Raw genomic sequence first — 71,588 nt, forward strand, 5'->3', positions numbered from 1 at the left:
ACTAACTTCATAAAGGGTGTTTTACAGTCTTTCTTCTTTTCTACTTTATGGAATACCTTGAGAAGAATTGGCATTAGTTGTCTGATGAAATCACTAGTGAATCCATCTGTGCCTGGGGACTTTTCAGTCAGGAGTTTGTTACTGATTCAATCTCCCTGCTTGTCATAAACCTGTTAAACTCATTTATCAAAGTTGGTTTTCATTTTGTTAGGTCACATGTATCTGGGACTCCATCGATTTCTTTTAGATTTACAAATTTGCTGGACTATATGTTGTTAGTGTATGCCCTACGGATGTTCTGAAGTGTATTGGTATTCTTATTAATGCTTCCCTTTCCACCTTTAGTTGTATTAATTTGGGCGAGCTGCCTGTCTCTGTCATAGTTAAATTCGTTTAGGATTTGTTGGATTTTATGGCTTCAAAGACTCAGTTCTTGGTTTTGTCAGTTCTTCTGTTTCCAGTTCATTAATTTCTGCCCCCTCTTAATTATTTTTCCAACCACTGATTTTTATTCTGGCTTCCTCTGGTTTTTCCATGGCCCTAAGGTGTATCATTAAGTTATTTATTTAACTTTATTTTGGATTTCTTAATGTAGGCACTTAGAATTATAGACTTCCCTCTTGGGACTGACGTCATTGAGTTCCGTGTGTCTGGTGTTTATTTTCTTGCTTTTCTCAATGACCTTAAAGGAATCCTCTTTAATCGATAGTGTTACTCTCCGTGTGTTTTTACACACACTACAGCTTCTCTTGCTGTTACTCTAGTTTCATCCTGTTGTGATCAGACTAGAAGGAAGCAAGGAATTAGTGCAGTTCTCCCATATGTGTTAGAGTCTGATCTGTGCTCAAATATATGATCGCCTTAAGAGATCGATCCATGGCCTGGTGAGAAGGATGCACAGTCTGCAGTGTTTGCGTGGAATAGTCTGCAGTTATCTGTTAAGCCCATTGCTCTGCACTGCCATTTGTCTAGTGTTGGTTTTGTTTTGTTTTGTTTTGTTTTGTTTTGTTTTAATTTGGAGTTAATACTGAAAGGTGTATGTTAATTCCTATAAATTCTGTTGATTTACAGTGTTTGGTGTTTTCCTGTGTTTCTCTTTCTTGAGCACTGCCATGGACAGTTTATGGAGCCTTTTCTGTAACCTCATGAATGTTCTTTTCTCTTTCCCTTCCTTTTCTTTGCTATCCAAGGTATTCCTTCAGGTGTGCTCTGTAGAACGAGATTAGTGCTGGTGACTTGGAACAGTGTCCTTTCTCCTTCTCTTATGACAGACAGCTTTGCCCAGGTAGCCTGGGTTGGCCCTTGTTGCTTTCAGAATGTGAGCTTCATCATCCCAAGGACCCCTGGCTTTCAGAGTCAAATGTGCTACTATTCTGATGGCCCCACCTTTATGCATGACTTGGTGCCTTCCCTTTCCTTGTTCTCCATGTTTAGTCGATTAATTATAATTTAACCAAAGGGAGAGTCTCTTCTGGTTTTGTGTTTTATCTTCAAGATGGCTTTTCCTCTGATTTGGGGGAAATTTCTTCTATGATTTGGGCACAAAGCAGTTCCTAACAGATTTGTTAATTTATTTTTTTATACCTGTAGAATAAAATTCGACTTCTATCCCTATACTCATAGTTTATAGTCTCCATCCTCAGTGATAGGTCTTGGAAGCTTGAGCCCTACAGAACAGCAGGATGTGTATTTTCATCTATCTGCTTTTAGACAGTAGAGGAAGGATAAGGAGCTGGACCCAGAGTTCCCCTTCATCCACTGAGAAGTTCATGACTGACTGGGGTCCAGAGTTCCTCTTCTCCAGGTCAAGGGAGCTCCACTAAAGTCCTGGAAGAGGAGCCTGTCCTTCCTGACTTTTTCCTGAGAAAGGTACCTTGTGAAGAGGAGCTGTTGCATATTTCAAGAGGTTCTGTTTGTTCCTTATTTTTCTGGCCACATTCTTTATTGCTATAGCAAAATGCCTGACAGGGATGAGGAGGGAGGATTTCCTTTATCCAGGGATAGACCTGCTTCAGCCCATCACAGCTAGAGCAGACTTAGAAACTAGAAGTCACACTGTTGTTGTTGTAGAAGGTCAATTTAGCTTTTTGTGTCTTCTCTTTACCCCTTTCATCATCTTCACATTCGCCAAGGTCTCTGAGAATATTTAACACATTCATAGATGGCACCTCCTTCCTTATTGCCCCTTTCTATTAAGAATTTAATAGACACATATAATATATTTTGATCAAGTCAACCCCCTTTTCCTCCACTACAATTTTCCTCTATCACGGCCACCGTTTTTCCCTCCCCCACCTCATCTTCTCTCTCATTTTTTCTTTCAATCCACTAAATCCACTTAGTGCTTCCAGAACGTGAATGGATATATGACCATCTAATGAAGCATGGGTGGCATCTCATGTTTCATTCCTAGGGAAAACTCTCTCCCCAAACGGCCATCAATTGGGATGGGACCTGATGGCCACCTTCTCCCTTCCTGCTTGGATTGTGTCTGCCTTGTTCTTGTGTATGTCTTATACATGCTGTCACAGCCTCTGCTGTGTCCAGAAAACATTGTACCTCCGTAAATGGGTTTTCTAATTTTCACATTGAGGTTTAAAGTTGCCAAGCTGACACAAACTCTCTGATTATCATTCTCCTGGTGTCCATTGTGTGTAACTGTGTCACATTTCCTAAAATTAAGTGTTGTGGGTTGAACAAAATTTTCCCCCAAAGAGACACACTCAAGTCCTAACTGTTGGTGCTTGTAAACATGACCCTGTTTGGAAATGGAATCTCGGCAGATGTAATTAGGTTACGATGAAGTCATATTGGAATGCAGTGGACCCTAACTCCAGTATAGCTGGAGTACCTTATATGAGAACCAGAAAAGAATGTCACATTGCAAGGGAGGAAAAGACTGGCTCTCTGCCTCCACATGTCTTCCTGCTGGCCACCAGCAGGTATGGTGGGAGACAAGGGGGAGTTGCTCCTTTATACATTCCCTAAAAAGCATATGCCTGACAGCATCTTGCTTTCAAGACCGCTAGCTTTCAAAGCCATGAGTCAACGGATTTCTCGTGGTGTAAGTGGTGTAAACCACCCGGACTGTGGTTCTTCATACCACAGCCTATGACAATCAGTACGCTCCGGGCTAGATTCAAACTTCACCACTTTTTCCATTAATTCCCTTTTTATTGTTCCAGAATCCAATCCAGGACATTGCCCTGCAGTCAGGCCTTGTATTTCTCCCCAGTCTTTTATGGATGGTAGCGTGGTCCAAGTTGTCCTTGCTCTTCATGATCTCCCAAGGACTTCTCAGTCTTTTGTAAATGTTTCTCAGTGAGTTTTTCTCCATCGTTTGCCCCATGCAATCCTGGACTTAGATGAGATGTTGGCCAAGAAAGTGAAATGTGGTCTTGTGATGTGGTTTGGGTGGACCACTGGGGTTAATGTCCTGGCAGCACTAAGCTCAAGACCTAACTGAGGCAGTCCGCGAGTTTCTCTCAGATGGGCCCCGCTATCCCCTTGTGTGTCCTATCCTCTGGAAGTAAGCTACCCAATCCAGATAGCACCAAAGACGAGAGGAGAAGAAATGTTTTAATTTTTCTGATTTTTGTCATGTCCGTCATTTCTAGGTACTTTTTTTCTAAGTTGTGGGTCATATTTCCTTGCTTTGTGAACCCAGTAATAGTGTTAATTTTATCTTCCCCAGTGTTAAAAGTTATGCTGCATTTCTCTGAAGAGTGTTGAATTTTTATACTGGCCTTGGGTAAGATCTTTTACTTACCAAAAAAAAAAAAGTTTAATCTTTATGACATTTTTTAAAATCTATTTTTCTGGGCTGGTTTGGAGATATTAACAGCCACTGTTCGTGGAAACACCTTTATAGCGTAGAGCAGGGCTTCTCTGTGCTGTCTGCAGTAATTGTGTCTTAGTTCCTTCTCAACACTGTGGTAAAACGCCATGGCCAAGCCAACTTAAAATTTATTTGGGTTTATGGTTCCATGGGGATACGAGTTTATGGTGGCAGTGTGGAGGAAGCATGGCAGCTGGTTGGGTTTATGGCTCCGCGGGGCTATGAGTTTCTGATGGCAGTGTGGGGAAGCATGGTGGCTGGAATGCAAACTGAAAGCTCACATCTTTGAACTGCAAGCAGGAAGCAGGGAGCAACTGGAACTGGCGCAGGCTGTTAAACTCTCAAGCCCACCTCCAATGGCATACTTCCTCCAGCAAGGCCACACCCCCTAATCCTTCTTAAACAGTGCCATCCAGTGGAGATCAAGCATTCAAATGAATGAGCTTGTCAGAGACATTTTCATTCTACCCACAATGAACAGATAGCTCCTTGGCCTGCATGAGCCAACAGCTCCTCAATGATATTCTTTTTTCCCTATGAGTTATTTTTTTTTCTGGTCTCCAGTGTCATCCTACACAGTCTACCGCTTAAGGTGACTTCTTTACATACTCCCAGGGCTCCCTCCAAGTGTCACTCATGTCCAATCCCTGCCTCAAAACTCCCAGTGACATCAGCCTCCAGAATCCCACTCTCTGTCTTCTGAACTGCTTGGACCAGCTGGGGTCTGCCTCTGTCCACTCTGCTCGCACATGGCTTTCAGCAGCCATAACAACCAGGCACTCTCTCCTTTTCTCTTGGGCTGCCTGCACTAAGTGTCTGACAATGCTTACTCACATGCTTCCTCCATGTTTTGGTTATTTGTGGCAGAAGAGCAATTGCAGACGCTGTTAGCACTTGCTGGGCAGAGGTCCAAGTTTTCCTAATCACAGCTTTCCTCTGCTCTTTGAGAGGGTACCCACTTGCTATAATTCCTAGTCAGTCAGATTTAGGCAGCCTGTAGTGTCTTCTCATTTCTCACACGTGGTTGGAGACTTGTATTGTTCACAATTATTTAGATTGTCCCTATTAAGATAACATGTGTTTTCCATCTCCTGTCAGGACAGGTAATTTTTCTTCAATTTAAAGGAGAGGGAGCTAAACAGAGAGGGCTTTAAGAAAGTCCTTCTTAGAAAGAGACTTAATAGAACTCTGTATGCGTGTCTGTCTTTCTTGACACATCAAGGAAAGGAGGTGCTGGCACTAGGGCAAAGGCAAGGAAGAGACTTCCTCATGGATCCCGAGAGATATTTCTAGAGCTGGAAGATAAGCACCCCAGCAGGACAGCCAGAGGGCAGAATGTAGACAGTTACTTAGAAGACCCAATGAGGAAGGCTGCTCTAGGAGGCTGCTGGAGGGGCCATGGGGCCAGAAACTGCAGCTAGGCTGAACCAATCTGAAGAGTCACACTTGTGGACACTCCTTCTGGGAACAGTAACTCTAAAAGGCAGATGTGGGTAGAAACCTCTGAAGCAGAAACTAAAGGGACATTTTCATGTCCCCTGGAGTATGGGAGAACTGCTCAGGCAGGGAAAGGGTGTTCAGAATTCACAGACATCCCAAAGGCAAGAGACTGTGAGTTCTAGCATATCAGAGCGTGTCCATTGGGATGAATTCAGGACAGGTAGAATGGAAAGTTTCAGATACCCTCCTATACACACCTTCCCTTCTTCCTTGCAACTCCCACCCTCACTAGCATGGGGGAGAAACAGTGGGGAAAGATACAGGACAGAGACAGAGACATCCACCCACTCTTTCTCATTGCTGTTTTCTGAGCCACTGGGGCTGGGCCGTTTACCTAGAGTAAGAACCTTTTCTTTGAAATCTTTTAAAATAATTAGTTTGAAGTGTTTGATTCACAATTATGAGAATGATTCTCAGCGACTGGAAGGAACTATAAAGCTATAAAAGACATGGCACTCTTCCCCTATTTCAGTCTAGGTCCAGTTCATTCAATAAGCCAGTTGCACAGTATACATGAGTGAATGGTACAGAAGGGATGGAACACATCATGCTCACAACAGCAAGGTGCTGCGTGGCCTCTCCCAAGTTCACCTATGGCTTTACCTCAAGGGTGGTACCAGGATACAGTTCTGGATCTCCCTACTGACCAAGGGTATTCAACAGGCACCGTAAGATCTGTGTCCTTACACCACCAAGGAAACCCTACACAGGTGTGCAGACATGACATCTGTTCTTTGTGGTCTCCTTGAAGAGAAAAGACCAGATTGGGTGGAACACAGACCTCAGCAAAAGATGTGTCACTTGATCATGTGACCAGGTGGTAAAATCTTTCCCAGGGTGACTGGGTCCTCAAATTACCCTTCATAAAAATACTTGCTTCTTTTTTCTTTAAAATTTGCTTGTTTAACTATATGGGTGTTTTATCTACATGAATATCTATGCACTGCATGCATGCTTGGTGCCTAAAGAGAGCAGAAGAGGGCATAAATTCCATAGGACTTTACAGACAGCTGATACTTGACATGTGGGTTCTGGGAATCAAACCCAGGTCCTCTGAAAGAGCAATTAATGCTCTTAACTACTGAGTTATTTCTCCAACTCCTCAGTATGGATTTATACTTTCTAGTAACTCATGATGATGGGCATCTTTCAATATGTCCATGTGTCTGTCCTTTCTGGAGAAATATCTATTCAAGTCCTTTGTCCATTTTCTAATTAAATTACTCCATTATTTTGTTGTTGTTGTGTTGTTATTGAAGCTTTTTATACAGTTTGAACAATGCCATCTTACCAGGCACATATATGATTTGCAAATTCTCTCTCTCATTCTATGGGTTGACTCTTTTTTTTTCCTGGCAATTTTTTCTCCTTAGATTCACAGAAGCTTTAAATCTTTTGATGTAATCCAATTTTATCCTTTCTTTTGCCGCTGATAAAAAAACAATACTTTAAGCCAATTCTGTGACTTCACAAAGATGCTCCTGAGAGCAAAAGGAGATAAAGTCCTGTTCTGATTATCATGATGGGTATGACTTGGTTTCTTAGTCTTGTTTCTGCTGAGCTAGGCTTCCATTCAGTCATTTGTCCTGGTAGAGTCAGTTCATGGAGTAAACAGAAATCCTTTCTTTGCATATGTGTGCTACAGGAGGGAAGGGCTGTCTTTCTGTATTTTTACTTTTTTATTGCTGTCTGGTTGGGCTTTATTTTGATGGTAGTCATTTTATTTTGGCTCTTTCCTGCCTTCTGAGTATAGTTTTTCAAGTCATATGGTGAGAAACCTTGGAAACTATCTTCACATATAATATCAGAAATGAACCAATCATCTTATTCAGAAGAAATCCTCCCAGCTTTGCAAGACAGCTCAGATTTTGACTTCTCAAATGAGGAAGGATCATCCTAAAAAGTGAACGACAGGACTGAGGAGGGAGTCAAGTGCAAACATTTGACCTTTTTTCAGACAAGCAGGTATGAGCACCTCTATGAGCATGCTCTATGAAGCATCAGTATCCAGAGTCCTGACTCTGTTTTATAAGCCCTAGTTCTGGTCCAGTGCCATCCACTGAGACTTCTGCCAGAAAAATGCTGAAAAACCAGCCCTCCTCTCATTTCATTGGTAAGTCAGCAGCTGATGGACATCATCTGTGAAACAGAGTAATCCTCAGAATATACATCTACTGAGTGAATTCACCATTTTCCTTTTGTAATGGAAAAACAGATCTAGTTTAATGAAATATGACATCACTGACTTTCAGACACCAGGTGAGGAAGAGATCCTAGGCAGGCACAGAAAAGCTATGGATGTTGTCCAAGTCCTCCACCCTTCCGTAAGAGTTTTCCCTTCCTTAAGGCCTTACCAATGCCATGGTCCAAAAACAGGCCAAGATCCACCAGCTTTAGCCCTTCCCTTTACATATGTCAGGTATGAGACTGAGAGCAACATCAGTGATGGGGGTTAATTAGTATATTATGACTGAGGTATCTACAAACAAGCCAGAGTAATGGTGGGTCATACGGAAACACAGTGACCAATGCACAGTAGACTTAATAACACAAATTGTACTCCATGTAAAACAAGTACTCCCAGAAGATGAAAGACCCCAGGACAATCACATTGCACAGTGACACCAACATAAAGCAAGGAACTTAAGTCCTAATGCCTGTACACATTGACACAGATACTTATCAACAGCCCCCACATACAGACTAGACACATACCATGCTGGCTCATTCTATACCAATTTGTCACATGCTAGAGTCCTTTGGGATGAGGGACTCTCAATTGAGAAAAGCCTCAGTAAGATTTCCCTGTAGAAAAATTTGTAGTGATATTTTAAAAAATCAATTAATTAGTGAGGGAGGACCCAGTCCCTTGTGTGTGAGGCTACCCTTGAGCTGTTGGTCCTGGGTGCTTAGAACAGCTGAGCAAGCCAGGGGAGAACAGGTCAGTAAAGAGTGATCCTTCATGGTCTCTGCTCCTTCAGGTTCTTGCCCTGTGTCCCTCAGTGATGGACTTATAGGCTGTAAAAGGTGGTACAAATCTTTTCCTCCCCCAAGTTACTTTTGATCGGTGTTTTATCATAGCAATAGAAACATCATACACACACACACACACACACACACACACACACACACACACACACACACACACACATACAATCATACCCTGACGCTACCCACAAACAAGCTAATACTACCTACCACACACACACACATTTTGAGGTCACATACACACACCCTGATACTAATATGCTCACACTCTGATGCTATCACCTACCCACCACACCCAAATGCCATGTTGCATCACAGCCCCCCCACACCCCCACACACATTCTGATACCAACACCTATCCACCCTCACATATCATACATGTTCTGATCTCTCTCTCTCCACTCTCTCTCTCTCTCATCTCTCTCTCTCTCTCCTCTCTCTCCCCCCCCCCACATACATACACATTAGCACATTTACACCCTGATACTATCACTTACCTATACCCATACCCACACACATGCCCTGATCCCCCCCCCACACACACACACACACACACACACACACTGATACCACCCATAATAACAAAGAGACTCATTCTTCTTACTTCAGTTTAGGACTTTTTATTTTTTCTCCCTCTCCTAACATTCTCCTCCTCAAAAATAAAAATGAGAAATGGGGCAAAAATCCCAAGACTCCCTAAAGAATTTAGCTGCTCGATTTATGATCGACCACTGCTCCCATTACAAACAAGTTTCATATGCACCATGCAAGCGAATGCACCCCAAGGTCCCAGGAGGAGAGCGGTGCTCACAGGAGAAGCTGCAGGGCGGCCGAGCCAGGCTTGGCGTGTTTAGGGCAGAATCTGCGTGCTCCGGGGACCTACATTCATTCCGGAGAGTGGACCCGGGTCTTCCCTTTTCATGTAGCCTGGCTCATTTTCAGCACAGGTCAAGTTCAAATGCTTCCTACAGCACGGACAATGACTGGGCCTTGAAGAACACCAGGTGGTTCTGATTAGGTCTCCTCCAGCAGAGAACCCAATCAATTCCGAGGTCGAAGTTCCTGTCCCTGCCTTCCAGGCCCAAGTTCCAATAGGGATGGAATGCAACTGCCCCGGTTGGGAAGCAAAATCTCCATTTCTTCTTTCCACCTACCCTTTCGCATCGAGAAAAAAAGACAGTTAAAACAGAGAGATGTAGAGAGAAAGGGAGGGAGAGGGGGAAGGAGAGAGAGAGAGAGAGAGAAAGAGAGAGAGAGAGAGAGAGAGAGAGAGAGAGAGAGGGGACTGGCTTAAAAATGAGGCCCCAGAGATTAGTTTGGACATCGCCACCGTCTGTAAATCAGCATTTTAATGAGTTAAGTGCACATGAATCAGAAACACAAGGGTCACATTTCCTCTCAAATACTTGAGGGTGGGGGTGTACAACACACTCCAAATTTGGCCTAATCCAAAATCAGGAAGCAGGCCAGACCCTTGTCAAGCCTCCCTTGTCCTGATGTTTGGCTCAGTAACCAGGAGTAGTTCCCTCGCAGCCCTTAGCCCTGCAGTCCTGCAGCAGAAGGTGCACAGGATAAACCCCAGCAAACCAAGTCAATCCACAGCTAGGATGTCAGTGGCCGGGCAGAGCAGGGCAAGAAAAAAAAAAAAAAAAAAAAAAAAAAAAAAAAAAGAGGACAATGGAACAGTCTGATGTGGAAATTTCAGAAGGAAACCGGCAATTACAGGAGCGTGACAGGTGACAGTTGTCATTTCAGGGGAGTAGAGAGTTAAAAGCCAGAGTAGCTTTTTCTCTGGAGAAAAGACGGGTGGGAGATTCTGGGGGCAGAGCTGTGACCTGTCTCTAAGCCCCAGGGCGACTGTGTGTGTTCTTCTTACCTTGGTTTTAGAAGCTGAACCCATCCCCCACATCTCTTGCACAGACTCCTTTGCATCCACCTGGCACGGAGTAGACATCAGATGAGGAATCGTGCCTGCTCTGGACTCAACTGGCAGTTCAGTCTGAGGACCCCAGAAACGAGCAGGTTGGGAGAGACGTGCCCCAGGGCAGAACTCTGCCTCCAACTCAGGGCAAAGAAGAAGTCACAGTAAAGGTCTCAGATGCAAGAAGGTCCCTGCTAGGAGCCAGACTGTCTGCGACACACCAGCCACCCATTTCCTTCATGGAGTCCTCCTGATGCAGCCAAACTAATGCTAGTTCCTCACCTCGGAAGATGCAGTCTTCCCTTCCAATTACCTAAGGAAAACAAACATGGACGTCCCTACCCGATGAGCATCAGACCTGATCATCTTTCCTCTCCGTCAGGAAATGTCATCCTCACCTCTACCCAGCTCCCTAATTATTAGTAATTTCTGGCACTGTAGAGAAGGTGGCCTAAGGGCCTCCTGGGAGGCTGAAGAACACTTGGACTTCAGCGGTGGCCAAGTTGAAGATAGGGCTAAGGTTGTGTGCTGACCTGAACTACAATTTCCTGAGCGATGCTTAGTTTTGCTCTCTAGCCAATAACTGGTCAGCTCTTCCACCTCCTCCCCCTCCCTCCCTCTTTCCCCTCCCCCTCCCCTCCCCCTCCCCCTCCCCTCCTCGGGAGCCTTGGTGCCTCCTCTAAGCCTGGCCCAAGTCAAAAGCTGATTTGCTACAGCTGTAACCATTGAGTATCTTGGAATGGTAGTTGCTAAACCAGGTTCCCTCAGGTGCTAGACTTTGGGGGGAATGTCATGTAACAGCATAAAAGAGCCCCCTTGGGTTTTGGCATGTAATTCTCCCTTCATTAATTCGGATGATGAATTTATTATTCCGGGCAAAGAAGAAAAACTACCCACATCTGTATAGTAAGTATCTTCAGAGACTGAAGCAGCGAAGTGGAAACAGAGGCCCTTAAGCCATCTTCCCCTTTCTCACCATCTTTCCCCAAGTCTGAACAGCACCCGTGAGTCTTAGCAGGCATCGTGGAAGAGTGCAGCACAGATGCATACACAGACGTCTCCGCGAGATCTCCTGCTCCTTCTGTCCCTGGGAAGAAGAACTCAAATGTGCAGCTCTACATTCAGATCGTTTTCCGCGCGCCCTGACACCAGGGATACTCAGAGAAGCTCTGGCACTCAATACCGGGCTTCCTGAAGGACCACAGACACTGAGGGCCCTGACACCGATGTTTGCAAGGATGGAGGCAGAAACTTTCCCAGAGCTCCCCCTGAAACCCCCAGGACCAGGCCATGGGAGTTCCGATCCTCTCCCAACACCCAGACTGGCTGGTTTTGGTGGTCAGGTGATGGGAAGGTCATCCTAATTAGAAGCACCTGGTGGCGGTGGGGTGGGTTACTGTTTAAAACTGCTGCCTCCTCTTCCCTTCTTCCCACCTCCTTTCTCTCCTTAAACACACACACACACACACACACACACACACACACACACACACACACACACACACACACACACACGCAACGCTCCCTCCCTCTATTTAAGCAAACAACTCTCTCCGTGATTAAGTGCAGCCCCTTCTTATCTAAATACCACACAGATGTATGAAGACATGGCGAGCTTTCTGCTCCTATACAGAGCTTGCTCCGAGACCCATCTTCTCCACACTGACACAGAGCAGCCTTCCCTGGCCTCCGCGGACAGAAAGTCTAATGGCTGCGACCTAGTAAATCAGCCGTGCTTGGCACGCTGTCCTCCATTTGTCAGATAGGATTTTTCCCGCCGAAGACTTCAGTCGCCCTTCCCATCTGGGCTTGCCCCACTACAAGGGCTTGAAACTGCCCAGATGTGAGCAAATGGAACACGAAAAGTCCCACCTCCGCTGGCAACTTCCTGTATTACTTCAGCTGTCCAGATAACACCTTCAGGTGGTTAACTCCAACAGCCACTGGAGTGAGAACCGGGACAGTTAAGGAAGACAGCTTGTAAGGCTAATGGAGTGCCAAGGAGTGGGTTGAGGGGGCGGGGGGAGGTGGGATTGTTGAGTGTCCCAGGAATTAAAGGGGTCTACCCGAAAGGGATGGCAGTCTAGGGCTGGGCGTATAGGCACCAGTGACGAGCTTGCCTCTCATATGCAAGGCCTTGAGTCTGGCTCCCAAAACTGGGGGGTTGAAAAAGAGGAATGAATGCAGATTAGCCCTAGCTAATCTGGGTTTACAATCAGCTCTTACTTCCGTTGATTTTTGTCCTCAATTCCAAGCACTGTTCACATCTTGGGTTCTGAGGGGTCCCATTGTGAGGATTCCCAAGACAGGATTGTTCCAACACATGCAAGGACGCTGTGGAACACCCCCTCCCCTCCCCAGAGCATCCTTGACCAAGGAGCTCTCTGCAGAGCCCAGCTCCCGTTGCCCAAAGAGCTGTGAGGTCCTCAGAAATATTGAGATTTCCATCTCAGTTCTACAGAACCTCATTGTGCACTTGTCCTATGTGGCTTGTGCTTAGTAAATCTTAGAAGCGTTCTGTAAAGAGCCAGATGTACCCCCACTGTAAAGGAAAAACCAAAATCTCATCCCCTTCCCCTGAGCCACTTTTATGAATATTAACACCACCCACAGTGCTTGCAGGAGGCCTTGTAGCAATGTGTCCTTATAGCACATAAGTACCTGTGCCTCATTCCTAAGCCCTGTTGGTGCTATTAGGATGTTTTTGCACAGATGCAATGAGCCAGGCTCTTAAAACTTGAACCGACTCTCATGTGCCCAGGAAAAATAACTGGAGGACTCTGACCCAGTGAATAGCTCAATCCATCGATGAATTAACGTTTCGAAAGAACTGTTAGGAGGGGAACTAGAAAAAGGTGAGATCTGGTGGGAGGAAATACATCACAGAGGCTGCATCTTTCTTAGCCTGGCCCTTTCTTTTTTTTTTTTTTTTTTTTTTTTTTTTTTTTTTTTGGAGCTGGGGACCAACCCAGGGCCTTGCGCTTCCTAGGCAAGCCGCTCTACCACTGAGCTAAATCCCCAACCCCAGCCTGGCCCCTTCTTATTATGACTCTTATATGTTTACCGTATGTCATGGGCATCTGCCCCAGTGAAGAGAAGGCAAGCTAACATATACGAGACCCCATTACTCTCCTTCCTAATCAAGATTTCTGGGGGGAAGCCAGAAACTAGACAAAGGCATGCTATTTCCCATGACCACTTGACGTGCCAACAATAAAAAATGCTCCCCTTCGCTCTTATGAGCTCCACCAGATGACTGGTCCGTTTTTATTCCTCAGAAGCGGACATAGATTTGTTGGTATCTCTGGCTCCCGTATGGAAAAAAGGTGAAGCCAACTTAACTCGGACCCATCTCTTGCTGCTCTTTGATAGGGGCTCTGGATAGCACCTTGAAGAGTGGTACGCGCTATGCAGAGTGAGGTCAAGCAAGCTAGGTTACCAACATGCCTAAGCAGGCCCACGAACTCATGGCGCCGGGGATCCCTAATTCCCTGCTCCCCGAGAAACTGAAGTACATTTCTTCACACCTGTCTTCACGGTTGTGCTAATTTGTTAGAAAGAGAATAATCTGAAGCATCATGACATGGTATGCCTCGTGGCAGTATGGCTTCTGTAGGGGTGGGACCAAGCCTGAAGGAAATTCTCCCTTTAAACCACAGAACTTAAAGGAAGCGCCAATATCCTCCTTGGCCATCATAAGTGTTGGTATTCTGTCTAAGCTCCACCCCCACAGCTACCTGGGAACAGCCGGGTACGCTCCGCCCCACAGTTGCCTGGCAACAGCCAGCTGTGCCTAACACTATAAAAGGGGGCTGCTTGTCCCCTCCTCTCTCTCTTGCTCTTTGTTCTCTACTCTTCCCCGCTCTTCCCCTCTTCCCTGTCCCTTCTCTCTACCCCTCCTCCTTCCCTCCACGTGTTCATGGCCGGCCTCTCCTCTCCTCTCCTCTCCTCTCCTCTCCTCTCCTCTCCTCTCCTCTTCTCTCATTAAACCTCTCCACGTGGAACCATGTTGGCTTGGTGTGCTTTGTCCGGGTTTGGGCCAAGACTTAAACCCCAACATTGGTCCTAACATTGGTGGCAATACACTTCAGCGGAATAGGAGAGTGTGTGAAAACCCTCGTTTCTTGCCTTTTAAAAAAAAAATGGTGTTGGTGTGCCTGGATGAAGTTTTGATGCCGTGGGCACATTTGGAGAAAAACTACTAGTTGTTCTGGTGTGGAGCTCGCACTACAATGGAAGAGGCCCAATGCCAAAACAAACAGCCTGGGGTCAGCAAAATGTGTCTCTGTGGGTACAAAGGCGGGTCCAGCAGCAGAGAACTCAGCCTATGCAGCCGGGATGCCGAGACTGTGGCTTCTAATTCTAGCTGCACCAGTGACCCAAAGTCTTATGGGAAATCTCAGCCACAACACGTCGTATTCTTCCTCTGCAAAGTCCCCAAAGGGGGACCACAGCACCAAACACAAGCCATCCATCTCTTAAGTTCTGGCTGGTAATATGAACGTGAACACTAAAATGTACCAGTCAGGAGAGGGCATCTGGAACATGGAACAGAAATGTTTGGCAGAGCTGAAACCCACACAGACAGACAGACAGATAGACACTGGGCTAATACGGAGATGGGAAGGAGGGCAAGGGAATGCTCATGGTCCTTCCGAGGTCTCTTCCACCCCATCTCAACTTAAAGGCCATGGACTACGACCAGAAGACACCATTGAAACAACTCAAGGGAACAGGCTGAGTGGGAGAGCGCAGGGAGTGGATGACAGGGAGTTGGGCCAATCACAACTCACGCTGTTATTGATCGAGTGATTTTAGTGAATACACGGCAGGGAAAGCAATGAGAACAAAACACATCTGGGAATTACTATTAACATAAGTGATAACATCAAAACATCTGGTCAAATGTAGTTAAAAAAAAAAACAACACGAACGAAATGGAATGTAAAACATCTTCACAGTATCCAAAGCTTTTGTATAAAAGGTTTAGGCTATAAAGTGGAGTCCTCACGGGGCAAGGGGGCCAGGGGTGCGGGGACTAGGGCCAACAGGGATTCCACATATGTGCTTAGGACCCGCAGTGCCAGGTCAGAGCAGTCCGCATGCCATCGTGAAGATGAAGCTTCAGGTTTGCTTCTGAAGCTCATCTTGAAACACTTCCAGCTATGAAGGTACAACAGAGCATCTGGTTACATGGAGGCTAACAAGAAAAACAGGTTCTAGCTTTGGGAACCGAGAGTTCTGTAATTTACACATTCACAGGAAGCCTGGACTCTGCCCCAGGGAGAACACAGTGCTAACCCACCAACCGTGAGTTTTGAGTATTGATACAGAATGTTTTTAAAGTAGAATATCTTTACAATCCGTGCCTCCGAGCCTATTTTCCAAGATAACTACTGGTAGTTTCCAAAAGTTGGGGGGGGGGGGCTGGCTTTTCCTGGCTCTCCAGAATGGCTATTTTAAAGCTCTTCTTTTCACTGGCAACGCTGGTCAGAGCACACATGGACCTCCGCCATTGGAAACCAGGGGCAAAGCCAACGAGTCTGCACATTGGTTTGTTATACCTTTTGTTGTAATGGACAAAGGCTGCTGATCACGCAGCTTTGGGCCCTTAGCCTCCCTTTTTGTCTAGAACTGCTGATGTAGTAGAGACAAAACTGGTCTGTGTGCGTGTCTAAAATCCTCACAGGTCCACAATGGAACTCTAAAGCCGGGGATTCTAGAGTGGGAAGACAGTCGCTGGAGTTCACGTGATCAGTTGATTGTGAATCCTTTCTGAGAATGTTGCCTCCTATCTGAGGATTCCTACTCTGCCCAGCACAGGCTGTCACTTCTGTTCTGTGAAACTGCTAACATCCTCAGAAAAATTAATATAGGTGGTCCTCTGCCACTTGGAGAGGGCCCTGCCACATGGTGCACTTTGCCAAAACGAACAGACCCTCACTAGGCACTGAACTAGTGGCTGGAAGCCCAAATCTACACTCATGAAAATTTGTCTTTCAGTTGGACAATGAAAAGGTAGACTATTTCAAATTACTAATTAAATCATATACAATTATCGGCAAATCATTTAAGATTCCAAATAATGTTATGATTAAGGTTGGTAGAATTCTTAAAAGTGTTAGGATAATAGAATTACTAGACATAAAGTTAATTAGCTCACTACCCCACTTAGATCGGTAACTAGGTTGGCATGGCAATTTTCAGGCTGGAGTCTTTCAGAAGTAACCAGAATTTTTCTGCTTCTGTGCCAATCCAAGGCCACTAGATCACATGACTCCTCACAACCAATGCTGCCTCTGGATTGAGTAAGCCAAAGGGACAGCCACTGTGGCCCTTGAGATGTGGTGGGGAGTGAATAATCAGACTTTGGTGGAAGAAATTAGCTTTAAAAAAAAAAAAAAGAACTACTCGGACAACAGGAGTAAGGCTGCCAAAGAGAACTGGAATATTTACATCACTTATTAAGCATACCAACTTTAAGAAATACCTTTGGGCACTTGGGGAAACTGCCGATGGTTAGCCTTTGAAACCATCTTCTCGGGTAGGGCTTAGCCTCAAAAGAACGTGAGTGGAGGCATACAAAAATAAAGCTGGAGGGCTCAGGCAGGCAGCAATTCCAATTTTGTTGGAATTATAGGCAATCGTGTTTAAGAAAAAGGGCTCTCCTTGCAGAAAAGCAGAGTCCGGGCAGCATTGTGGACACTTGTCTCCTTCCACTGATATGGCAGCTAGGCACAGCCATGATGCCACGCCCATCTCCTCCACAGCACATGCACAGACAGACTTGCCTTCCACAGCACATGCGCAGTGTGCTTATTAAGAGGACGCCTTGGGCAGTCCGCGATGTTAGTCTTGGTTATCTTTGAAATGCTCAGTGTGGAGTTTTATCCAAGCCTCGGAAGATGTGTGGGGTTTTATCACTGTTTATGTCTCTGTTCTTTCGAAATGTGACAGACGGGATTACAATGTGAGGCCCTTCACACAGGATTCCCCAATCACCCTGACTCGTGACCTGCTTGACCGTCTACATTTGTTCTTTTCTTTCACTATTATTTTTGAAAACTAGTAACCATTGGCTTCTCAGCCTGAAACACCTCATTTTCCTCATGCTCACGTTCCTCCTCATACAAAAGCAGATCCCTGCCATCCTGATATCCCGATGAAATGTCCATTTGAGACCTACAGTTTCCAGCCCCTTATCGTGTGTGTGTGTGTGTGTGTGTGTGTGTGTGTGTGTGTGTGTGTGTTGAAGGTGACAATGGTCTTGTTTCTATCTAAGGCAGAAAGAGAGGGGTTGTAAAGGCTTAGACTCCACAAGGAATTGGGAATGCTGTTCAGAACAACTTCAAGCTGAGTGACTGTCCTCCTGCACTTCTTTACAATCCTTTTTTTTTTTTTTTTTTTTTTTTTTCTCCAAACTGGCAAACATTTTCCGTTTTGTGCCTGAGGCTCAGTGAAAGGATTCTGACTCTCCTTGTGCCTGCTGGCCCTGCTGCAGCCCTTAAAAAAAAAAAGCCTTCCTAATCTAAAGGGCCTTAGCTGGATTGGCTGTGGAGGGAAGGGAGAGGGGTCGCTGTAGGAACAGAGCCAGGTGCGATGCAAAAGCCACAACTGTAATGGGAGAGAGCAACATGTGAACCCCAAGAGCCAGGGTCATTCACACGCCCCCACCCTCACCCCAAGCCACGCTCCCTCCCCAGTCCACCCCAGTGTCACTTAAAAACAGACTGGAAGGTGGGACACTCGTGGTTTTTCATTTTCTTCATGAAGTTTTTGAACTCCTTGTTTTTCTTGTCCCACTTGTGAATGGCTGTGAGCAGGTACTGGCTCTTCACCTTGCGCCCCATGATGAGGAAGTTGTGGCTGAGGTTGTCCAGCTGGTGGCAGGGACAGTCGGCGCCATTCTTTAGGAAAAGCACGAGACGCTTCAGCTCCTTCTTCTTGATGGGCCCCAGCTTCAAGGGTTTCTTCTTCTTGGGGACAATCTTCTTGTCACCGTTTTCCTTCTTCACTTCTTTGATTTTCATTCTCAGCGCTAGGATGAGGAAGGGAGGCAGAGAGGGGAGGAGAAGGCAAGGAAGAGACGGCATTAGGATAAAGTGCTTAACATTCAAGGACATCGCACCCCGTCCAACCTAAAAGGAAAACAGTGACAGCCAGTGTCTTCAGTTACCCAGGGTGCTATTGAGCTGCAAGCATCCCCAGGGATTGCTGCAGGGTACCAGGACCGGACTCAAGTCAATGTTAGATTTCAGCAATGTTGAGTGGGATGACTCAGAACTGGAAAGCTAAATGGTCATGCTTTCTGTCCTATGCAGAATACAGATGAGTGCGTGCCTGCGTGCCCGAATTCGTGTTTGTGTGTGCGTGGTGGGCGGAAGAGGAAGGTAGCTTGTGGTGAGGGAAAGGGGAGAATAAGAGGGAACAATAGGAAAAGATAGGAGAAAAGTATGATACACGTGCATGGAAATATCCTAATGAAGCCCATTCTTTTATATGCCGAAACAATATAAAAAGAGGAGAGGTCACATGACTCAACTTAATCTACATAGCCTAATGTTATGAGACTTGTTTAAAGAATTGTTTAAAGAAAAAAATTATTCTAAATTTTTTTCACAAGAAATTAATGGTTTGGGTTTTTTTGTTTTTTTGTTTTGTTTTGTTTTTTTTTTTTTACTTTTTCCACACATGGTTTCTTTAAGTAGCCTTGGCTGTCCTGAACTAGCTCTGTAGACCAGGCTGACCTCCTCCCTCTGCCTCCTGAGTGCTAGGATTAAAGGCCTGTGTCACCATTACTCGGTGTGGCTTGTTTTTGTAACACCCAAAACAAAACAGACAGAATCAGTGTACGTATTCAGCAAGGGAGATCCAGAGAGCAGTTCAAACTGTATGCCAGGGTGCACTCAACATCCAGGTCCAACTTTAGGATGGGCAAAGTCAGAATTCCTCTGACTCTATGTTCAGGAAAGTCTGACAGCGGGTACTGCCCACAGACGGCTGCCACTGGGGTCTTGTCTACCGAAAGGACCCTTGCAGAATTAAACTCTGCTCAGACTCCCTGGAAGCTGAGAGACAGTTCTAGGAAACACAGTCAGGGGACGAACACTCATTTGTGAGTTTTAAATCCCAACCTGTGTGTATTAATCAACTGTCCATTGTGCTAACGAGTACCTGAGCTAAATCAGCTGAGACGGAAGAAAGGTTCGTACATTTTGGGGAAGCTACAGTTTTCAACGACCCATCGATACTGTCCCATGGGCCTGTGGCAAGACAGCGCATCATAGCAAAACCACGTGACAGGAAAAAGCAACTAATCCCTTGACAGCTAGAAAGCAAAACAAAACGACAACGACAACGACGACAACATGCCAATAATAACTCATTTCTACTAGGCCCCACCTTCTGAATGTTCCACCAGCTCCCAGAGTGCCACGGGCTGGAGACAGAGGCACATAGGCCTCAGGGGGCTATAACCAAACCACAGCACCATTACTAACTGCCCACTTCCAATCACAGGGCTATGCTTGCCATCTTCGTGGCTTCAAGATCCTTTTATAATGAACCCAAAACTTAAGAGTGCTCATTAATTGAATCAAGAAAATAAGGGACTCAGATGGGCTCCTAAATGGCACAAGAGGCTTTCTGGCTGAAAGAGACCATGGGTCTCGAGAATTTACTACTGACCGTTCTGTTGGTTATAAGGCCAACCCTCAGCCGCCCTACAAGTAAAAAGGAAGGGTAAAGAGTCTTGAGGGTCAATCTTCAATGACTAAAGTCTACATTGCTTTCTTTCTCTGATAAATGAACATCCAGAATTTGAGGCCTACATAACTCCTGGCCTGAAAAGAGTCTCATGCCAGGGCTGGTAGGAAGGTCACAGTGGACCCTTGTGAGCAGACTTCGATAGCTGTTGACCTCCTAGCTCTTCTGGAGTTCCCAGCACTCAGTAAGGTGAGCCATAGCTTCTAGATGAATTCGAAGTACCAACACTCCCACCCCAGGGGGTCATTGCCCACTGCCTCAGATCTGTTTGGGTCTCACACCCATGATGAACAGAACAATCAGCCAGCAGCCGGGTATGCAATGAGCACACAGCAGAGACTATCCCTCCAAGGCCTGCCTCACCCCAGACAGGCCCAAACTGGCCCACAACCTACTTCAACTCCCACTGTTGGCTTACAGACCTTGAACCTGGGAGTTCACTTGAAAAAAAAATTTTTTTTTCACTTGTTCCAGTGAAAAACTTGCTGAATGAGAGACGTTCTTGGAGGGGTTGAGTGAAGAGACCAGCCAGAACAGACTCACTGCCTGGGCCAAAGCCAAGCCAATCTCATCTCTGCCCCCTTCTGCCAAATGGAGCCATTGAGAATGGAAAGAAAAAAAAAAAAAGACACCACCCAACATTTCCTATTGTTTTCATCCTAGTGCCCTTCCAAGACCTGAGTTGAAAGCTTAGTCCTTAGTGGAGCTGTTAGTAGAATGTTCTCCGGGTGGGTGAGAAGTCTTTAGGTCACTGACATGCACCTTTTGAGAGGGACAGCAAGACCCTATACCTTCTTCCCATCTTTGGGACTTTTCTGGCCATGAAGGAAGTGGCTTTAGACCAACATGTGTTCTACCCATACTGCACTGCCTCTACTAAGGCAACAGATCAACCGATCATGCACCAGCCTCTCCTGCATAAGTTGGCTCTCTGGAGTATTTGCTGTATCAGGAAACTAACCTCATTACTTATTAAAGAAAGGTTGCAAAGTATTACACAGCAGCCAGGCAGGAAGAACAATGGCGGCCCTACACAGGGCATCGCTAGCCCAGGTAGTTAGATGATGCTCAAGCCCAGTGTGTAGAACTAAACTACACTTTAGAAGTGGCCAAGTACCACTTAGATCACCACGAGAGACTAGTGCACAAACCAGCAAATGACAGGGGACCTTCTTTTCTGCAGTGAAATGTGTCATCACTTACTAAAGACCCAGTAAGCACTGTGCTCTCAAGGGAAGCACAGACCAGGCACTCCATCTACTACAAAGGTCGTCAACCTGTGGGTTGCAACCGCCATGGGGAGGCAGGGAGGAGGGATCACATATCAGATATCCTATATATTAGACATTTACATCGCAGTTCATAACAGTGGCAAGGTTGCAGTTATGGCCAGGGATCACCACAACATGAAGGACTGTCGCAGTGTTAGGAAGGTTGAGAACCACTGCTCCACTAACTCCTGCTTGCTAATCACAATGACAGTTAAGCAGCCATTTTGAGTGTTTCATTACAATCAAGAAGAACCTGGGCTACACGACAACAGCACAAGGCTGCAGTTCATCGTCGGAAGAGAAGCAATCAAGATTCGAACCCGCAGCCAAGCCCACAGACCCCCGTGCCCTCTCACCAGCCATTATTAAGTTTAAAACGCTATTGCTTCAGTGGAAACTATTTCTTGATTGTGCTGCTTTTAATCACAACTTTAAAAAAAAAAAAAGCTCCTTTGTCATGACCATGTAAAGGAATTTAGTTTACATAGGTGGGGGAGCAGCGAAGGGAGGGGGGATTGATGGAAATGTGGTACGCATTAGGCTCTCTAGTTCTTGGCTATTTGGCTCACTCTTTTTCAAGGTGGAGAAAGTAAGGAAGAGAGCACATATGGCCAGAATTGCTAACATCTTTCCACCTTCCCGGGGTTTGCTTTCAGCATGCAGATTACCAGCAGTGTTTGATAGGCAATTATCCACCCAAAGTTAATTTCTTCTCATCCCTAAATGCCTGGGCAAACTCCACCACCACCATGCCATACCCATGGCACGAAGGCAGAAGTGGAGAAGGGCCCAAAGTAGCCAGGACTCGATCACCATTGCCCTCCAGTTCCAAGGTGCTTCCTGCCAGGGCTCTGGGAAACTCAACCATGGATGAGTTCGCAGTGCAAATGGTGGTAGCTTTAAAGATGCAGGGGGCAGCAGCTACAGGACACAAAAGTATATGGGCTTAAAGCCTGGCTGCTTGGGTCTCTTTGGCTCTCCTGTAAACTACACAGCATAGTGTAGTTGCTGGCATGGTTTAGGTCACTTCCAGCATTCGGCTCACCTGCCGGGTTAGGTTTGCTGGGTTAGGTTAACACTACATTTTAACTAACTAACCTTTGGGCTCCAGATTTCTGCCACCTTAAAACGAAAGAAGGAAAAAGCCGGGCAATCTTTTTTTCCTCCTTAGCAACAATGTAACAACCCCCCCCCCAAGGGTAAAGTCTTACTCTTATCTATGCATTACTGCCAGCCAATAATTCAGACCCTCCGAAACTCTGAAAAAACTCCAAACTTGAGGTTGCAATTTGTACTGTTTGAGTCTTTCTGGGAAATTTTAAAACAAACCATCTCTTAGGTCTGTGTACATCTGAGCACATTTCAGTAGACCATGAAAGCTTCATTCCACTCCCAGTCACTCAAACCATGTTTTCTGCACACAAATTACACTTTCTTGACAGCCTCCCACAAGGCTCAGCCATAGTTCTGAGGCCAAAATGCGAATCAGAGAAGTCCTAACACTCATCCCAAGCCTGCACTTCCTTCCAAATCATCTCTTCCCCTTGACCTCCTGGTCTCCTAAAGGTGTGTCTGTCCTTCTTCCAGTCATGGCCAGCTATAGCCACTGGACGAAAGCCAACCAACAGTCAAGGACCATGCCGGTAAACAGCCAATAATCTGGTATTGCTGTGGGATTCTAAGAGGGGAAAGAAGAACCCAGGAAAGTAGGGGTGAGTGGGGCTGAGGGGAAAACACGCTTGAAGCGCAACTGATTACAGGTAAGGGGTACAGCGAAGGGTAAAATACAGGGAACAAAAGAAAATGGAGAATCCCAAAGAAGCACCTTTCCTGGCGAGAGAAGAGTTATTAGAGAAGTGTCAGAGGCAAAGATTAAAAATGAACAAAACAACCCTGGCAGCTGTTTCAAATGGAGGAGACGCCTCCCATCCCATGCTCTGAAGAATGTGTCTACCGCCGACTTCCTGGTGATGCAGGTCACTGATGGCCTGTCCGGGGCCAGGATCTGAGCCAGTGGAGGTTACTCCAGAGAGCTGACGGCCAAAGGACAAGGGAGACCAAAGCATTCCCTGCAGACAGGCTCTGAATTCCTGGAATGTCTGGGAAGAGTAACAACCACTGAGGACCACTAGCCAAACACACTAGAGGACGCACACGGCGCTCTGCTTCCTCCCCAAGTGAACCGAAAATTGGGTGGCCCAGTGGTTAAGGCCACTTGCTGTTCCTGCACAGGGCCTAGGTTTGATTCCCAAAGATCCGTAACTACAATTCTAGGGGATCCAGCGTCCCCTGGGGACCTCTGTGGGTACTAGGCATGCACACATACATGCATGCACACATACATGCATGCATACATATGCATAAAATAAAAAAAAACTTAAAAAAAAATAAAGACAAACCAAACCCATGCAAGGAAATGGTAAAAGACAAGAATTCGTCAAGAGCATTCTAGACAGCAGAAAGCACAGGAAGGGCAGATTTGGCTTGACAGAGAAGACAAGCTGAAAGTAGCCGCTTACAAAGAAGGATGGCTCCTGCTAGCGAGAACAAGCTGGTCGCCATAGCCAGGGCCACAGATACTGAGGGGCTGGGCCACAGGACACAGCTATGAATTCAAGTGGGTAACCTCGCCACCTACCGCAGCAGCCGCCGCCGAGGGGTTTATTCTAGATGTCGGCCTTGCATCAGAGGAAAGGGGTGGAGTGCTGGAGATGTCACCGCAGTAGGTGACAGACTCTGTGGTGATAAGTGGGACCCTCAGATCTTGGAACACGGAATTTCCGGACTGGCGAGATGGCTCAGCAGGCAAAGGTGCTCGCTGCCAACTCTAATAACCTGAGTTCACTCCCTGGATTCCAAATCATGAAAAGGAAGAACTCCCACGAGTTGTCCTCTGACCTCCACATATACTCAAATACATACACACATAATACATGCATACATACATGCATGCATACATACATACATGCATGCATACATGCATGCATACATTCATGCATGCATACATGCATGCATACATTCATGCATACATGCATGCATACATGCATACATACATGCATGCATACATGCATACATACATGCATACATACATGCATACATACATGCATACATACATGAAATGTGATTAAAAAAACATTTAAAAGAACACTGATTTCCATTTCCAAGTCAGAGGGTTAATAGTCTCTCTCTGCCTCTGCCTCTGCCCCCTGCCCCTTGAAAAATCTAGTAGCTCAAAAGAACAGACCATGTTTTGTTTCGTCTTCCCTCCTGAAAAGTCTCAATGAGGCCCCCCAAACTGCAGACTTACTATACAAAGAGCTCTCAACTCCAAACTTCTAAAACTCAAGTGTGCAAGGAATTGACGGGATTTTGAGGTGAGTGAATGGTAGAGACCGAATGTTAAAAAGCGAACGGAAGAAAGGATTTCGGAGATGACAGAGACCGTAGGAAAGCTTGAGTAATCTTCAAAGGGTGAGAATAGTATGTATGTTGCTACGTCACATAACAAGAACAGAACACTGTCCAAGGGAAAGTTCACAAAACAGGACTGTGCTCAATACATGTGTTTTAAGACAGGCTTAGAGACATTTCCTGAAATCATAAACAAAGTGACAGAGAGGGAGGAGAAAGGAAAAAAAGATAAAAATAGACTTATCAAGCCAAGAGCCTCTACATCCACATAAAGGGGATTACAGGAAACACAACAAAGTGGGGGACATCATGGAAATAATGCAAGTCAGTTTTTTTCACAGGAGGGACATAAACGCTCAGGTCACACAGTTCCCAGCTCAAAGAATTATGATATTTAGAAACATAAGGAGTGAAAAAAAAAAAAGAAACAAAAAGAAAAGAAAAGAAAACCGACATTTTTAAATACACAGAGAAGACTATATCCATCTAAGCCAAAGGATCCGGCATCAGGATGGTAATGGATCCTGAAACACCAGCCCTAAAGGCTGTAGGACGTGAAGGAAAGCCTTTAAAATCCCCAAATACGGTCCTGAGCCAAACCACCAGTCAGCACTTGCCAGCGGGATATAAAGGGTTAAATAGTAATTCCTACGAGTCTTTCATGAGGACCTTTTTTGTGTGTGTGTGTGAAGAACTTAATGAAAAGAAGTGGTAAGATTCAGGAAAATGAAGAGCTACCATATCAAGAAACCCCAAAAAGCAGGCTTAAAGGGGCTTCTCGCTAACACCGGACTCAGCCATATGGTTTCAGTCCACCCAGCCTGAAGCGAGAGGCAAGGAAGAGTTCTGGAGACAGACTGATGTACAACTAACAGGAAGTAAGGAACAAAGAAAGGAGAACGAGGCGATCCCCATCTCCAAGGAGAATGGAGGGATAAAGGAAAGGAGACCCAGCAGCGGTGGCACACTTTATTGCTAGGTTGCAAATCATGCCTGCATAGCGCCAAGAAATTAAACTGCATACACATGAAGCCAAGAGCGCTGTGTGGCCGCATTAGGGAAGACGAGTTGAAGAGACTGTCTTCCACTTTAATTGCAGAAACGTCAATAAATACCCAGCACCAGGAGACAAAGAGGCCCCGTACTTGGCTGACAGCCTCCAGAAAGTGCTGCAAGGGAAACCGGTCACTTCTGGTTTGTGACCTTGGAGTGGGAGGGCATGGGGGAGAGGGCAGCACTTTTGATTCTTCAACTGTGTTTTGAAGCGCAAAAACGCATGCATTTTGGGGAGCCTATGGCCTCGTGCAGAACGGGAATGAGCCACGCAATGCGAACTGGTAAAGGAATCAATCGGGAGACTGACTATACGTCTCCGATTTAAATGGAGCAGCTTTCACCGGGGCTCCTTGAGTAAAAACTTGGCTTTTCAATCGGTTTGTTTTCTTTCTTTCTCTTTCTGTGGCCACCGATTCGTTGTCTTGTCTTTTAAGCAGGGAAGGAGAGGCAACCCACAGGTCTTGTCATCCCTCACCATTCCCAGATGAGAAATCCACTAGGTCAGAGTGGGTTCTGTTTACTTCGAACTGGAGCTCAACTTACTCCTGAGTAAGTCATGAAGTGCCCCTGCCCAGAGCTGCAGTGACTCCAGAGCAAAAATGGGTGGATGGGGACCACTGACCCAACATCTGCCACACTCTCTCCAAGAGCACAAATGAGTATGCTCAGAGAGCTTTGTTGTTTCCAAACAGATGACCTAGGGAGCAGGAACAAGCTGGTTCTGGAAGCTGACAACCCGCTCCGCCATCGCCTTTCACCTGCCGAGGAGACGGCTAACCTACGGTTTAGGAAGATGGTTATGGATGGGCAAACCCGTGCAGCAGCCACACCCACAGCTTACACAGCTCCTCCCTGGATCTCCCTGGTAAAACACTGTGTTCGGATAGCAATGCTTCACTCAGCTATGAAAACTGGAGACAGCTTTCTGCCCCCTCTTCTCAGTCCATAAATCTCCCAAGGCTTGAGGCAAGAAACACCTTCCCCAGACACAGCGATGCAAGTGAGATCTGGTAGCAGGCTGGGCGAGGGTTTTTGGTGGTAAGAGCTGAAGGTACCTTCCCAATTGCAGCAGAGGGCCTGGGCAACATGGAAGGCAGGCTTTTGAGACACGGGGTCCCAAATGTGTCCTGCTAACAAAGGCCTCCCAATGGCAGCTGGACAGAGTTCAGTGTTCACACCAGGAGCCAGGGCGTAACTTCGTTGATTGGTTTAGCAAAGAAAAGAGCTGGTACTACTCAGTCGCAGTAACTCAGACTCTATTCCCTGACCACAGACCTACACACTACACACTTCTAGGCATTTCCTGGAATACTGCAGGACAGACAGACAGACGGATGGACAGACAGACAGACAAAGATCGAAGGACCTGCCTACCAACAAAGAACAACAGGTGATTGGTTTGGAATCAATTATTTAATTGAAGCTGTCCTGTTTTCGGGACTTCAGATAATCTAGAATTTAGGGAGCTGACCGCAGAAAAGAAGTTTGCCCCACTAAACACACACACACACACACACACACACACACACACACACACAGGGGGCACACACGCACGAATACACTCATGCACACACGCACGCACGCACACACGCACGCACACCTGCAGTTTCAGAGTCTGCCATGTGGAATCCCATTGCTAACTGTCCGACTCCATGGACATCACTGCTCCCCCACTAACTTAGGCTGCTGCAGCAATCTGGAACAAAGTCAGTCATGAATGCTGTGACTTTTTATCTCAAAAGCATGCGCTGGCACCAGAAAATTTGAACCCCTAAGTAGAACCAAGATATCTGGTGCTTTCTCCCCCCGGAACCAGCATACCCACCCCCCTCTCCCTACCGCTCAGGAGGCTGAGAAGTTTCACTTAGAGTCAATCATTAGGATCGACTGAATCTTGGCTCCAATCCAGGCAGACATGCCAAAGTAAACAGCTGCTCCCACCGTGAGGTCACTGAACCTCCAGCCCTCTCCAGCCCGCGAGCTCACAGGGACAGCGGTCATAACGTCTCACAGGCTCTTGGAAGGAAAAAGATGAAGGGTAGAGCATGGGATTCGGAGCCCATGAGCTGGATAAGCCACAAGCTCACGGCAGGGACGGCGAACGCAGGTCTCGACCCTGAACATTCACTCAGAAGGCACCTCAAGGTGGAGACTTCTAAGACACCCTCTCTCCACCCTCGCCCACGCCTCCTCCCCCAGTGTCTGATTCAGCAGCCATGGTTAGGACCCAATAACTCTCGCTCCCGGTGAGTTCCAGAAAACTGCTGCCACTGCTGGACTTGTGTTAGCTTGAGAAGCACCCAAGGGGTTTGCAGTAAGGATTGCTTGGGTGTCTAGCAATCGATAGTCAGTGAAGTCCTTAGGGCCTCTGTCCCTAAGCGGTGACCCTTGAAAAGCCAGAAAACAAAGATTTTTCCAGCACCGGACAGTGTACTCTGGAAGAAAACGGGCCCACACCCAGAGTTAGCAGACCTCAGCGGATCCCACCAGCAGCTTCTCCTACGAACACATGTGTAGCGCTTCACGTCTCTGGCTCTCGGTAAACACTTGCAGAAGGAGGGAGGGAGACAGTTGGGTGTTCCAGGCCTGCAGTCTAAATCTAAATCTTCCACTTTCCCCTTCCCTGTCTTGGAAATCCAGTACTGAATCCCAGGCCACCCAAGATGTAAACACTCCAGATACCCGGGGGGCGGCCCTCACTGCTCACATTGCCCAAGGATGTTGCCTGCGTTCACCCCAACCCAACCCCCAACACTGACAAACAACAGGCTAAGAGTATGACCTCAGTCCAAACTCAAGCACGACCCCAGAGCAGGACCCCAATGACACACTCCAAGCACGGTGACTAGCAGGCCTTCATGTCATCCCATTAAAAGATGGCAAGACAGAGGCTCAGGACAGGTATATTATTCTCTGAAGAAGCCATGAATCCAGTGCCCCTGAGCACTGGTAGCCACAGACACACTGTGGCTTTCTACCCTCTATTTGCACACTGAGTCATGTAGAGGTAGCATACGTGCTTTTCCTATTTAAGTCCCCCCCTCCCAAAAAAAAAATCATTTGGTTCTAGGAAACGGGAAACTCTCAGGCAGCCAGGTCCCGGCCTCCCCCTCACCTTGGCCCTCAACGCCTGAACCTTGGTCAGACACAGCTTTGCACGATAACGACCCTTGAGAATGTCTTACCTACCCTCCTTCCCTCTGCAAGTTCACACAAACTCTGCTTGGCAGCTACTGCCCAGGCTCAGTCCCAAGAGTGGTCACTTCAGCATTTCTTGGGCACAAAACTAAGTAAAAGCACGGCCATCGCCCCGAAGCTCCCAGCCTCATTCCTGAGACTGATTCTTTACCCAGACACATTCTTTCGCTCTTCTCTGTCCGTGCGTTCCCTCCGGCCCCTAACTTCCTGAAGGAGACGCTCGGCTACAGATAGGTTTCTAGATAACACACATCGGAACAGGCAACTCACATGTCCCGGTCCCAACCGGACAATAGCAGAGCTCAAATCTGAACCCAGGAAGTCAAGCTCACAAAACAGACGTAATATCCAGGATTCCCGTGTCCTGGATAGTTTTCTTGTCTACAATATAGAATGCTGCTCTCCAGGCCAGATTTCATTCAAGTCTCATTGGCCCCTCTTCCTGCCAAGGGCGTCATATACATCAAAGGATTTAGTGGATACGGTCCCTCTTACTCCTCGATGCAAACTTGTACTAAGAAGACCAAGAACAAAGATGATACCCAAATCCTTCATTTAAGCCATCATTCATTCTGTCCCCATACCCACACCCACCTCGCCATGCTATACTCTGTCCAAGTACATTTGAACTGTTTTCAGCCCTTCTAAGGATTTGTGCCCACATCAGGGAAATTCTGCCAGCGCTTAGGGTCCATCTGAGCCCAGGCCTTCGAAATACACCTTGCCATCCATGAGACCACAGCTCTACACAGTCTGTGGGGAGGAGCTTAGTAAGAAGCGGACAGAGCACATGTGGCTCTCTTTTCACCCAATCTAGAGGCCCACAGGGTATGAATACAGATCCAGGGACACGACAGTGAACACCCAATAGGAATGCTGGTCTCTCTTTCCAAGGAGACATTAGTCCTGACCTGATATGAGTTAAGTTGAAGCCAAGAGTATAAATGTTAATCAGAGTTGGTGCCTGGCCTATCTCAAGGCTGGCCTCATCTCCATCCCCAAAGTTTATCATCATGCTCCAGCTGTTTCTAAGCTGGCCTTCACCTAGGGGAGCAACAGATGTCAGCCTGGAGCTGAGGATCCTGGTTCCTGCCTTGCAGTCCTCTTAGTCCATCTTCTATCGGTACAAAGAGCAGAGGAGAAGCTGTAGGAACCCGGGGAAGCAGGTAGGCTAGAGCACTGCTTAGCACGGGTTCTTGCCTTTCACACGACACACAATCTCTCTCCCTTTCAGCCACGGAGAGTTCAACATTGTATTTACTGAGCTTCAGGACACATTCCCTTAGCCATGGTTAAAAGTGAGTTCCCCTAGAAGCTGCCCTGAGAGACTGTTGAACAGATGTCCCCATCCCTCTTTCTGTGCCTGGAGAGACCCCTACGCAATGGGAGCAAATAGTATCAGACCCTTTCCTGGGACCCGCAAGTCCCCTACATTAAATAGACCTGGAGGTTTTGTGGGGCACCCAGTAAAACTGTACTTGGAAAAAGTACCTGACAGGCATACTTACTGGTTTTGTAGCTGTCCCCAAACTGTACCGAGAGACGCCCAGTTCTCTGAGCATGACACAACAAAAACAGGCCAGGAACTGATACGAGACTCTCAGATGTATGTGTGCGTGGTATGCCTAGGACTGTTCACATATTGTAGTCACATGTATATGCATGTCTATGTAGCTGCGTGTGCAAGTGCATGTGGGTGTGCAAAGGTCCGAGCTGTGTATTGGGGAGTGCCTTCGGCCATCACTCCTGACCTTATACATTAAGGAGAGGTCCCTCACTAAGGCCAGAGCTTGCTGGTTCGGCTGATATAACTAGTTTGCTCCCAAGGTTTCTCTTCTCTGCCTCCTACATGCCAAGATTCCAGGCAGCCTGCCGCGTTCACCCGGCTTTTGCTTGAAGTTCTTAGGGATCTGAATGCAGTCCTCACGCATACACAGCAACCGCTTTATCCACAGGGCCGCCATTTTTGTAAGAGTAAAAATAAAAATTTTTTCCCTCAACTTTGCGGTCCCTTTTCAGGACTTCAAGCAACCCAGGGAACTAAAGAGAACTCTTTGCCTAAACTAACAGCTTCACCGGCCCAGTGCTTTACAGTTGGTTTGAGCTGAGCCAGCGTGCAGTTGGTATGAGCAACTGGGCATCCGCCTCTAACCACATCCTCACTACCTGTTTGCAACTGAGTATGTGAAGACTGAAGCAAACCGTGCTCAGGATATCAAGACGTGGGACCGACCCAGAAACAAGCACATCTAGACAAAGACACAAAATCCACTGGGAAAAATCTGAGACCAAGGATGACTCCAGCTTATCAGCCCAGCCTTGAAAGCAGTGCTTTATGGGAAAAAGAAATCGAGGCTCCAGGTCCCGTTCAGATGAGCTCTAATGTAAACAGGCCACACTGTAAGAGAAAGCGCTGTCTCCCAGAGGTGGTGACGCAGCTGAACAACTCGCTCAACCTGCCACCCCCCTTCTATAGCAACCAGACCCAGGCTCCAGCCATGGCGCCTGCGCTCTGTGACAGCTAAACATGAATGGGGACCGTCAGCCTGTCAGTGTGGCTACAGTCAAAGGCAGCTCAGCTACCAAGGGAGGCAGATGGGCGGGGCAGCAGCCCAAACGGCAACCAAACCCGGGAGCCATGGCCATCTGCAGAGTACAGAGGCAGTTCAGGTAAGAGAGCACAGGAATCAATCACCACCTTGGAGGCCGCAGGACCCTGGGCGAGCAGTTGGAGGGCTTGGATGAACACAGAGGAACATGTCCACGATGTGACGGAGTGTCTTGTCCCCACTGTCTGCGAGGCAGGAACCTCTGGCCCGAGCCCTAAGGTCCAACCCCAAGAACAAAGCAAAATGTCTCACTCACTGGACTCTCCTTCCACAAATCCCATAAATTCCCCAAAGTAACCATGGTTTCAATGGCTGCCCTTGGATCCTCTTCTGCCTACCTACTGGCACGCGCTGACTGGACTTCTATTAGGGCGCCTGACCACAATTTCCCTTGAAGGAAAAGATGCTGCTTCAAAGGCAGGTGAGTGTGTTTTGGAGATGTTCCTTCTTCTTACTGTGCTGGGAGTGGAACCTAGGAGTTTTATACACGTTAGGCGTGTACTCCATGGCTGCACTGCACCTCGAACCCTTGCGTGTGTCTAAGGAAGACAGGACACAGATCCTTAGAGCAAAAGGAGATTTAAGAGGCCATGTAACCAGACCTCATTTTACAAATCAGGAAACTACCGGGAGAGCCCACGGGGCCAGCACTGCTTAGATGTCCACGGCTGCTATGGCTACCACCGCCCCACTCCCATCTATCCCTCATTTTCCCCTCTATATATCCAGGCTTGGAAGCTCCACAGGTTCTAGACCCCTAAGCCCAAGTTTCTCCCCCACAAACGAGCCCTCTATTCATATTCTAGCATCAAAATAAAATGCCAACCCAGAGACTAGGGGCCACTCTGCACCTAAATTGACTATCAAATCAATTTCTGAAAGTGGTGTGGTTGTAGCAGAGAGGGCTGCCCCTGGCCAGTGGCCCCTCTGCTAGCTCTCCCCTCCCTAAGTGAAGAAAGACTGAGAGAGAAAGCTGCCTCCTCTCACCCCTGGACCACTGAGCAGATACACCAAGGCCACGGGCCACAGTTCCCTGAGCTCCTTGTTGCTTTTCTAGGTGTGTCCCAGCCCTGTCTTTTGACTCGTATTCCAAGAAGTATAGAGACCTAGAACAGACAGAAATAACTCCAGACCAAAGGCTGGAGGTGGGTGCCATGATCTTCCAGGCTGAAAGACCTTGCGGGCCCTGGCCTAGCTTTCTCATGTTAAGGAATCTAGGTGGCACGGGTCAGCCCAGGGCTGTGGGTTGCTGTCTATCTGCTGGTGAGGGCGGGCACGAGAAAAGGCAAGAGCCTGTGATTGGGCGGTGGAAAAGGAAGGAGGGCTGAGGATTTTAGAGACAGGACAAAGAGACGGAGAGGAAGGAAGGAAGGAAGGAAGGAAGGAGAGAGAGGGAGGGAGGGGGGAGGGAGGGAGGGAGGAGGAGGGAGGGAGAGAAAGATGATCAAACTCCACGTGGCTTTAAATAGCCACAGGGAGCTATGAATATCTTATAAGGGATGGATAATTATGGGACAATTTGTCTTATCTAGGTGGGCAGTTTATATCAATATCAATTGGCCCTGAGGTCATTGTGTGGAAGCTTTTGCGGGGTGAGGATTTACTGATACAAATCTGATTGATAAATCACAAGCCTCTAGATTTTTGATTTTACCGGATTACCGGGATTTGTAACTACAGAGGGCGGATGTCTGGGAATGTAGCAGAATCTGCAGCAAGAGATCCGAGAGATGGGCAATTGATACATAGTTGCTTAGCGGCCACAGAGGCCTCCGGATGCGGGCCAGAGGGTAGCATGTAGCTGGGATGGTGCCATTTTTTATTATTATTTCACGCAACACATGCAGTGTCTCCACATCTGACTACGGAAGAACAGGAAAAGGGGAACCTTGATGGACCAAGGAGGGGAAAGCTTACTCCAGCTCACCTACTCTTGCTTCAGAACCACCATCGCAAACAAGAAAATGTGCCAGCAGATACATTAAGTCTGTAAGAAAAGAAGGCTCTAGGCAAAGAGCTGTCAGTCAAGGCAAAAAGGAAAACAATATATTGATTCTACTCTTTGCTTAGTGAAGGGCAGCCTCGCCCACAGCCCTCCTTCCCATTTCCCCACGACATCCACAGCGAGCCGTGCAACTGTAAAGAAAGGAAAAAGGCTTTTAAAAAAATTACCAGGAAAACTGATACCAAGAGGGGCCTTGGGAGAGGGAAGCGGGACCAGATACTCTGGCTTGCGAGGAGGTGGACTGGAGGAGGGGAGAGGTTCCCCAGGGCCTGAGCTTCGCTGCATGTCTGCTGGACCACTTTGCTGGCAACTGGACAACTGTTTCAGGATCTGGCTACGGACACCCTGAGCTGTCTGGTCTCCATCTGCAGGACTCAGCACTCCAGGTGCTCACAGACCCTCCTTTTTGCTCAGCTAGCATTCATTATGTTAGGTCCATCTCTGAGGGCTGCAAGTAGGGAGAAGCAGGGTTCGGGGTGGGATTCTCAACTGTTGGTAGCATCTATTCAACTCCTATAATGAAAGCATCACGGTGGTTTGAGTGGGATACCCCTAAAACATCAGGGGCTTCCTGTCATTCAGACCGAATTAGCATGAATGAAAGTCGATGGGTGCCCGGTCGATGCCAGTCTGGAGAATTTTAGGAGGCGTGGCCTTGCTGGAGGAAGTTCGTTACTGGGAGCAGGGCTTTGAAGTTTCAAAAGGCATTCTGAATTTGCTTTCTCTGCTTACTGTGTCTGGCTTGAAAGACGCACGCTCAGCCACCCTGCCTGCTCCCTCCTCTCTATCACCCTGGACTCAACCCTGGAACCGTAATCCCCAAATATAAACCCTTCCTTCTATGAGTTGCCTTGGCTTTACCACAGCAATGGAAAAGAAAGTCATCTTCCTCCCATGAAAGACGAGGCAGGGTCATCTGATACCTGGTGCCCTCCACCTTCCGGGAGACACACAGCAGGTGCTCCAAGAATTACTGTCCCTGGGATATGAAGGGTTAGAATGGAGTTGTGTGGTTAATACCTTCTGATTTCTGCCAAGTTGGATCCTAGGGGTCACAGACCAGGGGCACCCTGCGTCTGGGTGCTTCCAGTAGTGAGGTGCACACTCCTGGGCACGGTCGCCATTCCCAAGATGGAGCTCTCACCTATGAGACGCTTCAATTCGCTTAGGGAAATGAATGCAGAGATTTTTTTAACTGGCTAGTTCAGGTCACAGTCACTCAATACCAACCTAGAATGAGCTCCGATGGCCCCCAAATTTGTTCTTTTCTGTCACATCTTCTTTTATCTCTTAACACTGAAATGTTTGTTTATTTGGTTTGGGGCAGATGAATAAACTGAGACACAGACAGAGCAAGAGCAGTCAGTCTGTGTCAACCTGGTATTCGGAAGAGCCAAACAATGGATGTGGGCTTGTCGACTTCCAACCGTACGCAAACTTTTCCCAACATGCCCTGCATGAAATCCCTGTTGGCTGCTGGAACCTGCCCAAAGGGTTCTTGCCCCCAGGATCAGCAAACACTAAAACCTGCACATGACTTACTGGGACTTGGAGTAATCAGTGTCCCCTGAATTTAGGAAGGTGGCTTGTCAGGGGCACCACACCGGAGGGGTCCCTCAGAAGCTACACACGCAAACACACCTGCCCCCAATCTCAGCCAGAGTAGAAAAGACAAGAGCATACCCTCCACTGCTTCTCTGAAAGCAGTGGCAGAATGAGAAAGGTCTGGGGACAAGAGTGGACACCATGCGCAGGGAGGAGCCAGGCAGGCTACAGGAGGCAGGCTACCATTAGCTTCCCAGCAGTTGAGCAGCCCAGCCAGCCACACTCTTAGGCAGCTGTGCTGTCCACACTCACAAACACACAAGAGCCACAGGTACAGAGCCTAGCTCACCAAAGACTGTGTGCACACGCATGCTCACACACCCGCACGCACCCTACTTGCATCCCATCTTCATCCCATATTACAGCCGTGGCCTCTCTCACCCTCCTCCAGAGAAAACCAAGACACCCGAGCTGACCCAGCCCCTCAGCCATGACCAGTCATCACCAGTCGGCCTTTACAGGGTAGCTCTAGAAGCTCTCATAAGCTCAGGAGAGAGGGGACACGGCACTGTGACAGCTTCTAATGACAGCGCTCTTGCTAAGGCCCAGCTTGGTGGTGTCTTGTGTTTGAGATGGCTCAGGCTCTGGCCTGTATGACACACCACACCCACAGAGCTTTTCCTGGACCCAGCTCTAGCAGGTGATTCTTCCTGAGCCCATGGTAGTTCCTACCTTCCACGCTCTACCCCAGACCTACAGACCAACCATCTCTGTGGTTCTTTCCCTTCATCAGAAGAACACTTTCTCCCTCCTCCACCTCAGGGCCACAACTCTTCTTGGTTAGAATGCAAGCCTTTAGAAAGGCATTATCCTGCATGCCTTCTGATATCTGGATTAGGAGGCTGCAAAAGGAGCGGGAATTGCATCCCAGTCACATTGAACAACCATGTGACTGACCAGGGGAAGTCTGTCTTAAAATACACCGATTCAATCCCACAGTCCCCATAAAGTCTCCTTCAAGGCAGAGTCTTCCCCCAAAGCAGAACTAACATATGGAGTAACAGCAGACAGGTACTGTGACCCGGGAAGCAGAACTGAGGCATGATGGGGGAAGCGGGAGAGGAGTCAAAGCTTTGCCTCAAGCTGGCCCCAGGAGCAGACAGAGAGGTGTCCAGTCCTGGCGAGAGCCCACCACTTGCAGGATTCCACCTCACTTCCAAGTCTCACCAGTGCCAATCCGCCCAGTGTCCTCCTCATTGTCAAGGCAGGTCTCCCCCAGGCTTCTCAATCCTAAGGCAGACTAAAGGACAACACACAATGTGAAGGAATTGCTTCACTGCAACCTCTCCAACCTATGCTCATTTACGAAGGTAAGGGCTGGCTTTTGGACAACAGAGATTTCCCCCTCCCTCACCAAGAATCTGACTGCGGTTGCTTTCGGAGCCCCCGGAGAAAGGAAAAGAGCTGGACTTTTTCAATCAGTGGGGCTGGCTCCCTAGCTGCCTGTGTGATTGGAGCGACCCCACCTCTTCCCACACCATCCAGAGAAGCAACGCAAGCACATCCATCTGCACAGCCAAGTACCTTCCAGGGATTCCAAACTCAGCAGATCTGGAAAGATCTGTGAAGCAGATTCTCCACTCTGTGCAGTCTGCATCAGGGACTGACTCCTTCTATGGAGGCTTAGATTTGCATAAGAACCCCCACACCCTGAGCCTGTATTTAGATGGATATCTGTGATGTGAAGAACTTGCCACCTGAAAGGCACTGAAAAGCAATGCCTGACACTTGGAAGAGCTTCCTTGCACCTCTGTACCAGCAGGGGTAGGGGGATCCAAAGCCACTTCCTTCAAGGAACCTCAGTGGGTCACTTAGAGGCTAGAGGCTACCTACAGAGTTTCAGTCTTGTCCTCCTGCATCTCAAGACTTTGTCCAGAGCTAACAAGTACCGGCTTGGCATCCCTCCTTCCCTCCTACCTCCAAGCCTCACCTGGGTGACATCTCCACTTGGGCCATGGCTGACATTCTTCACGTGGTTTTGCTACTCCAGGACTAGTATTTGTTGGGGTCCTACATCCCTCTCCTTGTCCTTGACCCCTGAACCCAGGAATACCCTTCTTGATCTCTTTCCCGTTCTTAACTCTGATCAGTAGCTACAGAAATCCTCCGAGTTTCTCTAAACCCTGTAGAAAAAAAAAACCCGTCAGGCCTGAAAGATGAAACTGCTTATCAGAAGTGATTAGTGCACAGAGACCCTGGCAGTCAGGCTCGTCTCACCTGCCAGGGTCCTCTCCGAGGTGTCCAAGGCTAGAAATGGATCCCTGTTGTGGAGCTGGGACTAAAGAAAGCTTGGGAAGGGCGGGTGTAGTCTGTGAGCCTGGGGGCCACACGGGACAGGGATGCCTTGAGGGATGGGGCACACAGTGTGGAAATGGCTGTTTATGAGGGGTTAAAAGAGCATGAATCCGGCCCACTCTCACCCTGAGGCTCCAGACATTGAGATTTCCTCCACCAAACCACTTCCCAAAACTGAGAGGATATCCAGTGGAAAACACCGTACGAATTCATTCCAAACAAGCACGCAAAAAAAATGACACCCCTGAGACAGTCCCAAGAGGAAATATTGTGTGAAGGCGGCTGACGGAAAGACAAGGGATAGCAAGAGAAATCCCCTAATCCTGCCTGAGTGGGAAAGAATTCTGTCTGAAAACGGATTCCTCATTCTTCGAGAGACCAAAGTACTCTCTTGGCACCTCTTCCCAGCTCACAACATCCTTTCAGAACGTGTAAATAATGTCCCTTAATTCCTGCCCTGAAGAAAAAGAGCCTTTATTCCCCTAAATGTAAATGTCTCTTACCTGAGAATCAGACCTAAGGAACAGCCTTGTCTCACAGGGTGGGTAGCCCAGGCTAATGGCCCTTGAGGGACCAAGGCTGTGCCGCCTCGAGTGTAAGCATCGATGCTGTGCACCTGAGCCAAGCGCTTACCCCAAAGTCCTCAGTAAACAGATGATGGCTCTCCCTCGAGCCTCTGGAAGGAGTCAGTTGGAGCCTAAGTGATAGGGCAGACTCACCCTACTTCTCAAACCGGTTCTTACTAGCAACCGCTTTCAAAGCCAGTGTGATCCTATGGTTCCAGCTGCTTAGACTGCCACAGAATGAGCGGCTTCCCTCTCAGCTCCCGAGATAAGCTACTGCTACCAAAAACACCACACATCTGAAAGCAAGGTCCTCACTCATGGTGCTACCTTGGAGTAAAAAGGGTGCAGGTCCTTGGAGGCTCTTCGACGCTAATTCCTCCCTCTCTTGATCTTTGGTTCTGGTTTGCCACAAAGTATCTTCCTCGGCCCCACATTCCCGCCGCCAGGATGCTCTAAAGCCAAGCGATGGTGCACTAAACCTTGAGACCACCAGGCAAAACAAACCTTGCCTTTCCTCCCTTACACTGTTTCTCTCAGGCCTTCAGTCACAGCAAAAAAGTAGTTAATACAACCACTGTGTAAACAGCTAAGGCCACATCTTCCGTGGAAAAGATTTTCAGTCTTTCCTTCCAATCCCCCGTTCACTCACTCTCATTTCAACACATCTTGGGCACCAGCTTCTGTGCCTCTATATCCCCAAGCGGACCCCTTAAAACCACCAGGAAGCAAAGGAAGAAACCTCAGTATCTGCCTTGGTTTTTTTTTCCCCCCACAAGAATTCAAACTCGGCAGAATGCAGAAAGTGTTTTTCAACTCGCGTACCCCCAAGCACAGGCCCCAGCTTCCAAAGCATTCAATTCAACCAGCCCCCCTATTCGTTTGACTCAACAAATGCCTATTTTCAAAGAAACTTAAGCTGGCTGCTTCTGGTTCACTTCCCTCAAAGGAGGCCATCCTGAGGCCTGCCCCTCCCAGAACCAGGAAATCCCAAGTGCCAGCGCTAAGTGGCACTCAGACCGGGGAACCCGATGTGGCTGAGGCAGCTCCTTCAGACATGGAGACAGCGTCAGAGCCAGGTCTTCTCAGGCAAGCCAGAATGACAGCGTTAGTGACAGGCGGGGCCCCTTACACGGCAAAGCCATAGTTCAAATATTTATCGTATGTGTCTGGCTTTCACACAGAATGTGCAACCTGCCAGTTAGCACTGTTTACCTTGGTAGAAATTCACGGGAAATCTTAGTCTGAGCAGGCCCAGAGTTTATTTTACTGCCAGAGAAACAACTTTCTTTGATAAATCACCCGTGTGACAGTGTTCCTGAAAGACTAAACAAAGATCTCAAACGTAATCTACAGCCTTTGAGAAACCTTGCAAAGCTAATGCGTGTTTAATTGGCTGCTCTAAGCAGGTTGGGGACAGGGCAAGGGTCTGACATTTCTTTGGCCATTTGTTCTCCTTTTTTTTAAGGGGAGAAAAAAAAATACAGATTGAAGCTTTTGGCTCGTTTCTGCAAAACTGGATGAAACCTACCAATATCTCAAGGCCCCTTTCTTCTGAGTGTAGCCTATTTGTGGGGCTGAGTGGCACAAGGAACCGGTTTGAAAAGGAAACCCCCGGACTGGAATACTGCTTGAGAAAAAAAGGGGGAGGGAGAGGGAGGTGCCCCAACACAAAAGGGGCTCTCAAATCTCTCTGAAACAGACCCCAATAAATTATGAGCGGAATATATTACGGATAAGATTTCTCAGGAGCACACTGACACAAAAGACAACTTCGGTGGGCGTGTCCTGGACCTGCCGTAGATTGGGTTATAATTGTCTGGCGGCTTCCAGACGCATGACTGAAAGATGTCATCTAATGCAAGTCCGGATCTCCTTCACTTCTAGAATAGAGAGGGTCTGAGGCTTGGGGGAGGGGCAGCTGCCCGTTCGTGTTCGGTTTGTTAACTGCGGTATCTTGGGGCAACGCAATCCCTCAAAGTTTCCCAAACCAACTCATAAAAAACCTTCTGCTAACCGGAGAATCACCTAGACATTCCACTGTATTTCCTAATCTTTCACTTTTTTTTTTTTCTTTTAAAGTTTTTCTCTCTTTGCCCAACAAGATGGCTTCGTGAGAATTCTCCTCCCTAGGCTGAGCTCCACCCAGAAATGGTTCTCAGCACTAAGTGAACATAACTATGGCATCCATAGTCCGGGAAATGGAATTAATTAATCGACTTGATTAATTGAGCACTCCGAACAACATAATGTTGTGATTACCATTTGAGAAGCAGGCCCAGGGAGGTTGAGAGACTCCCTGTGGTGACCCAGCCTGAAGAGTTTAGATTTAACCCAAGTTTGTCTGGCTCAGTCAGCTTGGCCTCCCCACCAAGAAGAAATCCCACAGTCGGTGAGCACCTTCTCCATGTAAGGCACGGAGCATTTAAAGTCCGAATTCTGGGATGAAAGGAACATTCCTTCTCCTCCACCATCTTGGCAGGATAGGAGGTGTCGGGCATGCAAGGGGAGACCAGAACGCGTCGTGTACCTTGTGGCCCAGCAAGTACTAGCAAAGGAAAGCAGTCAGGGATCCAGTCCAGGTCAGGCATCCTTGAGCTAGCCTTCTCAGTCTACAAAGGGAGGGCATGGAACTGGTTGGTCTTCGAGGTCCCACCCACCTCAGACTACCTTTAGCCTGAGCCACCCAGCACTCAGAGAGATAGCAGCATGGGTTTTCCCCAATCCCAGCTTGTCCCCTATCTGTCCCCTTCTACCACCCACCAGAAAGGCTTCCAAAGGGTGACATCTGAGGGCCACCCTCCTGGGTCACCTTACCCATAACCATTATACATAATAGCCATCTTATAGTAAAAGGAGAGAGGACGTCAGACGTCATAAGGTAGGCCAAATACACAGATGAATGCTGTCTGATCCGTTCCTCTGAAGTCCTCTGAGTAGCCACCTTCGTCAAGAAAGCATGGAGAATGAATAGTGTTTGCAAGGGACTGAAGGGGAAGGGGAGAGGTTATTGTTTTAACAGGCACAAAGTTTCAGTGCAGGTAGCGAAAAACCCCAGAGACAGACCTGGTGATGTTCCCTCCACAGTGTACTTAACACCGCTGACCTAACCCTGAGAAACACCGGAAACGGTAAGGTGTCTGTTGTATGTTTCGCCACCATAGCAACAGGAGGCAGTTTGACAAGACTACCGCTTGGCACCACATGGGAAGGACTGGCCCTAGGGAATAAGCTGGTCAGAACTAGACTGAACCAGAAAATAGGCATTAGCCGGTCCTAACGTGCACGTAATGCTCACGTCTGTGAGGCAAGCAAATGTAGCCATACAACCCAGCACGAAGAAGGTCAAAGGTTCAAGAGAGAATTGGGTTTGGTTTAAAGAATAAAAAAACCAGCAGAGACGCTGGAGCTTCAAAAAATCACCTAAAAAGCATGAAGGCCCCACTCACCCAAGACAAATCTAGAATGAATGAATGAATGAATGAATGAGCGAGAACGCAACAAAATGAGCTTGAGTCCAGCTTGTAGGCTACTTAACATTTCCTCTCCTCTGCTTCTCACCAAATCTGCACCTGAGTATCAGCTGCCATCTCGCTAGGGGAAACTGAGGCAGGAACAGTCAGAGAGACTTGCTCAGCATGGCAGGGCCCACGCACAGCAGCAAAGAGCTGCTCAAAGGATGTGGCTCTGCCTCACAGGGTACAGCAGCCCCATCCGGGGGCTCACTGTTTTAGGGCACCGACCTGACACTCGATGACATCTGCCTCAACGCCTTCCTGCCAGCCAAGGATCAGAGAGAGAGGAAGGTGCGCCTTGCTCCCTGGATGAGAACTTGGTTCTTTACAGCGTTTCCTCCTGGTTCTGCAGTATGTGGCCTCAGTCTGCCGCCTAGACCCTGGTTCCTCGGATCAGCCCCTTGGCTCTCAAACCCTGATAGGAGCTCTCTGATTTGTGATCACAGACAAGTCCCACATACCTTTCCAGGCTTTGCATTCAACAGAGTTTCAACATAGATTCCCAACCCATGCCTGGGGTTGAGAGAAGAGGCAGGATGTGAGCCACATTACACGATATAGTGCTTGGATCGAAAGGCCAAACACCACTTCCTGTGCTTGGGACACTTGACAACTGTCCTGTGTCCTCATCACAGAGTGTGGATGAGACCCATGTTCTAGGTGCCCCGAGTTGTTTGCCCTCCTAACACCTCTCCCCTCCTCTCTATCCTCTTACTTTGAGTGAACTGGACCAGGTCACTCCAAACCAAGCATGTCCAAACTCGACAACAAGTTGCACACATCCACTTGGAAGGGATGCTCTCCTTTACTGGGAGCCTACTGTGTATGAGACATTGTCCAGGGACTGGTTAAAAGCATAAATGAACCTTATTTTGTTCTCAGACTCAGGTTTTCTTCCCATTTTAGCAGTGAAGTTAATGCACTCTTTGTCAGTGGTGCACGAGAGAGAGAGAGAGAGAGAGAGAGAGAGAGAGAGAGAGAGAGAGAGAATATCTATTAATCACGCAGAAGGTAAATATGGCCCCAGACACAGAGCCTGCTCTCAAGTAGTGGCAGCTGGTCTCCCCCATATCCAAGAGGAAGCCTAAAGTTTAGTTTGGAAAGCCTGAGCTGACTTTTTGCAAGAGAGCGAACTGCCTTCCAGTGACTCTCCACAGCGGCTCAGCCAGAGAGATTCCCGAGGCAGAGTGCGAACAGCTCCACCAAGGAGCAGGGACCACGGGAACTACTTCTAGGAAATATTCCCTGTGCCGGCCGGCTCGGAGAAGATTTCCTTTTCCTTGCCTGTTTCACTAATTTTACTTATTGCCAGGGAAAGACTTTTCTCTTTGAGGGAACGTGTAAACAAACGAGGGGAAGATATTGTCTCAGAGGGCAAGAAAAACTTGCAAAGAAACCCCTTTTTTGTGAAAAGAAAACAAGGAGCTGATCAAGAACTGTCAGGCCCCAAATGTAAAGATGCCGGTGACAGGGCACCCCACTTCCTTGGGAAAGGACTGTGGTCCTCCCACCGGTGTTTCAGGAAGGCCTAGGGGGGAACTCACAGGAAACAGAAAAGAAACAAAGTGGTTGGAAGTGAATAGAAATCCCGTGGTGGCTATGTATGAATTAGATTAGCATCTCCCTGAGATAAACGAATGGAGAGAGAGTGAGAGAGTGAGAGAGAGAGAGCAAGAGGGGGGAGTGGGGGGGCAGGGAAAGAGAGAGAGAGAGAGAGAGAGAGAGAGAGAGAGAGAGAGAGAGAGAGAGAGAGAGCACGCGCGCTTTTTAACACTAAGGGTGTCAGTGTGGAAGCTTGCAGATGCTACACTGACTGGCCTCTTTAAGAACTGAGCACAGCACCGTTCCCAGCCTGTAGTACACCAGGCAAGGTGACCACCATTTTGAGACCAAAGGCTTTGCATCGGCTAACCATGGGCTCCCCACATCTGTTGCCTGATCCAGGCTGATCTGGCTGCATTCCTGAGCGTCAGCACACACACTTTCTGCTGTTGTCTTCTGCCTGTTGAGGAAGAAAAAAAAGTGCTGTGCACTAAGAGGGGAGAGTGCAGGAAGCAGAGAACACAGCAAGGTAGGCAGGTTTAAAAATGTGCCATTCAGTGGAGAGGGCAACAGGCTCGGCATGGCCCGCTCCATGCTGGTAGTGAGGGGACTCGGAGGCAAAAGGACAGCAAGTGAGCGTGTGTGCTCACCCCTAAGGAGCACACCGCAAACAAAATGCTCTCTCCAGCAACTGATATCTTCCCACTGGGGACACCAGAGCCACTTAATCCAAAGCGCGATCCCTGGAGTGGGGAGTCAAACATTCTTTGCCTTGTGTTAGCTTGCATTGTCCGGTGCTTTTGTTTTCTAACTGAATCCCATCAGTGTGGCTGACTGCCTCTCTTCCTCGAAATGAACAGAGATAGGTAACAAGCTTCTCAACAAGGCGGCATTCTGCAGGGCGCTAAGAAGGGCAGGGCTAAGCTCGGTCCCCACAGAGAGAGAGAGAGAGAGAGAGAGAGAGAGAGAGAGAGAGAGAGAGAGAGAGAGAGAATATGAATGAATGAGAATATCCTATTTAGCATTTCCTGAAGACCTTACAAACAAAAAGCCAAGAAATGCTCTCCTCTCCCTCAGAGAAGCCTGACATGCCCAGTCCTCACCACACACTCACTATGGCACCTGTGTGTCATAGTCACAGTACTGTTCTCAATCTTACAGGAGAGGAGGAGGCCCCTCGGTGAGTCAGAATACTCCAAGGGAGAAAGGCAGATAGCTCCTTCTGTATCACCACGAGGATGTCATAAAATGAACCATATGCAAGGTCTGAGGGGACCTCATGAACCTAAGAAGAGAATACTTTTAGGGTTCCAGGGGTTACAGGACAGCAATCTTAAAGGACCCATCACTCTGGACCACGGAGCCGACTGGTTATTGATAAGAGGCACTTCTTTAAGTTAGCACCGCCCTGGGGGCTGTTGGCTTGGCAGGATCCTACTGCGGTGGGGGAGTGACAGGCAAAGGTAAGTTAAGGCTCATCCTCTGGACTTCTGCGTTTGTTAGAACGCCAACGTTTGCATGGCAGGTTCCCCAAAGGCTTGCCTCTTTAGTCCTTGACCTCCAAATGTATCTACGTTAGCTGCCACGAAACCCGCAGGGGACAGAATTAAGGGACAGGAGTGAGAGATTTGTGGGAGAATTAATGACAATTTGGAGTTGATAAGTTCCAAAGGTTCTGGACCTACAGCCACTTTCTTAACAAGGCTGCCCTGGCTTTGGCCTTTTAATTCCTATAAACTCTGCTGTAAAGGAAAGTCACCACTCTCTAGAAAGTCAGCAATTGGTGTCTAGTCGGGATTTTAAAATCTAAAGTTAAATTTTAATTTATTCCAGGTAGGTATATTTGGAACTATGTCTAGTATAATTCATTGTGCTCAATAAACATTAAGTAAAAGTGATAAAAGCAGATAGACTCGGACACACTCCCCCTGGCTTGAGAGCTTCCTTAGTAGGAAGTCAGTCCTGGCCAATCACTTCCATTTCTTCAGTTCTAGGGCTTTCCAACACCCATCCCTGAACCTGATAAAATCCCACAAACACGCAGCATCCGGCAGAGCATTACTCTCTGGGCTCCATCTGAAATTGTTCCCCCAGACTCACACGATGTCAGGGGGACCGGTAAACATGAACACCAGGGTTCGCCATCTCCAAGATGGATGACTTGGGAAGAACAACCTCTTCTTTAGGCCTCCTGGGGAGCCTTTGGGATTCTCCCAGCCCTCCCCACGGAACAAAAGGCTTCTTGTCAGGCTTGCTCTGAGATTCTAGTCGCTCTCTCAGTTCCCTTCCTTCCAGGTTTATCTCTGGGAAGGACTATCTTTGTGGATTAAAAAGCTGGGAGCACTATGGGGCTGTGTGTACCCACACACTGTTTGAGGGAGATCCACCAGTCCAAGCCCAGTTTGGGGCACCTTAACAACGACAAGACAGGAGTAAAAGGGTCATCTGACATTGTGTGTATCACTGCACATGCCATCTGTAACTTGCTTGTTGACGATACAGGACCTCACCATGTAGCACAGACTGGTCTTGAACTCAAGATTCTCCCACCTCCCCCACCCAAGTGCCGTGGTTATAAGTATGCACCACATACCCAGTTTCTTGCTAACATTTTTTAATGAACTCAAAATGAAACTCGTGGTGTATGTACCTATAATCTCAACACAGGGGAAGTAGAAACTAGCCTGTGCTACATAACCGTGAAAGGCCATCCTGCGCTACATCCAGAACTGTTTAAAAAAAAAAAAAAAAAAAAAAAAAACTCTTAAAAATTTTTAAGAGACCATAAGAAAAAAGGGGTGCGATTCATACAAGCAGCAGAATGTAGCAGAAACTGTGCGTTCTTCTGATGCATACTGTTGTCCTCTCTGTCACAAATGGGACGGACGCAAAGGCTCGATAGCAAAGTTTAAAGCCGTCAGAGATAAATACAACTTTTTAAGAACGTGCGGGCAACGGGCTCAGCGTGGAATGGCGCCTGTCGCCTAGCCTGACAGCCCGAGTTCATTCGTCCCCTGCACCCACGTGAATGGTGGAAGAGAGTCAACTCTTTCAAGCTGTTCTCTGACCTCCTTGTGTGCAAGCAAACACACACAGTTAAAAACTAAATAAACATCAGCTTCCACGAAGGTCTCTGTGGCAAAGGGCTGGAACAGATCGGAGACTGTGCGCACCCCGATGTGCAAACTCCCCGGGCTTGTGAGTGCTCACACACACATGTGGGGCACACCGGAGCACAGCGCTCTACGATACCAGACGGGCCCATGTCACCTTCATGAAAACACAGTGGCTCTGAACAGACCCGAAGACTCACGTTACCCACCTTATGCCTTCTCTCCTAAGAAGTTGGAAGACATCACCCTAGAACTGCATCAGCCCAAATCTGTCCTTCACCAAAATGGTCCTGGCCCTGCCTGATGCTCTATGTCCAGCAGAGGAGACCCAAGAGAGGGAGGGAGCAGGATCCAAAAGGACACCACTTATATGTCTGTTCTCAGAGGTTCAGAAGTCACTGGGTTTTCCTGTTGGCCAGAGCGGCCATCCTAGAAGGGTCCTGGATTTGCTCCCTACCCCGGCTAGCCCTGCTCTGGCAGCTGCAGGTGCTGATTCAGAATTCTCTCTCAACTCAGAGAAACTTGGGAAGTAGGGACAGAAATCACACGCCTGTGACATCACCAGTGTTCTTTGCCTGGAAGACTCTGGCTAGGGCCTCAGGGGAATCCTGAGGCAGAAATCTCCCCAACCTGGGGAGGCACCCCACCCACCCGGGGCCATTTCAGTCCGGGGTAGAGTAGTGCTGACACCTAGGGGTGGATATAAAAACCAAACTGCAGAGAAAGAGCCAAGTTCTGCACCAGGTGAAGAGAAAGAACTTTACAGTCCAGCACCTCAGCTCCTGGCTTCATTCCTGTCCCTAAGTCTGTATCCTTCTGCCATTAAAGGAGGTTCCCCGAAATCTGAAACACAGAGGCACAAGCAGTCTAACTTTGAGAAAAGATGGTCCAACCTTGGCACCGGGGCGCACTCCTTTGATCCCAGCACTTGGGAGGCAGAGGCAGGAGGATCTCTAAGTGTGAGGTCAGCCTGGTCTACAGAGTGAGTTCCAGGACAGCCATGGACAAAAGATGATCCATGCTCACTCTGCCTAGACAGACTTCCTTTTGCCTAGGGATGAAAATGAGAGAGCGGGGGCAGAAGATGTGAAGCTCAAACGATGTTCCTATGAGCTCATGTCCTCAGGGGTGGGGGCTTCGGGGGGAGGGGACACAGGACAGGGAAAGGTGGGGATTCCAAAGCCCCACATGTCTTACCAAACTCGCTTGCACAGAGATGTTCGATGATGGCCTCCGATTTCAACTCGTTGTCACACGGAGGACACACTGTTGTACCTAGCAAGGGAAAACAAGCAGAAACAGATGCCGTAAGTCATGGCGATAGGGACCCTTAGACCACAGACCAGGCAGGAGCCAGGCTAACAAGAGCTAGAGGTCTTCTGGGGACCCTGAAAGGCTTCCTGTGAGTGACGGTGAAGGGCTCCTGAACTCAGAACCAAACACATAAGCGGATGAACATTTTCATCAAAAGAAGGAGAAGAGGAGGAGGAAGAGGAAGAAGGAAGGAAGGAAGGAAGGAAGGAGGGAGGGAGGGAGGGAGAGGGGGAAGAAAAGAAAAGCTGGCTTATAAGTCAAAACAGATCTCATGAATTACTTCTAGTTCTTCCTCCCCTTTATCTAGCCCCCTCTGATTCCGGCTCCTCCCTATCTGCAGACTCTGAACATGATAGCCCATCAATTTGACCAAGTATCTAGGACCAAGAGAAGAGTAATACTCAATTACTCAAGCCCAGGGTCCTGAAGTGCCATCAGGACTCCAAAAACAGCAGACTGTGGGGTGGGGGAGGGGAGGGGAAGAGCTAGCAAGAGCCACCAAATGGAGGACAGAGAGGGCCAGGGAGGAAACCCTTTGGATGATCTTTCAAGGAGCGCTTTGAAGAGATCGTGCGTGTGTGCGTGCGTGTGTGCGTGCGAGCGAGCGAGTGAGGCAAGCCTCTGGGAGGCTGTTAGACCCCAGTGGGAAGGGGCTTCAGAGGCTTCTTTGGAAGGGCAGAGATGCTGTGTTTATAAGAGACTCCTCCAAGGGTTGGACTCCTCCTCATTGCTCATTGCCTATCAGCTTACTGATGGCTGAGAACAAGTCTCCAGTCTGTATACACCAGTTTCTCTCCCACATGTACCACACACTCTGGCAGCTGCCTTTCAAATTTTAGGAGCAGAGGAAGCACAGTGCAAGCAAAAGCTAAGGAAGCCTCTTTGGGCCAGATGTTGGGACTATGCCTGCTTCTCTCCCAGAGCTTGTGATTGGGTTCTGGAGGTAACGTTTCTGAACAAACACAAACAAACAAAACAAAACACAACAAACAAAAACCTCTTCCCCAGAAATCTCCATCACGGTGTCTGCCTTCCACGTAAAGAAAGAAAAAGGAAAGGAAGTTGTAGACAGAACCATGGGACCCACAACAGGAAAGTGAACTGTGTGTTTGGGTTTCCTCTCTGTTTTTGTGGTTGCCTTTTTTTTTTTTTTTTTCAAAGTAGAAGTTATTCCCATTGCAAAGTTCAGGGTATAAAATGTTGAACAAGGCACCATAGGCCTCCTTCATACGCCCCCAAAACTCTACTGGCATTTCCAGCCTCTGCATTCCAACAGGACAAGAGTTTCAGTCTGTGGATTGAGCCCAGCCTGCAAGCATTCTCCGTGGCTTCTTGGGGGCGTGGGGGAGTGTATGCAGGGTGAGGGGTGGATCATTGTGCATTCTCTACATCGTTTTCCCCTCCTCTCAGTACTTCCAGTGAAGAGTTTGAGCAGAGAGAGAGAGAGAGAGAGAGAGAGAGAGAGAGAGAGAGAGAGAGAGAGAGAGGAAGGTGTGTAACGCAATATTAATCTCTGTCCCTCGTGTGCCTTTGGGGCCCTGCAAGGCTGCCTCACAGGAGCAACAGACTTCCCTGAGGCAGGTAAACCGAATCATGGCAGTCAAGTGTGCAGTACATGAATGAAAGACTAAAAGGCTTTGTACTTCCTCAACGGTTATGAGGAAGTGGAGGGGAAGGGCCAACACCAGAGTCAGGACTAAGATTACTTTGTGAAATCAATGCGTACTTGGAGAAGAGAGAGTGGCAGGAGAGAGCTGGGAGAGGTGGGGAAGGAGAGGCAGAGGCAGGAAGACTGATTTTCCCTGGGCTGTTAGCTCACTGAGGAGACAGGAGGAAGTACCATAACGGGAGTCAGGGAGAAGCGAGGGCTGCCCGGCCTCTCCAGTCTGCGACTGAACCTGGCTGATTGAACGCACAACAACATTGCCTAAACATCCCGACTTAACAAGACAGGCTCAGCCTCACAACTCAGTGAAACCTGGCAGGGAGGGAGAATGACAATTTATTAAATTAGTGTAATGTACGCCCAAGTCTTAGAAGTCAGTTTCCTGGGATAGACAACATAATTGCTTTTCCTGACAGAAGCTAAGGTACCATGAGCAACCACTGTTTGAAACAGGGGAAAAAAACAAAGTCTTGGGCCCTTTGGCTCACGTCTCACGATCAGGCTTACCTTGAATACCAAGGGGCTTCCCAACACTCCCAAACCCTGTGTCCAATCATCCTCAGAGGTGAAGTGCTGTGTTGAAATGTTAGGTTTCTGTGTTAGGAATACAGGGTAGGCAAACAGAGCAAGGCACCCTAAGTCCCAGGGCTTGTTCCATAGCCACCAGCCTAAGGTTCTGAGGACCAGTAGTGTAATCTGTCTTAACCTTCCCCCTAGCCAGCTTAACACTCAGACAGACAGACAGACAGACAGACAGACAGACAGACAGAGGACGGATGGACGGACAGCCCTGTGGGTAAAAGTGGGTGTCCATCGTGTGGGACACCCTCCTAATGCTGTCTCTCCAGAGATGCTGGTGCCTTTCACAAAAATCAAAACTCACTTAAGAGAAAGTCAACCCAGCCACACTCCTACCAGACAACACACACACGTACACACATGTACACACACATGATCACGCACACACACACACACACACACACCTTGATTCAGCGAAGAATTCCTCCATCTGCAAGGAGGAACCAGAGACATGGAACCATGAGAGGCATCCATCCATAAGTGGGTAAGGGCGAGTGTGCCCTTGCCCTGCCTGTCTCTTGGAGGGGTACATGTTTGACTGGACTCAGAAACAGCACCACCCCTATCTGGTCCTCTCTTCTTGCCCTTTACACATCAGACCCTTTACACAAAGCTGTTTCTCACAGGCTTCCACTTTAAGCCCACCAACAGCCCCAGCAAGGGCAATCAATCAGTGGCCATGGGGAATGGACAGAATTCAAGCAAAGTTGGCCACAGGCTCTCCTGGCAGGCAGGCGCTAGAAAGGAAACTGTGGTCTGTAGGGTGCTGGAGGGTGGGTGGGGGAGCTCCATGGGGATAGAAAGAACAGGGCTCTGGTCTAGGGAAATGCTCGACCCCCAGTGAGCCACCTCAAATGGCTACACATACCAGCCCTGAGGACAGGGGTGCCCAGGGCTACCATTTACCTTACAGGCTGGGGCCCACGCCAGACAAGGGCAATCACTTTGGACCTACCTTCCTCCCTAGAATGAATAGGAGCCTTCAAACTTTCCTCATGTCTACCCCAAGTCCTCACTCTGAGGCAGCTAAATGAGGCACCAACAAGAGGCACTTGGCAGTGAGTGCATGCCTGTAATTCTAGAACTGAGGAGAGTGAAACAGGAGGAATTTGTGTTCAAGACCAGCCTGGGCTGTACACCAAGAGACTAAGACCCTGCTTCAGAAAGCCAAGACACTCAACACTTCAAAGTAAGCTAAAGTCTCCTCTGCAGAAACGGCCGGGAGTGGGGGTGGGGGAGTGGGGGAGTGCCAGCTTCTGTGACAAGGACCACTGTACGAGAACATCTGCTACATACTCCTGAGGCTCGCCCCACAGGAATGAACCCAATAAGGGTTCATACCACCAGGATGCTGTGTGCAGCTATGGGTTCTGTGTGTGTTTCTGGTTTTGTTTTGAGTCTCCAGATTTTCTTTTTCCTTTTCACGCAAAAATTTCCCTTTAAATACGGGCTTCCCAAGAGAAATTCTGGTCCCCCGGGGTTCAGTATTTGCAGCGCCCAATTTACAGGTCCTCACCGCCCCCCCAGGAAGAGATAAACAATGAGCTAATTACATTTTTATCTTTCTAATTACCTAAGGATTTGTGTGAAGGAGAGAGGCAGGGGGTATGCAAGGCTGGTGCTGGAGAGGTTTTTGCAACCCCCGAGGTTTGCTAAACTCAAGGTTGCTGCCTGAATTTAGAGGCGAAGAAACGGAAGTTGCGCTTTCTAAAACGACTTTCCTCAGTCAGTTCTGCAACACGACTGGAAGATAGGCTAAACAGAGAGGACTTCTTGTTGATTGTTTTGTCTTTAGGGAAAAAAAAGTTTACCAACTTATGAAAATAAATCCCTCGGTCTGAGGTTTGGGAGTTGTTTTGTTTTTGTTTGTTTGTTTGTTTTTTGTAGTTTGAGTGAGTAGTTTTCCAAGGGAACTGTGTCTGTCTCGGATGTTAACAGCTTTGGATGAGGACGCCGCGCTCTCCCTGAAGAGATGGACGTCCTCCTTTTATTCAAAACCTAGGCTTTGCTTTGTTTCAGGTACGGAAAACGCCAGACTGGAGCTTAAGAAGGGCAGCTCCACGTCTTCCCCGGGCCGAGGCTCCCCAGGAATCACGGAGTACCTGGGGCGGGAGAAGCGCCAAGCGGCGCCTGGGCCTCCCAGAAGCTTTCGGGATCCGGTCTGCACACCTTGCGGGTTGTGGTGCGCGGCTCCCGGTCTTTCCCCTCTACAGCCCGGGGCCAGTGCGGTTTGGCGCGGGGATTCACGGGCGTGGGAAGGCGTACCCTTACCTTGGGGCTTCGAGGCTTCGGTGGCATTGGGCGGGGTCATGGCGATGCAGACGTCGCCCTCGGGGAACTTGTCACATTTGAGCATCTCGGGCCAGTAGAAGCCGAAGAACTGCATGACCGGCTCGCACGAGTCGCGCACGGCCTCGCAGAGCCAGCGACACGGGTAGATGGGCCGGTCCAGACAGACGGGCGCGAAGAGCGAGCAGAGGAAGACCTGGGTGCCCATGTGGCAGTTCTTGTTGAGCAGCGGCACCCAGCTGCTGGCCTGCTGCTTCACCTCTGCCATGGTCTCGTGCTCCAGCAGGTTGGGCAGCACCATCTTCTTGTAGCCCACGTTGTGGCACAGCCGCAGGTCCACCGGGATGTCCACGCACTGCGGGGGCTTGGTGTAGAAGCGCCCGCTCTGATAGGAGCCGATGTCCGACTGGAAGCTCACGTAGTCGTACTCGCTGGCCGAACCCGCGGCCAGCAGCGCGGCGGCCAACGCCAGCAGCACGCCCGAGGCGGCCCCGCCGCGACCCGGCGCGTTGCGCCCGACGCCCATGCTGCTCGGCGACGTCGGGGCTGCCCACGCTGCCTTCACGCGCGCGTCCCGCTGCAAACTTCCCGGAGCCTCCGGGGACAAAGGCGCAGTGCCGGGCCCCGTCCGGCTCGGGGCCGCGCGCTGCTCCCCGAGTCTCCGATCGATGGGGTCTTCGGCTGCCGCAGGTCCCGGCGGCGGGACTGGCGCGAGGCGGGGAGCGCGCGGGGCCGAGTGCCGTCCCGGCTCGCAGAGGCGCGGCGGGCTGCGGGCTGCTGCACCTACTTGCGGCGCTGCAGCTCGAGTGCGCGGTGTGCGGGTGGCCGAGCCCTGGATCTCCCGCGCGCAGCCAATCAGCTCCGCGCTGCCGGGAGCCGCTCTCCACACCGCGTCAGTCAGCCGCGCAGTTAACCAATCGCCGCGCCGGCCAGAGGGATCGGTTTACTAGAACTAGACCCAGGTCAACACCCCTTAAAAAAGCAAAACCCAAAACTAAGCAAGTACTTCGAAGGAGGCAAATGCAAAGGGAAGAGAGTAGTTAGAAGTGTGGGGGGGTGGAGACGGTGTTGGACGCTGTAATTAAAGCGAGTCGGTTTGTTTAAAGAAAAAAAAAAGGACTCTTCATAAGACTTGCAAATCGATGCAGTTGTGAAGACTTTTCTACTCGCTTTCCTAGTTCCAAGGAACAACGCAACAGACCAGCAGCCCTTTGCTCCACGGTTTTAATCTTATGTCAGAGGCAGGCTGCTTCCCAGCTGCTCGGATGGGCGAGCTGAACTTCGGAAGCTCTTTTTAAGTTCCCCCACGAGTCTGGGCTTTTGCAAAGACTGAGAGAAGGTGGTGTTTCTGGCTGGGTTCAGAATGCAACATCTTTCCAGGTGACCGAAGGCAGAACGGGAAAGGGGCTCGCTGCGGAGGAAAACACTGGTCACGTAGGTGTTAGCTCCCGAGGACAGTTTATATTTTTAAACGATGTTTTAAAGACCCTATCCAAGTCCCAGCTCTGCAGACAACACATCTGTTCGCCCGACATGTTTGTGGATTAGAAAGCCAAAGCACTAAAAATACCAGCATGACTGGGTGGACACCAACTCTATCAGTCAGATACACATGCTAATTCAGAGGTCAAAACCAAAGGTGTGTCGCCGCCCCCGCCCCCCCCCATGAGGCAGAAGCGAGGCAAGCAAGAATAGCTGAGTCTTCCTCTAGTTCCCCGCCACACACACACACACACACACACACACACACACACACACACACACCTCACTTCCTGGGAATTGCTTGACTGTTCCAAATACTCCCCTTAAAAATCAGAGAGCTAGGGGTGGGATCAAGAATAGAGACCGCACAAGCAGTCCGTGAAGTTCTCTGGATCTTCATACATTCTGTGTCCTTCAGGGTGGGTAGAGGGGTAACAGAGGATGCACTGTGCTGCCATACTGGGTGGCAAATGGGCTGCCACTCCGAGTTGCAAGGCCCAACCCAGTGGGAGATGCTGCTGGCCCAGACAGCTTGTTTTTAAAGCTCTGGGGACCCTTGCTTTCAACTCTGTAGATGCAATTTCTCCGTTCCAAGTTAAAGCTCCAGAGAGTGCAAAGAGGTAGGGATAGCTTCTTAAAGAATCGTACACACTGATGCTGGGACTCTGCTGCAGGAAAGCAGCTGCAGCAGGTGGCCAACATGCCTGGACTTCCTAGGCCAATGAAAGATGCCCAGAGCCAAACAAGCAGGTTTGGATAAAGTCGTGCAGAGCAAGGGTGTGGATGGCCAGGGGTTAATCCAGAAAACAGTCTGCAGTGCTCTCCTCCCTGAGGAGCTGAGGAACCACATTTTTCAGGGAGCATAGAGGGCAGGAGACCAGGCAACTTGGTCTCAAGTCAGGGCTGAAACTGCTTGCCTGCCAGAGGGTCCTTGTTCTCTCCCCAGACCAGATCCTCTTTCTGGGCTCAAATGTCTGTCCGGCTTATTCATCGGAAAGATGAGTGTTGGCAGACAAACAATCCTTGCTCTCTGCTTTAACCCAGCCTCAAGGTTTAACCCACCCGCCCCTCACTCACCTGTGTACAATTCTCCCAAAGAGCAGAAGGATTTGGGTCTACCCTCTGCTACAATGCTGGGGACGGGTGCAGGTGACACCCCACCTCTGGTGACTTTAGAGGTCGTCATACAGCCATTCACAAGAAGAACTAGACTACATCTTGTTAACTTAGATGTCCCACTTGTGTTCACCACTCTGCTTGCCCTCTGGGGCTAAGCCACGGGCACAGCTATCTAGTTGGATAGGCAGTGTCAGTAGTTGGATATTTCTGAATCCTTCGAAGGGTGGATAAGCAGGGAAGGGAAGCCTCTGAGCGTTAATCCCACTAATAGATGTCCCTGAGTTGAAAAATGTCCCTATAGGACACACTCCAGGACAGCGTCAGCCAAGGCAGTCGGCACCTCTCCCCAGTTTTCACGTCAGCCCATCTCACACTTGAAAATCTAATCTCCCTTCCTCTGATAGTGCACACGCAAGAGAAGATTCGAAAACAAAGGACATTTAAAATGCTATTGTCCTAGCGCCGCTCCCAGAACCTTGGTTTCTGAGTTTGAGAACTGAGAACCAGAAGAAGGCCATGGCTTCTCCCTGTCCTACTAGTTTAAGCGAGCAGGGATAAAATGGAGCTCTGTGCCCTGCCTTTCCTTTCTCACCTTGGGAAAGCTCTGGGTTTTTCGCACGGCAAGGTGCCTGTACATGAAAATTGGAAAGAGCTTTTCTGTTGCTTCACATCAGCTTATGGGGACATCCACTAGTCTCCAAGTTGACAGGAGATCGAGGTCACAGAGAAGCCTCCCAGTGCCTTGCTGGTAGCCTCTTTCCACACAGAGAACTTAAAACTGAGAGAGGAGGAAGCTCCCTAGGCCGTGGCTCCTCTTCTGTTCCCTTACGGCTTCACCAGTAACTTTCATTCTCTCCAGGAGTAAGATCAGATCACTGGTTGGCAGAGCTACTGAAGACAGAGGGCTCCTGCCCACAGCCAGGTAGCGGTGGCTCTAACATGAGATAGAAAGGGTGGTGTCAGCCTCAGAGTTAGGAAGACCCCTGTCTGGCCTCAGTCATGCCCCCAACATGCTTCCAGCTCCCTGGAAGTACACCCTGCATCTCTGGATAGAGCCCGTTTGCCATGCAAAGCTACCCATGCTTCTTCTGCTGCTTGTGACCTGCTCGGCTGTTTATAGAGCATCGATGTGAACGCTCGGCCTGGCCTAGTGGTGCCAGCACTCAGAAGGCAAAGACAGACAGATCTCTGTAAGCTGAGGCCAGCCAGGACGATACAGTGAAACCCTGTCCACCACCAAAAAAAAAAAAAAAAAAAAAAAAATCCGGGATGATACTGAGGTACACTTCCGGTCTCGTAGTAATGCCTCAACATAGTACTTATCGTGAGACATCATGAAACATGGGACTGTGTCCTGAGGCAAACTTCTCCAGTCCACTTTCAAATGAGTAACTTTGAATCTCCTGACTCCCTTACCAATTGACTTGTTCCTCATTGGGTATAAGAAAGTCTGGAAATAATCTTAAAACCTTAGAGTCAGGCCTGGTTCTGTGAACCTATGAAAGGGCCATGATGGAGAGCTCAAAGGTCCTAAAAGGGAACCTACTACTGTTATTTTGCTAAATGGTCTTGTCTTTTATTTTTTTTTTTATGATGTTATCTTTGTTTGTTTTATATATGTGAATACACTGTCACTCTCTTCAGACACCAGGAGAGGGCAGTGGATCCCATTACAGGTGGTGGTGAGACACCATGTGGTTGCTGGGAATAGAACTCAGGACCTCTGGAAGAGCAGTCAGTGCTCTTAACCACTGAGCCATCTCTCCTGCCCCATAGTCATATATTAGTTAGGGTTTCCCTGCTGTGAACAGGCACCGTGACCAAGGCAACTCTTCTAAGGACATTTAATTGGAGCTGGCTTACAGGTTTTGGGGTTCAGTCCATTATCGTGAGGACAGGAACATGGCAGCACCCAGGCAAACATATTGGCCGGAGGAACTGAGAGTTCCACCTCTTGTTCCAAAGGCAGCCAGAAGTCTGGCTTCCAAGCAGCTAGGACGAGGGAGACAGACACACAGCAAACAAACGAACACCAGCATCCTTTGGACATGGCATATCCACTGCACTGGCGAGCTCACCCACTACAGCTGTGGTTAACTGCCCAAGACTGGGCCCATCAACATTTCATCACGATGGGGGAGGGGCCCGTGATGTCTGTCTCCTCCCAGAGGCTCTATGGGCAGCTGAAGTTTGCTAAAGTAGAGATGGTGTGGCCATGTGTATGTGCTCAGGTAAATAACTTCCCATGGATGTGCAAGCGAGCAATTCTGATGGAATTCTGGGGGTCACACACAAGCAAAGACAAGAAGGTAGGAAGGGGACTTATTGCACAGAAGGGTTTCAGTGAGTGGGTGATTAGAGAGAGGAAGGGGTCCGGACCAAAAGCCATCCCAACGTATACATCCTTGGCACAGCAACGTTCTTAGCTGGAGAAGCCGCAAATCTCACTGCTGCTATTAGACCGTCGTGCATCATTGGGACACAGCCACCCTGTCAATGCAGTCCTCTAGATTGTTCTTCCTTCCCTGTAGGGGAACATTCACTCCCAGCAATTACTTCTCCTACCTTCACCCCAGTAGTGGTCTTGGGAAGACAACATTAGCCATTCATCTGTGGTTAGAGGGCTATGGTCACTATCCCTGTCTCTCTGAGCAAAGATAAACCTCCCCACTCTCCAGAAGGGTCTTTGTCAGACTGAACCCAAACACCTTTATTCATTCCTGAACATTGTGATTTGTTCATAGATAGAACTAAAGTACTATCTTTCAGAAAGAATCAGAGTTTCCTGAGGGACAGCAGAAAGAATGGAAACAGGCGACCTTGGGATGGGGGTGTGGGGGCTCTAGAATGTACCAGGGACCTGGAAGGTGAGAGACTCTTAGGACTCCAAGGGGGTCATCTCACCTTAGATGAAATGCCCTACAGTAGGGAAAAGGAACTTGTAGAGCCCACCTCCAGAAGAAAGACGGGGCATCAAGAGGAGGTTGACCCAGAATTATTCCTGTCTGAAAAAACTGCAGGCACAAAAGTAGAGAAGAGCATGAGAGAAATGAAGTCCAATGACAGGCCCAAATTGGGATCCATCTCAAGAGGAGGCTCCAAGGCCTGACGATATTACCGATGCTACGGTGTGCTTACAGACAGGGGCCTAGCATGGCTGTCCTCCAAACGGCCCAACAAACAGTTACAAGGGTCAGATGCAGATACTTACACCCAGCCAATGGACAGAAGTCCGGGACCCCTGTGGTTGAATTAGGGAAAAGCTGGAAGAAGTTGAGGAGGAGGGTGACCCCATGGGAAGACCAGCATCTCAATTAACCTGGACCCCTGAGATCTCTCAGACACTAAGACACCAACCAGGCAGCATACACAGCTGGTATGTGGCCCCCCAACACATATACAGCAGGGGACTGCTGGGTCTGGCCTCAGCGAGAGAAGCGGTACCTAATCCTCAAAAGACTTGAGGCCCCAGAGAGTAGGGAGGTCTGGTGGGGTGAGGGTGGGGAGGTGGGGACATATTCATGGAGACAGGGGAGGAGGTATGGGATGGAGAGCAGTCCTGGGGTGGACAGGGAGGCGGGTAGCGGCTGGACTGTTAAAAAAAAAAAAGATGTAAGAATAATAATAAAAAAGAAAGAAATCAGAGTTAAGTAGCACAATTTAGACACAAATTTGTAAAAAAAAAAAAAAAAAAGAATAGCAATAAAATAGTCAACTATTTCTATGATTTAAATCCTCAGAGACTCTTCGTCCAAATTCTGCAGGATGGAGTCCAGCTGTATTAGGACATCCGTGTACGCCCTTCAAAGGGCTTCCCTGGCTTCACTTCCTGCCACCCTCTGCCCCTCCCCACCTCTCGGCGTTGTTGTTCAGATCTGCATTTTCCCCTATGGCCCACAGACTTAACAAGTAAAAACAGGACGCCCAGTCAGATTTGAAGGTTAGGTAGGCCCTAAGTCATCTGCAGTGTAAGTGTGCCCCATATAATATTTGGGGCATACTCTTATTACTTTTTTTTTTTTAAATGCACTTCTTCTTTATCTAAAATCTGGATTTTACTGCGCGTCCTGTCTCTTGCCTCACAGCCCCGCCCATCCCTCTATCCAGTGATGCTTCCTATAGGCTGTTCTGCTTGACCCTTTCTCTGTCAAGTCCCTCCTCCAGGGCATCCTAATCCAATCAGATTAATCCCTTTCTTTCTTTCCCCCTCCCCTTCTCCGAGCCCTCCCCCTCTCTCCCCCTTCCCCTCTGTTTCCCTCCATCCCTCTCCCCCTTTCTCTCCCCCTCCCCTTCTCTCCTCCTTCCCCCCTCCTCTCTCCTAGATACCCGAGGCACCCACTCATCTCATAGCAGCTCCCATGTCTACACGGCATGGCTGCCAGCCTCTGAGGATTTGCTGCATGTCTCTGAGTTCATGGAGGGCAGGACCTTGGTACGTCTCGCCAGCAGTCACTGCATCCCAGTCCCTAACACTGTACCAGGTACATCCACTGTGCGTCCCCAGCCCTGCATCCTGGTAAGAGCAGTCAAAGGTGGCAGAAGGCACAGACTCGGTGGAGCACAGCCCTTGAGCACTGGCTTTGCACTAAGGTCTCTAAGAACCGAGGAAGTGAGCATGAGTAAGTAGCTCACGTGGCTCCCTCTGTTTTCAGGAGAGCAAAATATCTCCCAGGTCTGCATCCTACAGTGACTGGCTGTTGGTACCGTGCGAATAGAATAGAAGCCTTCTGTGCAGACGTCTTCCCTCCCCGGAGTCTCCCTGTGTCCATTACCACTTTCTGACCCAAGAAAGAGGTTGCTTGGTAGAAGATGGGAGGTGGGGTGATCCTGAGTAGAGCAGATGGTTCTGTGCAAAGGAAAGCACTTCCAGGACAGAAATCTTGCCCGAGCCCTTGGCACACAGGCCCCCAAAGCAGCATCACAAGCAACAGGAGCTAGTACGCAGAGGGCCCAAGGGAAAGGGGGATGGGTGTCCTGGGAGCTTCTAGCAGCAGGAGAAGGAGCCAATAGAAGGGTTTTCCTGGTGTGACACCTAGCTCCAGGTCATAGCTTCAGGGCTCAGGGATGTCACAGAGCAGGAGAAACTAGCCTTAAGGAACCGGGGCTGACCATCCTGCTCTTGGCAGGGAGTGAAAGTAAAGAGGCCCAGAGGCCTATAAATCTCCTCACACTGCAAACCACAGGGACAGCCCAACTGCAGAGCCTATGCCTCAGGGCCATGTGCTAATTTACATAACCCTTCCTCACAGGCTGGCCGATGTCTGCCACCCTCATGAAGGGCCTGCACAGAGGCCCCTGGGATATAGATGAGGTGTGAGAGAAGAAGAGCGTCCTCTCCCCTCAGGAGCGTCCTCTGCAGTCCGCTGTGAGAGCACTTGTCTCTACTGTATGTAACCCCAGCTCGCCTGGCTGATGGGTCCTCCACGATTGAGAGGCAGGTCTAACCTGGGGTAAGAAAACCCTCCTTTTTTTTCTAGCAGGCTGACTTTTTATATGTATCCCCAGCTTCCTTTGATGTATTTTATCCTACGCAGGCCTCCATAAAACCTTCTGAGTGGCTGAGGATTCGGTGTTTCTATCTAACAGAAGCAAATACACAGATTCAGAGTGGTGGAACCCTTGCCAGTAGCCCACTCCCCAAAGTACTGTAAAGTAGGACAGGAACGCAAGCCTTTGGGCTTTGTGCTAAGTCTGACTGTTTTTGCTAATTCCTGGAGAGAAAGGGACCTGAGCACTTTGGGCAGTTAGCGACCTGTTACTGTGAATTCATATACCAGACTTATTCAAGAGTCTAGGAGGGGAAAGAAAAAGGGAGTTCCTAAGGGAAGCAAGCCTGTGAGGGGCCTTGCCACCAGGTCTGGAATGGGAGGAGGGTAGGATTAACCATGAACACCACAGAACACGGAGTGGGTAATCGGTGGCCACAGGAAAGAGCTAAGCCAGCATGTCTTAGTGAGCAGGCTGCTGCCAAGAAGACAGCGTAGACAATGTGCTGACATGAGGTGGCCCTGAGAACTCTCCTGGATAAAAAGCTGAGGAGACTCAGGATACGCCCACGAGAAGAAGAACGGGTGTGAGGCGAGTGTCTGCTGGAGTTGCCTGAATCTTCTGAGGCCAATGGTGAAGGGAATCTAAGCCTGAAGAGGTGCTAGCCAAGAAGGCTGCACACAGAGAAAGCAGTGCTGGGGCAGCTCCACAGAGGTCAGAGGCAAACATTCAGGACTCATGCTCGTGCCTGAGCTCAGGCTGCCCCATAAGCAGGGCTATGGTCCCCACCAGGACCAAGAAACTGGCACCTCCCCAGGATCACAGTTCCCACAGTATTTAACCAAACTCACTTACCTTATATTTGTATTATATGCTGTGTATGTGCATGTGTGTGCATGCCTGTGAATATGCATGTGTGTGTATATGTCTGTATTTGCATGTATGTGTATGTGGGCATGTGTGCGCTCATGCTTGTGTGTGTTTGTACATGTATGTGCATGCTTGCTTGCTTGCATGTGTGTCAAAATACTCCTTGGGAGGTTACAAGACGCTTTTCAGGAATAGGCTCTCTCCTTCCACCATATTTGGTCCTGGGTCATCAGACTTGGTGGCAAGTGCCTGTACCCAGTGAGCTATCTTGATGACTACCTTCTTGAAATCAGTCTTCTGACCCAACTCTGACCAGTGAACCAGTACATAGATGTTGGTATGTGGAAAAGTGTTGTAAATCAGACAGCCTTAGAGGCCACGTACCTTGGCTCTTCCCTTTTTCTCCTGTCTAAAATTCAGACACAATGCCAGGAGGTAAAGCCTGACTATGAACTCCAACACACCAGGGTGCTGGAACAGAAAGGCAGAGGGAACCTAGAGCTGCCCACCTCAAATGCTTTCAGGTGAGACTTGGGTTATCCCAATCGCACTTCATCCAGACTTGATGGCTTTACTATTTTAGGCAACTAAAAGCAAACTAAATGTCACAGGTCATTAACGCAAGGATGTTCAGGGCAGTTAGGACAACGTAATCAATTTATCACTACTTCCTAGCTAGCAATGCTCTATTCAAAACACCGTCCCCAGACCAGCACCACTCCACCAGAATGTGCAGTGTGGTGAGCTAAGGAAATTCCATGTGTATTTAAGACAGAGATGCTCTTCCTTGGGAGCCTCTCCCCTGCACCCAGTGACGGGCTCCTGCTTCCGCCACATGCTGAGAGTCTATTTGGTGGAGCTGGACGTGTCAGCCTGTGAGCACACATTGCACTGTATCCCTCTATCTTGCAGCCCTCCAGGGAGTCCTTGAAGGCCACTTTTCCCAAGGTGAGATTGAGCACAGAGGGGTCCATCAGCCTCTGCAGAGAATTCAGAGGATGGTATGAAATTATACTCTTAGCGCTTGCCTAGCAAGCGCAAGGCCCTGGGTTTGGTCCCCAGCTACCCAGCCCCCCCCAAAAAAAAAAAAAAGAAAAGAAATTACACTCTTGGGTGGGGAGGGGAACCTGGGATTGGAGACTTCTGAGATCGCCTAGCACTTTCTCACCTTAGAACATTCAGGATCCGTCTCTACACCAGAACAGCCTTTTATCAGATCCTTCTAACGGCTACAATGTTACAGGAAAAGCCACTGTGTCCCAGCAGAAAACTAGAATTTGTCCATCAAGTCCCTTTGCTCTTTAATGGTAATTGTAGTCAGACCACTGAATTGTTTAACGCACAGTCTAAAGCTACACAAATAACAATTTCCCAATAGAGTCCCCTTGGCCTTAGTGAATGCTTTCCAAGTTCTGCATTAAGTCCTCTGGTGTGAAGGGGTTTACAACAGTTTGGGTCCTTCCAAATATATATAACCAGCTAGTCCTTCCTGTGAAGTCTCCATGTGCTTCATCCTGCAGGGCCGCTTTTACTGCTATTGTCTTGTCCTCTGAAAGAAGAATCTGTTCTCTGTGGAGGATGAAATGTTCCACCTTCTGCATGGCCTCAACTCAGTTGAATACCCAGTTTGGGGTTTTATTTCCAGCTTCCTCCCATGGAAATTGTCTCCTCACAATTGATGGGGATCTCACATGGGAGTCTAATTTCCCTGTCTCTCCGGATGCAACTCAGTTTGTGGCTGAGACTCTCTAAGCTCTGCTCCCCAGATTCCAGAAGTCAGTGGTCGGCAAGCACCATCTACACACAGTGCCCCAGGGCTTGAGCTGGATCCTGTGGAGAAGAGAAAACCTGGTACTGCCTGATCCCTAACCCCAGAAAGCCTCCAGGCACACATGCATATGCACACATACACACACACACACACACACACACACACACACCTATCCACACACATAGGCACAAACTTACATGCACATGTGTACACACACACAAACATGCGTGCACATACACGCATGCATATACACACATGTACATGCACACATATGCACATGGATATACACACTCGCACATGAACATGCATGTGCACACATATCCACACATAGGCGCGCACACACATGTACATGCAGGCACACACACACACATACACACACATCCACATGCATACACTTGCATTGTTTGTTCGGTCCTCACCAAACTGCTCTAAAAAGTATCTTTTCATACTGGTTCTTTATAAGACCAGTCAGGTAGCTCTAAGGGCAAGTTCACTGGTTATGAAGGAGCGACAAGAAGTAACTAGGTAGTGCTGATATCCAGAAAAAGAGAGGGTGCTCTGAGGAATGAGTTCATCCAGCTCAGGGGAGCCTGGAAAGCCACATTTCCACCCCAGGGTCCTGTTAGCAAAGACACTGGAGCCAGCCTCACCCTCCAGCTTCCTTTCCTCCTTAACGTAGTTTTCCACCAAGGAAGGTTCTGGATGAGGGCCTAGGTTTGCAAAGCAGACAGTGGAGGCAAAGGTTCGCACAGCCTCGTCCATTACCCTCAAGGCCCTAGGTGACCAGCCAGGCACCCACCCTGAAGCCTCTCACCCTTGTCTTCTACCCTTCATGTTTCTCCTGGTCTGGGCATGACTGGTCTTAGAAGAAAGATGCGCAATGCCCCCGTGCCTCCTGACAGAGCAGTGTGTCTGGTGGGTAGGGAACTGAAGAAAAGGGGTTCGTGGCCCAGCTGTATATCTGGTGACTGTACTCTGAAGAAATGGGGTATAAATAAGGCCAGGGCACAGGCAGGGGCCATATGTCCCATTGCAATGAAGCCACCAGCCACCTCCAACACCCACTTGTCTCCATCCCACAGGCATCCCTGGCTCTCTTGCCAGGCCTTGGGTCATTCCCCTATTTTGTTCCCACTCCAAGGTCCTACCAGCATCGATGCCCCATAGCCATTTTCAGGCTCCTCTCTAGCGCTGGAGGGGGTCTGTGCGGGGCGGGAGCAGGAGTTGGGGGAGGGGGCTGGAGGAATGCAGCCTCCACCCCGGCACCCAGTGAGGGCTGTATGCATAATAGAATACATTAGGCCCCACTATTCAGCTCTGCCTCTTTAAGAACAATGGCGACAACTGAGCTGATTTTTGCCAAATGACTGACTTTCCCCCATTCCGAGTAGAGTGGGGCTGGCCAGACAAAGTCTATCCTCAGTGCTTGGCTGTTGGGGACCAGGGCACAGGCTCCTTCCTGGGCCGTTGCGCTTGAAGTGGACACTAGCCATTAGGCTTCCCGTGGCAGAGACGGGGAAGAGTTGGGAAGGAGCTGCCATATATTTAACACAAGCTATCTGGCACCAGTGGTGGGCTCCAGTGGACTTACAGGGGAAAAAAAAAAAGAACCCGTGTGGCTGCTAAGAGGAAACAGGCTGTCACACGTCAGGCCTCACGGAAGAACACTGTTCTGGGTAAAGAGTTCAGCTTCTAGCCATGACGACGCGCATCTCTTCACCCTTTTCTAGTCCCGGGTTCCTCTTCGCGTAGGAGGAAACTTGGCTAGGTAGGCTCGACCCTTCACACCTTGACATCTGATAATAAAAGAACATTTGCTCTACGTTCCCTTTACCGTCCTAACTGAGAACCCGTTTGAAAACGGAAAGCCCCCAAGCAAAGCGAAATCTTAGTGATGGCTATAGCCATTGGCAAGGATGGCTGTGAACGGAGGAGAGCCGACGCCAGAGACAGAGTTATCCTGGCGGAACTTGAAAAAAAAATTAATGCCCACAGCTCACAGGTTAAAACTGAAGACAGGCGGGTTACCAGGTAGGCAGGGCTGTGAGGAGAGGCTGTGCGGCTGTCTTCCCATACAGAACCCACTGCCCCTTGACTTTCTCTTCGGCCATGGATGCAATTAGCACCTTATAAACAAAAGCAGGACTCACAGTTCTAGGCTTTTAGCACCTACCTTCCTTCCCTTTCCCTCTCCCTCCCTCCCTTTCTCCCCTCTTTCTCCTTTCAGTCTTCCCTATTCCTCCTCTTCTTTTCTACCTCCCAACACTGGGGAAAACAGGGTACACGCATGCGCACGCGCACGCGCGCGCGCGCACACACACACACACACATTCACATATGCTAAGGAAGTACCACATTGCTTCCAGCCCTGCAAATTTTTTTTGTCCTCAGACATTAATCAGCATCGTTACTTTTAAAAGTTTATCCCTGGTTTGTTTTCTTTTTTTGTTGTTGCTTTGTTTTGTTTTGTGGGGTTTTTTTGTTTGCTTTTTGTTTTGTTTTGTTTTTTGTTTTTTGTTTGTTTGTTGTGACCCTGAGAAATTCATCCCAAGCCCTTAAAGATCTGACATGGAAAGCAAGGCATCTTTGAAAAGAAACTCTCCCAGCCTTGCCTCAGACATCCCCACTCAGCGAGGCCTTTCCCAGCTCCATCACGCCCCCGCCCTTTTTCTTGTTTCCCTTCTCACATTTTCTGATTCCCTTAGGTACCACGGGTTTGCCGTTTTAGCCACAGTCCACCTTCCGACACTGTCAACACCAAACAAATGCTTCCCAAAGCCAGAGAGCGGTTAGCTATTTCTCTATCCCATAAACCAGTGCTCTGGCCAATAGGGCACTCGGTAAGTAACACGCGGGAAAGAACAAAGGAAGAAGTGGATAGTTTCACAAATGTTGTTCGGAGAAAGTGTGCTGTAGACATCCGTATCGTGTGATGTAGACGTTTTCAGAAATAAAGCCGAGAAGAGAGCATGAAAAGAAGAAAAACCGTCACCTAAGGTTTTGGGAAGGGGTCCCCTAAAGTGTTTACTACACTGGACACTGGGGTCATCTTTAATCTTCTTCATGTTCTACAGTCTCTGCCATGACTGTCTAGGCTACTTTCGTAAATAAAGGAAAAGAAGAAATCCTATTTTTTTTTTTTTTTTTTGAGAAAAGAAGACGGATTGACGGCACAGAATCAACCCGGGGCACAGAGAACAATGTAAGGCTCTTAGTCTTGATTACACAGCTCCTTAAAAATCCTACTTCATTTTAAGCATTGGGTGGTTATTGCAAAAGATCTAGGCTTCTCATTTTCTGGATAAGTGCCCCCATTGTCCGCTCCATGATGGAATCGTGTACTCCATCTTCCTTCCAGACCACACAGAAGCAAGGAAGAGACGGGGAAACTCTCAGGCCAACAATCAATCAACAGATAGTTAATGAGCTCCTACTATGTGCAAGGTTGGTACAAGTTTGCATGTTCCCTCACGGTCTCTGGCTCGACTTCCTGCTCCTGTGCCTACTCTTCCTCCCTCTTGCCTTTTGCCCCTCCCCGCAACAGTCCGCTCTCTTGGACTTCCTGCACTCCTCTTGGGCATCAAATCATTGAACTATTAATGCCCTCTCAAAGAAGGATGAGGAGCAGCAGAAGGAGGAAGAGGAGGAGGAGGAGCAGAAGGAGAAAGAGGAGGAGGAAGAAGAGGAGGAGGAGAAGGAGGAGAAGAAGGAGAGGAAGAGGAAGAGGAAGAGGAAGAAGAAGAAGAAGAAGAAGAAGAAGAAGAAGAAGAAGAAGAAGAAGAAGAAGAGGAGGAGGAGGAGGAGGAGGAGGAGAAGAAGGAGAGGAAGAGGAAGAGGAAGAAGAAGAAGAAGAAGAAGAAGAAGAAGAGGAGGAGGAGGAGGAGGAGGAGGAGGAGGAGGAAGAGGAAGAGGAAGAGGAAGAGGAAGAAGAAGAAGAAGAAGAAGAAGAAGAAGAAGAAGAAGAAGAAGAAGAAGAAGAAGAAGAAGAAGCAGCAGCAGCAGAAGCAGCAGAAGCAGCAGCAGAAGCAGCAGCCTCCAAATGTCTTCCACCTGCTCCACATCGGGACAGGGACACATCAAAGTGCAGAGGCTAGCTCACAGATGTATATAGCCTGCTTGAGGTCACAGAGTAAGCCGTTGAGGAAGCCAGGCCTCTGATCTACCTCCTGGCATGCTTACCTCAGGCCCCTCCACCCTCCTGTCCCTCTTCTGCATGGTACAAGTGCTACCAGAGGTAACCTGCTGTAGGGAGGCCATGTCAAGAGGGTGACCCTGAGGGTCATATACCTGCCATACCCCAGAGTATACTGGAAGATGTGTTTCTCCAGACTACAGGAATTCTTCTTGTAAGTACTTGCCATACCAAACACCTTTCCCGTTTGGACTGGATCCTGTGCCGGGAGGGCAGGATGGGGAAAGCCTGCCTTGGGTGTTGCAAAGAATATCTGGGTTTTCTGCAGAGTCAAAAGGCATTCACTCCCTCTGGGGAAAGGCTGTGGGATCTCTGTGTCCCTTGAACAGAGGAGGGAACAGAGTTCGGTGACTCAAATATCTGAAGCACGTCTAGGTAGGAGCCAGGAGCCAGGAAGGTTTATGAGGATTTGTCACAAAGCTACCAAAGCCCAAACAGAAGGAAGCACATTAGTCCGTGGGATCCAACTCGGCTTCTCTAGAGGGAATCCATGTGAGCATCTAGCCTTGTTCTCTATCCAAGCAGACTTGCCCCATCCCAGCCACCCCAGGCACATCTGTCCCTTCTGCCTCTACACCCCACCACTACCAAATGCTGTCAACATGTCCCGCCAAGAACATCTTCAGGAAACCTGGAGGTCTGAGAAGAGATCGTTTCTTTCCATACAGACTACCTGTGTGCTGCGACTCCGACTCGATGGCTGTGTAACCTTCCTTGAAGCTCGCTACAACACCTCAGACCACAAATAGTACCTCCTTCCTCCACCCCCAGCTCTCCTATAGGATGACAAAATCCCTGAAGCAGAAGAGCAAGCAGGGGGCCCAGGAAACCCTAGCTGGGGCTTCAGTGTCAGCAAATGTTCTCTGAGAAGAAGAAAAGTCCAATCACTGGATGTTGATTCAGCCACAGTGTGCAGAACCCATAAATCAGGGTCCACTAGAAAGGTCCATTCTCCAAGGTAGTCTACTCTCAAGCCCAGTGAGCTTCAGATTCTGCCTTGAGATTTCCCAGAGCCTGCCTTGTGGGACATACCTCCATGATTGGTTTTGTAAGCCCGAAGTGACTTCTTAGCAAGTCAAGGAGCTGGGTGAGTTGGAAGAAACTGTAGGACGTACACATCAAGAGCTTTGTCCAAAGCTCTATATGTAACAGAGGAACTGAGACCCCAGCCCAGAAAACTTATCCTCCTTTCCTTGCTTCCTCTCTCCTTCCCTCCCTCCCTCCCTCTCTCCCTCTCTCCCTTTCCCTCCCTCCCTGTCTTACCATGCAGCCAAAGCAGGCCTAGACCTCTCAAGTGTTGGAGATTATAATCATATGCCACCATGCCCAGTTTTATCAGAAAAATCATTGCTAATCATGGCAGTAATGGCTGCACGGGCAAGGAGCTCAAAGATCCAAAAATGGACGAAAATCTTTTTTAGAACCACTTAGCGTGTCAGGTACTATGTCACCGACCAGATCCCTCACGCATGCTGAGCTGTGTTATACCCAGGAAACAGGCTTTGCCTGGATGCCAAAGTCCTCGCTACTTGTGGGGGCCGTTACACATCTGACCCTCCTCCTGTCCTCGCCAGCAGAGGACCACAGTGCCCTCTGCCCTTTGTATACAGCTGTGGCTGCACAGCGGGGTGACTCTTTATAGGGGGCATCGGAGGTGGACTCTTGGAACTGTTTCCCAATCTGCATGGTTTTTCCCCTTCTGTCTGTCTTTCATTCCTGGCTTTTAAAAGGAAAGCAAGGTCTCCATTGTATCCTATTGTGCACTGTTGGCCTGGCCACTGGGTTTTTTTCACCCTGTCTCATTAAGATGGATGGGGCTATGGCCTTATTAATAATTGGGAAAGTTTCTCTTTGTTCCCTCTTTGGCTCTTCATTAGCCATGCCGCTCTGAGGGGCTCCATATACAGCCTCACAGTATCCAACTACCAAGGCCCTCTCCTGCCAAAGCAGCCTCCCTCGAGCTACAGTCCCTACCCTGAGGATCTTCTCCCTTCTCACCTCTAGTTCTGGGCATCACGCTATCACACTGGGAAAGGCTAAGCGTGACCAAAAGAGTGCATCATGTAAACAGAAAGGGACTGGAGTACCAGACAAGGAACAAGCCCAAACCGTCGCCCAAGGTCTGCTGTCTCCCTCTGTGCTGGCCCAGGCTTGCCCTCTACACACTGCCTCCAGCTTCTTCCAGAGAGCTACTTGGCGGACCATTTAGCAACCTCGTACTGGGGTTGCTGCCGGAGGACAAGATGGCCAGTTCTCCATCCCCCGCTGTCAGGACACAGGGCAAGTGTCCACTTCACTGCTTCACCCATCATCCACCGTGAGCAGGGCAGACAGATTTGCTGCCTCTCTTGATCATTCAGTCTCTGGCAGAGCAAATCAAGACAGCCCAGACATAAGGCATGTGTAAGAAAGTAGGAAGTGCTGTAGGATAGTTAGGTTACATCCGGAAGGCTTTCAGAGGAAAAGGGCTTCCCAAAATGGTGACACTTAGCCTGAGATCTGAGTGGCCAGTGAGGACCTATCAGTTCCCCAGGGACAGTCTAAGTTCCAAAGGTCTGGATACCCTGCCCTTGAACAACCAGGCACAAACAGGTATTATGTTTGTGAGACTGACACTCAGGGGGATTGACAAGAGATATCTTGGGGGGAGTGGAGCGAGAGGCTGCTGGTGTTTCCAGTGAGACCAGTTGGGGCACAGGGCAGCTCCTGGGGCTGTGCGGGTCCCAGCACTGTGTGTGTGACAACAGTTCGCCTCTGTGCTGAATGTGTACCTGCTGCCCCTTGGTGCTCCTCACTTTCAATCCTGATGTTATCAAACCAGGGGCAAGGATGTCGAGAAAGGATATACCCCACCCCCATCCTGGGGCAAGGGACTTGGGGCTCTCTGGCTTCTGGATTAACCCTGGTGCTGCAAACCCCAAGGGAGAAGAGTAGCATAGCTGGGAGCACCCAAAAAAAAGTAGCCATAAGGCCACCAGCATCTCTGCCAGCCTGTTTGTAGTTGTAAAATGTCTGTGTGTGTGTGTGTGTGTGTGTGTGTGTGTGTGTGTGTGTGTGTGTGTGTGGTGTGTGCACGTGCCTGCCTGCCTGTCCATCTATGTCAGTTTCACTATCTCTATCTCTATCTGTATATCTGTGTGTCTGCATGTGTCTCTGTGTTGGAGTTGGGGAGAAGAGGGAGAGAGGAAGAGAGAAAAGGAAGGAGGGCGGGAAGGAGGGAAGAGTGAGCCTACAGTTTGTAAATGCCTGTGGATGTATTACATCTGCGCCCTGCTCTCAGACAGGCTTCACCAGGACTGCCCTGCCTGCTCTCAGTAGCGCTGGCTACCTTCATCCCACTCGCCCTTGCTCTCTGCCTCCTACTAAGAAAATGGATGTCCTCAAAAAAAAAAAAATACTTCAGGGCTTCGTTGTGGGCACAGAATCCCTTCAACCTGCCCCTGCCCCCCTAGAGGAATAAAATATGAAATTTGTTTGCTGTTATGCTACTTGGTTTTCTTTAAGCCCAAATAACTTTTCTTTTTCTAATGCCCTGGACTTATAAACCAAGGCACAGCCAAATCAGACAAGACTCCTTCTGCCCCGGTTTAAGGGATTCCAGCCCAAATTTCCCTCCCCCACCATGGCCCTGTCAAGAAGATTAATGCTTTTTTTCCAGTCTGTGAATGGGAGGCTGGGCTACCACTGACCTAAGGAAAATGTTTCATGTTTGCTTGCTTGCATGGGAGCAAGAGAGCCGGGTGGAGGAGAAGTGTACACACACACACACACACACACACACACACACACACACACACACACACTTCCCAGAACCCGCCAAAGGGAGGCTTCTATTCTCAACCCAGTTTTATAACTGCATTAAAACTTATCCTAGGATCTAAGTGAAAGAATCAGTTTTATCGGCTGCTATGTTGGGGGGCTGCCAGCGGTAGGGAGAGACCTAAGTTCAGTCTAATAGACTTATTTCCACAAATTTAGTGAGCCTCTGCACAACTGCTCCTCTTGGTCCTTGTTTTGAAATGTACTGGTGACAAAGCAAAATGAATTTGGTAGGCATCTGCTAAGGGCAGCACATGCACCCCGTAAGAATGCCAAGGTGCTTGAGACTTGACCCTCCTGCAGCCAGCCAGGCTTCCACACCTACCTGGGGCTTGTCTGGCCTCCTAAGACTGCTTTCTCAACTCCCACCCTGACTAGCTTTCCTCCCCCTACTGGGTGGTTTTTACAGGACTTTTCCTCCTTACCCCCCAAAGCTACAGAGAGGAGGTAGAAGCTACCTTGTCTACACTCAGTCCCCACCCAGCCTCTCATCAGATTCCTAAAACATTTATACGTGCTCCCAATCACATTTCTGTAGACTGAAATTCTTGGAGCTCTTTTATAAGGGGTGCTATTAAGAGGTTTAAATGAGATGATAGTCTAAAAGTGGCATGCCACGCAGGGCTCTCCACCTAAAGGGTGTTCAGACTGCCCACTCGTAAGGCTGGTTGGAAGGGCCCTTGGAGTTTCTGCAGCTCAACTCAGGGGCGTCCATCTTTGGTATCCTGCCCCAGTTTAGCATCAGCACAGGCACCAGCGCATAGTAGATATCTGTTGATTAAATGTTTATGGAACTTCCTCAAAG

The 71,588-nt window shown here is 48.7% G+C and overlaps 1 protein-coding gene across 1 annotated transcript; it reads right to left on the minus strand.

The window, feature by feature from the left end:
• Window positions 1-16,672: 16,672 nt before the first annotated feature.
• Window positions 16,673-52,838, minus strand: Sfrp1 (secreted frizzled related protein 1). Its single transcript, XM_032919148.1, has 3 exons — window positions 52,026-52,838; window positions 47,393-47,470; window positions 16,673-18,285 (listed from the first exon to the last, which is right to left on the minus strand). The coding sequence occupies exons 1-3, from the start codon at window positions 52,567-52,569 to the stop codon at window positions 17,963-17,965; spliced, it is 945 nt and encodes a 314-aa protein (XP_032775039.1). The 5' UTR covers window positions 52,570-52,838; the 3' UTR covers window positions 16,673-17,962.
• Between the last annotated feature and the right edge of the window lie 18,750 nt (window positions 52,839-71,588).

Source organism: Rattus rattus, chromosome 13 (genome assembly GCF_011064425.1).
Source record: "Rattus rattus isolate New Zealand chromosome 13, Rrattus_CSIRO_v1, whole genome shotgun sequence".
NCBI classification, from domain to species: domain Eukaryota; kingdom Metazoa; phylum Chordata; class Mammalia; order Rodentia; family Muridae; genus Rattus; species Rattus rattus.

Excerpts from the sequence above, each read along its gene's own strand:
- Sfrp1 (XM_032919148.1), bottom strand. The coding sequence starts at position 52,569 with ATGGGCGTCGGGCGCAACGCGCCGGGTCGCGGCGGGGCCGCCTCGGGC. Across the intron at positions 47,471-52,025 it reads CGAAGCCTCGAAGCCCCAAG|GTACAACAGTGTGTCCTCCG; the intron begins GTAAGGGTACGC and ends TTCCCTTGCTAG. Across the intron at positions 18,286-47,392 it reads TCTCTGTGCAAGCGAGTTTG|CGCTGAGAATGAAAATCAAA; the intron begins GTAAGACATGTG and ends TCCTCATCCTAG.